Here is a 72,089-nt window from a genome sequence, read left to right as displayed (position 1 = left end):
TGGAGACAAAGAGGGGGTCCCCATGGTGTCACAATGGGCCCAAGTGACAAGGAGGGTCCCCACAGTGCCACGATGGGTCCTGGGGACAAGGGCGTCCCCCAGATGTCACAATGGGCCCTGGGGACAAAAGGGGTCCCCAGGATTTCACAATACCACTGGGGATAAAGGGGGGTCATGGGATGTCACAATGGGCCCTGGGGACAAGGGAGATCGCCATGGTGTCACAATAAGCCCTGGGGACAAAGTGGGGTCCTGGGATGTCACAATGGGCCCCAGTGACAAAGGGGGTCCCCATTGTGCCACAATGGGCCGTGGGGACCAATGGGGTCCCCAGGGTGTCACAATGAACCCTGGGGACAAACGGTGGTCCTGGGACATTTCAATGGGCCCGGGGTCAAAGGGGGGACCCCAGGATGTCACAATGGGCCCTGGGGACAAAGGGGGTCCCCTGGATGTCACAATGGGCTCTGGGGACAAGGAGGGTCCCCAGGATGTCACAATGGGCCCTGGGGACAAAGGGGGGTGTCGACCGTGTCAAAATGGGCCCTGGGGACAAAGGGCGTCCCCAGGATGTCACAATGGGCCCTGGGGACAAAGGGGGGTGTCGACCGTGTCAAAATGGGCCCTGGGGACAAAGGGCGTCCCCAGGATGTCACAATGGGCCCTGGGGACAAAGGGGGGTCCTGTGAATGTCACAATGGGCCCTAGGGACAAGGGGGTGCCGAGGAGGTCACAATGGGCCCTGGGGACAATGGGGGGTCCTGGGACGTCACAATGGGCCCTGGGGACAAGAGGGGATCCCTAGGATGTCACAATGGGCCCTGGGGACTAATGTGGTCCCCACGGTGTCACAATATGTCCTGGAGACAAAGGGGGGTCCCCAGGATGTCACAATGGGCCCTGGGGACAAGGGAGATCCCCATGGTGTCACAATAAGCCCTGGGGACAAAGTGGGGTCCTGGGATGTCACAATGGGCCCCAGTGACAAAGGGGGTCCCCATTGTGCCACAATGGGCCATGGGGACCAATGGGGTCCCCAGGATGTCACAATGAACCCTGGGGACAAACGGTGGTCCTGGGACATTTCAATGGGCCCGGGGGACAAAGGGGGGACCCCAGGATGTCACAATGGGCCCTGGGGACAAAGGGGGTCCCCTGGATGTCACAATGGGCTCTGGGGACAAGGAGGGTCCCCAGGATGTCACAATGGGCCCTGGGGACAAAGGGGGGTGTCGACCGTGTCAAAATGGGCCCTGGGGACAAAGGGCGTCCCCAGGATGTCACAATGGGCCCTGGGGACAAAGGGGGGTGTCGACGGTGTCAAAATGGGCCCTGGGGACAAAGGGCGTCCCCAGGATGTCACAATGGGCCCTGGGGACAAAGGGGGGTCCTGTGAATGTCACAATGGGCCCTAGGGACAAGGGGGTGCCGAGGAGGTCACAATGGGCCCTGGGGACAATGGGGGGTCCTGGGACGTCACAATGGGCCCTGGGGACAAGAGGGGATCCCTAGGATGTCACAATGGGCCCTGGGGACTAATGTGGTCCCCACGGTGTCACAATATGTCCTGGAGACAAAGGGGGGTCCCCAGGATGTCACAATGGGCCCTTGGGACAATGGGGTTCCTGGGATGTCACAATGGGTCCCCAGTGACAAAGGGGGTCCCCAGGATGTCTCAATGGGCCCTGAGGACAATGGGAGGTCCCCATGGTGTCACAATGGGTCCCCAGTGACAAGGGAGGTCTCCACGGTGCCAGGATGGGTCCTGGGGACAAGGAGGTCCCCAGGATGTCACAATGGGCCCTGGGGACAAAGAGGCTCCCCAGGATGTCACAATAGGACCTGGGGACAAGGGGGTCTCCAGGAACTCACAATGGGCTCTGGGGACAATGGAGGTTCCCCAGGATGTTCACAATAGGCCCTGAGGACAAGGGGTGGTCCCCATGCTGTCACAATGGGTCTCCAGTGACAAGGGGGTCCCCAAGGTGTCACAATGGGCCCTGGGGACAATGGGGGGTCCTGGGACGTAACAATAGGCCCTGGGGACAAGGGGGTTCCCCACAGTATCACAATGGGCCCTGGGGACAAAGGGGGTCCGCACGGTGTTACAATGGTCCCGGGGGACAAAGGGGGATGCCCAGGATGTCACAATGGGCTCTGAGGACAAGGGGGGGTCCCCATGGTGTCACAATGGGTCCCCAGTGACATGGAGGGTCCCCATGGAGTCACGATGGGTCCTGGGGACAAGGGGGTCCCCAGGATGTAACAATGGACCCTGGGGACAATGGGGGGTCCTGGGACGTCACAATGGGCCCTGGAGACAAAGGGGGTCTCCAGGATGTCACAATGGGCTCTGGGGACAATGCCGGGTCCTGGGACGTCACAATGGGCCCCAGTGACATGGGGGTCCCCAGGATGTCACAATGGGCCCTGGGGACAATGTGGGGTCCTGGGATGTCACAATGGGCCCCAGTGACAAAGGGGGTCCCCTGAATGTCACAATGGGCCCTGGAGACATTGGGGGTTTCTGGGACGTCACAATTGGCCCTGGGGACAAGGGCGGTTCTCCAGGATGTCACAATGGGCCCTGGGAACAAGGCGGGGTACCCATAGTGTCACAATGGGTCCTGGGGAAAATGGGGTCCCCAGGATGTCACAATGGGCCCTGGGGACAATGTGGGGTCCTGGGATGTCACAATGGGCCACAGTGACAAAGGTGGTCTCCTGAATGTTACAATGGGTCCTGAGGATAATGGGGGTCCTGGGACGTCACAATGGGCCCTGGGGAAAAGGGGGGGTCCCCAGGATGTCACAATGGGCCCTGGACACAATGGGGGGTCCTGGGAGGTCACAATGGGCCCCGTTGACAAGGGGGCATCCCCAGGATGTCAAAATGCGCCCTTGGGCCCAGGGGGGTCCTGCGATGTCACAATGGGCCCTGGGGACAAAGGGGGTCCCCTGGATGTCACAATGGACTCTGGGGACAAAGGGGATCCCCACGGTATCAGAATGGGCCCTGGGGACAAAGGGGGGTTCTGGGATGTCACAATGAGCCCTGCGGACAAGGGTGGTACCCACGGTGTCACAATGGGCCCTGGGCACAAGGGGGGGTCCCCATAGTGTCACAATGGGTCCTGGGGACAAGTGGGGTCCCCAGGATGTGACAATGTGTCCTGGGGACAATGTGGGGTCCTGGGACGTCACAATGGGCCCCAGTGACAAGGGGGGGTCCCCAGGATGTCAAAGTGTGCCCTGGGTACAAAGAGGCGTCCCCGGAATGTCACAATGGGCCCTGGGGACAAAGGGCGGTCCTCAGGATATCACAATGGGCCCTGGGGACAAAGGGTGGTCGCCAGGATATCACAATGGGCTCTGGTGACAATGGGGTCCCCAGGATGTCACAATGGGCCCTGGGGACAAAGAGTGTCCCCAGGATGTCACAATGGGCCCTGGGGACAAGTTGGGGTCCCCTGAATTTCACAATGGGCCCTGGGGACAAAGAGGGCTCCCCAGCATATCACAATGGGCCCTGGGGACAATGGGGGGTCCTGGGACGTCACAATGGGCCCTGGGGACAAGGGGGGGTCCCCAGGATGTCACAATGGGCTCTGGGGACAAGGAGGGTCCCAAGGATGTCACAATGGGCCCTGGGGACAAAGACCGTCCCCAGCATGTCACAATGGGCCCTGGGGACAAAGGGGGTCCACACGGTATCAGAATGGGCCCTTGGGACAAAGGGGGGTCCCCTGAATGTCACAATGGGCCCTGGGGACAATGGGGGGTCCTGGGATGTCACAATGGGCCCTGGGGACAAGGGGGGGTCCCCAGGATATCACAATGGGCCCTGGGGACAAAGAGGGGTCCCCTGAATGTCACAGTGGGCCATGGGGACAAGGGGGTGCAGTGGATGTCACAATGGGCCCTGGGGACAATGGGGGGTGTCCAGGATGTCAGAATGAGTCCTGAAGACAAGGGGGGGTCCCCATGGTGTCACAATGGCTCCCCAGTGACAAGGAGGGGTCCCCATGGTGTCACAATAGGCCCTGGGGACAAAGCGGGGTCCAAGAATGTCACAATGGGCCCTGGGGACAAAAGGGGTTGCCATGGTGCCACAATGGGCTCTGGGGTCAAAGGGGGTCCCCATGGTGCTACAATGGGTCCTGGGGACAAAGGGGGGTCCTGGGATGTCACAATGGTTCCTGGGGACAAAGGCGGTGTCCCCATGGTGCCACAATGGGCCCTGGGAGCAAGGGGGTGGCCAGGATGTCACAATGGGTCCTGGGGAAAATGGGGGGTGCCCAGGATGTCACAATAGACCCTGAGGACAAGCGGGGGTCTCCATGGTGTCACAATGGGCCCCAGTGACAAAGGGGGTCCCCTGAATGTCACAATAGGTCCTGGGGACAATGGGGATCCTGGCACGTCACAATGGGCCCTGGGGACAAGGAGGGATCCCCAGGATGTCACAATGGGCCCTGGGGACAAAGAGGGGTCCCCTGAATATCACAATGGGCCCTGGGGACAAGGGGGTGCAGAGGATGTCACAATGGGCCCTGGGGACAATGGGGGCCCTAGGACGTCACAATGGGCCCTGGGAACAATGGGGGGTCCTGGGACGTCACAATTGGCCCTCGGGACAAGGGCGGGTCTCCAGGATGTCACAATGGGCCCTGGGAACAAGGGGGGGTACCCATAGTGTCACAATGGGTCCTGGGGAAAATGGGGTCCCCAGGATGTCACAATGGGCCCTGGGGACAATGTGGGGTCCTGGGATGTCACAATGGGCCACAGTGACAAAGGGGGTCCCCTGAATGTTACAATGGGTCCTGAGGACAGTGGGGGGCCTGGGACGTCACAATGGGCCCTGGGGACAAAGAGGGGTCCCCTGAATGTCACAATGGGCCCTGGGGACAAGGAGGGATCCCCAGGATGTCACAATGGGCCCTGGGGACAATGGGGGGTCCTGGGACGTCACAATGGGCCCTGGGGACAAGAGGGGGTCCCCAGGATGTCACAATGGGCCCTGGGGACAAAGAGGGGTCCCCTGAATGTCACAATGGGCCCTGGGGACAATGGGGGGTGTTGGGACGTCACAATGGGCCCTGGGGACAATGGGGGGTCCTGGGATGTCACAATGGGCCCTGGGGACAAGAGGGGGTCCCCAGGATGTCACAATGGGCCCTGGGGACAAAGAGTGGTCCCCTGAATGTCACAATGGGCCCTGGGGACAATGGGGGGTCCTGGGATGTCACAATGGGCCCTGGGGACAATGGGGGGTCCTGGGACGTCACAATGGGCCCTGGGGACAAGAGGGGGTCTCCAGGATGTCACAATGGGCCCTGGGGACAAAGAGGGGTCCCCTGAATGTCACAATGGGCCCTGGGGACAATGGGGGGTGTTGGGATGTCACAATGGGCCCTGGGGACAATGGGGGGTCCTGGGACGTCACAATGGGCCCTGGGGACAAGAGGGGGTCCCCAGGATGTCACAATGGGCCCTGGGGACAAAGAGGGGTCCCCTGAATGTCACAATGGGCCCTGGGGACAATGGGGGGTCCTGGGATGTCACAATGGGCCCTGGGGACAATGGGGGGTCCTGGGACATCACAATGGGCCCTGGGGACAAGAGGTGGTCCCCAGGATGTCACAATGGGCCCTGGGGACAAAGAGGGGTCCCCTGAATGTCACAATGGGCCCTGGGGACAATGGGGGGTCCTGGGATGTCACAATGAGCCCTGCGGACAAGGGTGGTACCCACAGTGTGACAATGGGCCCTGGGAACAAGGGGGGGTCCCCATAGTGTCACAATGGGTCCTGGGAACAAGTGGGGTCCCCAGGATGTCACAATGGGCCCTGGGGACAAAGAGGGGTCCCCTGAATGTCACAATGGGCCCTGGGGACAATGGGGGGTGTTGGGACGTCACAATGGGCCCTGGGGACAATGGGGGGTCCTGGGACGTCACAATGGGCCCTGGGGACAAAGAGGGGTCCCCTGAATGTCACAATGGGCCCTGGGGACAATGGGGGGTCCTGGGATGTCACAATGGGCCCTGGGGACAATGGGGGGTCCTGGGACGTCACAATGGGCCCTGGGGACAAGAGGGGGTCCCCAGGATGTCACAATGGGCCCTGGGGACAAAGAGGGGTCCCCTGAATGTCACAATGGGCCCTGGGGACAATGGGGGGTGTTGGGATGTCACAATGGGCCCTGGGGACAATGGGGGGTCCTGGGACGTCACAATGGGCCCTGTGGACAAGAGGGGGTCCCCAGGATGTCACAATGGGCCCTGGGGACAAAGAGGGGTCCCCTGAATGTCACAATGGGCCCTGGGGACAATGGGGGGTCCTGGGATGTCACAATGGGCCCTGGGGACAATGGGGGGTCCTGGGACATCACAATGGGCCCTGGGGACAAGAGGTGGTCCCCAGGATGTCACAATGGGCCCTGGGGACAAAGAGGGGTCCCCTGAATGTCACAATGGGCCCTGGGGACAATGGGGGGTCCTGGGATGTCACAATGAGCCCTGCGGACAAGGGTGGTACCCACAGTGTGACAATGGGCCCTGGGAACAAGGGGGGGTCCCCATAGTGTCACAATGGGTCCTGGGAACAAGTGGGGTCCCCAGGATGTCACAATGGGTCCTGGGGACAATGTGGGGTCCTGGGATGTCACAATGGGCCCCAGTGACAAAGGGGGTCCCCTGAATGTCACAATGGGTCCTGGGTACAATGTGGGGTCCTGGGACGTCACAATGGGCCCTGGGGACAAGGAGGGATGCCCAGGATGTCACAATGGGCCCTGGGTACAAAGACGCGTCCCCGGAATGTCACAATGGGCCCTGGGGACAAGGGGGTGCCCTGAATGTCACAATGGGCCCTGGGGACAAAGAGGGGTCCCCTGAATGTCACAATGGGCCCTGGGGACAATGGGGGGTCCTGGGATGTCACAATGAGCCCTGCGGACAAGGGTGGTACCCACAGTGTGACAATGGGCCCTGGGAACAAGGGGGGGTCCCCATAGTGTCACAATGGGTCCTGGGAACAAGTGGGGTCCCCAGGATGTCACAATGGGTCCTGGGGACAATGTGGGGTCCTGGGATGTCACAATGGGCCCCAGTGACAAAGGGGGTCCCCTGAATGTCACAATCGGTCCTGGGTACAATGTGGGGTCCTGGGACGTCACAATGGGCCCTGGGGACAAGGAGGGATCCCCAGGATGTCACAATGGGCCCTGGGTACAAAGACGCGTCCCCGGAATGTCACAATGGGCCCTGGGGACAAGGGGGTGCCCTGAATGTCACAATGGGCCCTGGGGACAATGGGGGGTCCTGGGACGTCACAATGGGCCTTGGGCACAAGGAGGGATCCCCAGGATGTCACAATGGGCCCTGGGGACAATGGGGGGTCCTGGGACGTCACAATGGGCCCCAGTGACAAGGGGGGGTCCCCAGGATGTCACAATGGGCCCTGGGGACAAAGAGGGGTTTCCTGAATGTCACAATGGGCCCTGGGGACAAGGGGGTGCCGAGGATGTCACAATGGGCCCTGGGGACTATGGGGGTCCCCAGGATGTCACAATGGGCCTTGGGGACAATAGGAGGTTCTGGGATGTCACAATGGGCCCTGGGGACAATGAGGGTCCCCAGGATGTCACAATGGGCCCTGGGGACAATGGGGGGTGCCCAGGATGTGAAAATGAGTCCTGAGGACAAGGAGGGGTCCTCATGGTGTCACAATAGGCCCTGGGGACAAAGTGGGGTCCTAGAATGTCACAATGGGCCCTGGGGACAAAAGTGGTTGCCATGGTGCCACAATGGGCCCTGGGGTCAAACGCGGTCCCCATGGTGCTACAATGGGCCCTGGGGACAAAGGGGGGTCCTGGGATGTCAGAATGGGCCCTGGGGACAAAGGGGGTGTCCCCATGGTGCCACGATGGGCCCTGGGAGCAAGGGGTGGCCAGGATGTCACAATGGGTCCTGGGGACAATGGGGGGTGCTCAGGATGTCACAATGGACCCTGAGGACAATGGGGGGTCTCCATGGTGTCACAATGGGTCCCCAGTGACAAGGGGGGGTCCCCATGGTGCCACAATGAGCCCTGGGGACAAAGGGAGGTCCCTAGGATGTCACAATGGGCCCTGGGGACTAATGAGGTCCCCACGGTGTCACAATGCGTCCTGGAGAAGAAGGGGGTCCCCAGGATGTCACAATGGGCCCTTGGCACAATGGGGTTCCTGGGATGTCACAATGGGTCCCCAGTGACAAAGGGGGTCCCCAGGATGTCTCAATGGGCCCTGAGGACAATGGGAGGTCCCCATGGTGTCACAATGGGTCCCCAGTGACAAGGGAGGTCCCCACGGTGCCACGATGGGTCCTGTGGACAAGGAGTTCCCCAGGATGCCACAATGGGCCCTGGGGACAATGTGGGGTCCTGGGACGTCACAATGGGCCCTGGGGATACAGGGGGTCCCCAGGATGTCACAATGGGACCTGGGGACAAGGGGCTCCACAGGATCTCACAATGGGCTCTGGGGACAATGGAGGTTCCCCAGGATGTTCACAATAGGCCCTGAGGACAAGGGGTGGTCCCCATGGTGTCACAATGGTACCCCAGTGACAAGGGGGGTCCTCAAGTGTCACAATGGGCCCTGGGGACAATGGGGGTCCTGGGACGTAACAATAGGCCCTGGGGACAAGGGGGGTCCCCACGGTGTTACAATGGTCTCGGGGGACAAAGGGGGGTGCCCAGGATGTCACAATGGGCCCTGAGGACAAGGGAGGCTCCCCATGGTGTCACGATGGGTCCTCGGGACAAGGGGGTCCCCAGAATGTAACAATGGACCCTGGGGACAATGGGGGGTCCTGGGACATCACAATGGGCCCTGGAGACAAAGGGGGTCTCCAGGATGTTTTCACAATGGGCTCTGGGGACAATGGGGGGTCCTGGGACGTCACAATGGGTCCTGGGGACAAAGAGGTGTCCCCAGGATGTCACAATGGCCCCTGGGGACAATGGGGGGTCCTGGGATGTCACAATGGGCCCCAGTGACAAAGGGGGGTCCCGTGAATGCCACAATGGGCCCTGGGGACAACGGGAGGACCTGGGACGTCACAATGGGCCCTGTGGACAAAATTGGTCCCCACGATGTCTCAATGAGCCCCAGTGACAAAGGGTGGTCCCCAGGATGTCACAATGGGCCCTGGGGACAACAGGGAGTCATGGGTCGTCCAATGGGCCCTGGGGACAAAGGGGGTCCCCAGGATGTCACAATGGGCCCTGGGGATAATGGGGCGTCCTGGGACGTCACAATGGGCCCTAGGGACAAGGCGGGGTTCCCAGGATGTCACAATGGGTCTGTGGACAAAGAGGCGTCCTCTGAATGTCATAATGGGCCCTGGGGATAAAGGGGGTCCCCAGGATGTCACAATGGCCCCTGGGGACAAAGTGGAGTTCTGGGATATCATAATGTGCCACAGTGACAAAGGGGGACCCCATGGTGCCACAGTGAGCCCTGGGGACAAAGGGAGGTCCCCAGGATGTCACAATGGGCCCTGGGGACTAAAGGGGTCCCCACGGTGTCACAATGGGCCCTAGATATAATGGGGTATCCTTTGATGTCATAAGGGGCCCTGGAGACAAGGGGGGTCCCCAGGATGTCACAATGGGCCCTGGGATAAAAGGGGGTCCTGGGATGTCACAATGAGCCCTGCGGACAAGGGTGGTACCCACGGTGTCACAATGGGCCCCGGGGACAAGGGGGGTCCCCATAGTGTCACGATGCGTCCCCAGTGACAAGGGGGGTCCCCACGGTGCCACGATGGGCCCTGGGGACAAGAAGGGGTTCCCATTGTGTCACAATGGGCCCTGGGGTCAAAGGGGTTTCCCAGGACATCACAATGGGTTCTGGGGACAATGGGGATCCTGGGACATCACAATGGGCCCTTGGGACAACGAGGGGTCCTGGGACGTCACAATGGGCCCTGGAGACAAAGGGATTCCCCAGGATGTCACAATGGACCCTGGGGACAAAGGAGGTCCCCAGAATGTTACAATGGGCCTGGGGGACAGTTGGGGGTCTTGGGATGTCACAATGGGCCCCAGTGACAAAAGGGGTCCCCATGGTGCCACAATGAGCCCTGGGGACAAAGGGAGGTCCCCAGGATGTCACAATGGGCCCTGGGGACTAATGGGGTCCCCACGGTGTCACAATGGGCCCTGGAGACAAAGGGGGTTCTTCAGGATGTCACAATGGGCCCTTGGGACACATGGGGGTCCTGGGATGTCACAATGGGTCCCCAGTGACAAGGGGGGTCCCGACGGTGCCACGATGCGTCCTGGGGACAAGGGGGTCCCCAGGATGTCACAATGCGCCCTGGGGACAAAGGGGCTCCCCAGGATGTTCACAATGGGCCCTGAGGACAAGGGGTGGTCCCCATGGTTTCACAATGGGCCCTGGGGACAATGGGGGGTCCTGGGACGTCACAATGGACCCTGGGGACAAAGGGGGTCCCCATGGTGCCGCAATGGGCCCTGGGGAGAAAGCGGGGTTCCCCAGGATGTCACAATGGGTCCTGAGGACAAGGGGGTTCCCCATGGTGTCACAATGAGCCCTGGGGACAATGGGGGCTCCTGGGATGTCACAATGGGCCCTGGGGACAAGGGGTTAGGGGGTTGTGTTAGGGGTTTGGAGGATTAGGTGGTGCAGGATTTGGGGGTGCAAGGCTGGGGGAGCAGGATTTTGCGGAGCCTGATTTGGGGCTACAGGGTCTGGGGTTGCAGGTTCCAGGGGTGCAGGATTTGGGGGTTCAGGGTTTAGGGGTGCAGTGGTTTGGAGTGCAGTGTTTTGGGGTGCAGGGTTTGGGGAAGGAGGATATGGGGGTGCAGGGTTTAGGGTGCAGGATCTTGGGGTGCAGGGGTTTGGGGTGGAGGGCTTGGTAGGGCAGGATTTGGGGGTGGAAAGTTTAGGGGTAGGGCTGGGGGTGCAGGATTTGGGGGTGAAGGGGTTGTGGGGTGCAGGGTTTGGGAGATCGGTACGTGGGGCTGGAGGATTTGGGGGTGCAGGGTTTGGAGAAGCAGGATCTGGGGGTGCAAGATTGGGGGTAGCAGGGTTTTGGGGAGCAGGGTTTAGGGGTCAGGCTTTAGGGGGACAGGGTTTGGGGGCAGGGTTGGAAGGGATGATTTTGGGGTGCAGGGTTTAGGGCAGCAGGATCTTGGGGTGAAGGGGTTTGGGGTGAAGGGTTGGGTTGGACAGGATTTGGGGTGCAGGTTTTTAGGGTGCAACTTGTGGGGGTCAGGATTTGGGGTACAGGGTTTGGGGGTGCAGGGTTTAGTGGTGCAGGGTTTGGGGGTGCAGGTCTTGGGGAGGCAGAATTGGGGGTGCAGGTTTTTGGAGTTCAGGGATTTGGGGGTGCAGATTTTGGGTGTTCAGGACCTGGGGGTGCAGGATTTGGGGATGTAGGTTTGGGGTGCAGGGCTTAGGGTTTCAGTATCTTGGGTTGAAGAGGTTTGGGGGGAAGGGTTGTGTACGGCAGGATTTGGGGGTGCAGGGCTTTGGGCTGAGGGTTTGGGGGTGCAGGGTTCGCATGTTCAGGAACTGGGGGTGCAGGATTTGGGTTTGCAGGTTTGGGGAATTTTGGGGTTGCAGGATTTGGGGGAGAATGGTTTGGGGGTGCAAGACTTGAGGGTGCAGGGTTTGGGGGTTTGGGACGTGGGGCTGGAGGATTTGGGGGTGCAGGATTTGGGGTGCAGTGTGTGGGGGTGCAAGATCTTGGGGTGTACGAGCTTTGGGTGTGGGATTTGAAGGACAATGATTTGGGGGTGCAGGGATTGGGGGTGTAGGGTTTTGGGGTTGCTGCGTTTGGAGATTCGGGATGTGGAGGTCAAGGATTTAGGGGTACAAGGGCTGGTTGCAGGATTTGGGGTACAGGGTTTGGTTGCAGGATTTGGGGTGCAGGGTTTGAAGTGCAGGGCTAAAGGGGGCAGGATTTGGAGGTGCAAGATTTGGTGGTCTGGGGTACTGGGCTGCAGGGTTTTGGGGTGCGGGATTTGGGGGTGCAGGTTCCATGTCTTTAGGAACTGGGCGGGGAGGGTTTTTTGGTGCGGACTTTTGAGTGCAAGTTTGAGGGGCCTTGATTTTGGGGTGCATGGTTTGGGGGGCAGGATTCCAGGTGTAAGGTTTTGAGGTGCAGGACTTGGGGGCGCAGGTTTCACACGTTAAGGAACTGGGGCTGCAGAGGCTGGGGGTGCAGCGTTGTGGGCTGCAGGGTTGAAGGGCGCAGGATTTAGGGGTACAGGTTTTGGGGGTGCAGGATTTGGGGGTGCAGGCTGTAGGGATCAGAATATGGGGGTGCAGGGTTCTGGGGTGCAGGATCTGGGTGAGCAGGCTGTTGGGGTACAGAACCTTGTAGGTCAGCGTTTAGAGGCAGGATTTGGGGGTGCAGGGCTTTGGGGTGCAACTTATGGGGTAGAAGGTTTTGGGGTGCAGGGTTTTGGGGGTGCAGGGTTTAGCGCCAGAATTGGGGGTGCAGGGTTTGGGATTGCAGGGTGTTGGGGGAAGGATCTGGGGGTACAAGATTGGGGGTAGCAGGGTTTTGGGGAGCAGGGTTTCGGGGTCAGGCCTTAGGGGGATAGGGTTTGGGGGGCAGGGCTGGGAGGGATGATTTGGGGGTGCAGGGTTTAGGGCAGCAGGATCTTGGGGTGAAGGGGTTTAGGGTGAAGGGTGGGTAGGACAGGATTTGGGGTGCAGGTTTTTAGGGTGCAACTTGTGGGGGCAGGATTTGGGGTACTTGAGGTTGGGTGTGCAGGGTTTGGGGTGTAGGATTTAGTGGAGCAGGGACTGGGGGTGAAGGTCTTGTGGAGGCAGAATTGGGGGTGCAGGTCTTGGGGAGGCAGAATTGGGGGTGCAGATTTTGGGTGTTCAGGACCTGGGGATGCAGGATTTGGGGATGTAGGTTTTGGGGGGTAGATTTTGGGGTGCTGGGTTCGGCACATGGGTCTGGAGGATTTGGGGGTGCAGGGTTAAGGGGTTTAGGATTTTGGGGTGCACAGTTTAGGGTGCACGTTCTGGGCATGTATGATTTGAGAGTGCAGGGCTTTGGGGTACAGGATTTGGGGTGCAGGGTTTTGGGGTCAGGATCTGGGGGTGCAGGATGTTGGGGAGAAGGATTTGGGGGTGCAGCATTTTGAAGTGCAGGGTTTGGAGGAGGGAGGTTTTGGGGGTGAAAGATTTGGTGGTTCAGGTTTTGGGGGTGCAGTGTTAAGAGGGTGGAGGATTAGGGGTGCAGGATTTGGGGGTTCAGGATTTGGGGCTGCAGGGTATGGGAGGGAAGGATCTGGGGCTTCAGGATTTGGGGGTGCACTGTTTGGGGGTGCAGGGTTTAGAAGTCAGGTCTCAGAGTGCAGAGTTTGGGGTGCAGGGGCTTGGGGGGAAATTTAAGGTTGCAGAGTGTGGGGTGCATAGGACTGGGGCTGCAGGATTTGGGGGTTCAGTGTTTAGGGCAGCACAATCTTGGGGTGCAGGGGTTTGCAGTGAAAGGTTTGGTAGGCAGGATTTGGGGTGCAGGATTCTGGGATGCTGGGTTTGGGGTACAGGATTTGGTGTTGCAGGGATGGGGTTGAAGGGCTTGGGTTTCCAGGCCTTTGAGGTGCAGGATTTGGAGGTGCAAGGTTTGGGAGGGAATTCTTTGGGGTGCAGGGTTTGGGGTTCCAGGAGGTGGGGGAAGGACCTTGGGGTGTAGGGTTTGGGGGGCAGGGTTTTGGGGGAAGGATTTAGGGGTGCAGGGTTTTGAAGTGCAGCGTTTCAGGGGGGCATGATTTTGGGGGTGCACATGTGGGGGTCCAGGTTTGGGGGATGCAGAGTTTGTGAATGGAGGAATTTGGGGTGCTGGGTTTGGGGCTGCCTAATTTGGGGGTGCAGTGTTTGGGTGTTCAGGACCTGGGGGTGCTGCGTTTGGGAATGCAGGCTTTGGGGGTGCAGGGCTCAGGATTTGGGAGGGCAGGATCAGGGGGTGTAAGATTTCAGGGTTTAGGGGTGCAAAGTTTGGTAGGGCTGAATTATAGGGGTGCAAAGTATGGTAGGGCTGAATTTAGGGGTGCAGGATTTGGTATTACAGGTTTTGGGGAATCATGGCTTGGGAGGAAGGATTTAGGGGTGCAGGGTTTCAAGATGCAGGATTTGGGGTGCAGTATTTGGGGTTGCAGGTTTGGGGGGTGCAAGTTGTGGGGCGGCAGGATATCGGGTATAGGGTTCTGGGCTGCAGGGTTTGGGGGTGCAGGATTTCAACGTGCAGGGTTCTGGGGTGCAGTATCTGGGGGTCCAGGGTTTGGCAGTGCATTGGCTTTGGGGGTTGAAGGATTTGGGGGTGCAGGGTTTAGGGATGCAGGATTTGGGGGTGCAGGATTTGGGGGTGCAGAGTTAGGGGGCAGGATTTTCAGTGCAGGGTTTCAGGGCACAGAACTTGGTGGTGCAGGATCTGGGGTGCAGGTTTTCGGTGGGGAATTTGGGGGTGCAGGGTGTTGAGGAAGGATCTGAGGGTACAATATTTGGGCTTTAAGGGTTTAGGGGGGCAGGATCTGGCAGTGCAGAGTTTGGGGACAGGACCTGGGGTTGCAGCGATTGGGGTTACAGGTTCTGGGGGTGCAGGGTCGAGGGAATTGTTTGAGGTGCAGGGGTATGAGAGTGCAGGATTTCTGGGTGCAGAGTTTGGGGTGCGGGGTATGGGGCAGCAGCATCTGGCGGTGTAGGTTTTGGGGGTTCATTCATTTGGGGGGAGGATCTGGGGGTGCAGGGTTTAAGGGTTCAGGATTTGGAGGTGTAGGGTTTTGGGGTAAAGGGTTCTGGGTGGAGGTTTTGGGGTGAAAGATTTGGGGATGCAGTGTTAAGGGGTGGAGGCTTAGAGGTGCAAGATTTGGGGGTGGAGAGTTTTCGTGTGTCTGATTTATGGGTGCAGGGTCTGGGGATGCAAGATCCTGGAATTCAGGATCTGGGGGTTCAGGATTTGGGGGTGCACAGTATGGGAGGGAAGGATCTGGGGCTTCAGGATTTGGGGGTGCACTGTTTGGGGGTGCAGGGTTTAGAAGTCAGGTTTCAGAGTGCAGCGTTTGGGGTGCAGGGGCTTGGGGGGAAATTTAAGGTTGCAGAGTGTGGGGTGCACAGGACTGGGGCACAGGATTTGGGGGTGCGGGGTTTCAGGGTTCAGGATTTGGAGGTGTGGAGTTTTGGGGTGCAGGGGTTGGGAGTGCAGGGTGGTGGGGGTGAGAGATTTGGGTGCAGGATTTGGGGGTGCAGAGTCTTGGGAGTCAAGGATCCGGGTCTGCAGGATTTGGGGGTTCATTGTTTAGGGCAGCACAATCTTGGGGTGCAGGGGTTTGCAGTGAAAGGTTTGGTAGGGCAGGATTTGGGGTGCAGGATTCTGGGGGGCTGGGTTTGGGGTACAGGATTTGCTGTTGCAGGGATGGGGTTGAAGGGTTTGGGTTGCCAGGCCTTTGAGTTGCAGGATTTGGAGGTGCAAGGTTTGGGAGGGAATTCTTTGGGGTGCAGGGTTTGGGGGCAGGGTTTAGGGGTGGAGGGTATAGGACAGAAAGATTTGGGAATGCAGGGTTTAGGGTGCAGGTTTTGGGGTTCAGGAAGGTAGGGAGGGCAGGATTAGGGGGTGCAAGGTTTCAGTTGTAGGGTTTAGGGGTGCAGAGTTTGGTAGGGCCGAATTTGGGGGTGCAGGATCTGGGGTGCAGGGTTTGGGAAGACAGGATCGGGGGTGGAGGATTTGGGGGTGCAGGACTGAGGGGCAGGGTTTTGGTGCAGGGCTTGGGGTCAGGATCTGGGGTGCAGGTTTGGGAAGAGTATTTTGGGGTGCAGGATTTTGGGTGCCGTGTCTGCGGGGCAGGTTTGGGGTGATCACTGCTGATCCGCACACACTCGCTCTCTCTGGTATTCACCTCCACTCCTGCTCCTCCACCTCCCCACTGTTCTCTCCATCTCCTCTCTTCTCGTTCCCACCACACTCTGCACACAGACCCGACCACTGAGAATGTTCCAGAACACGCTGATCCAAACCCCGCTGGGACCTCCGGGCTCCATGGCAACGTGAAAATTGAGTGTGCCACAGAATCCCTTTGGGTGTCAAACACCTTGAAGGTGCTGGAGTCCAAGCACAACCCCCCGGCACTGCCCACGGCCCTCAGGAGCTCCTGTGGAAACCCCTCCAGGGATGGCGGCTCCAGCCCTGCCCTGGGCAGCCCGTTCAGTGCCCGACAGCCCTCGCTGGGAGGAACAGCTCCCAGGCTCCAGCCAGAAGCTCACCCGGTGCCGCTGGGGCCGTCTCCTCTCCTCCTGCCGCTCGTTCCCGGGCAGAGTCCCCGAAGCCCGCTCTCCGGGCGCTCTGCGGGCGGCTCCTGGCCCGGCCGCCCCCCGCACTCCCGCTCTGGCTCCGCCCCAAGGCTCAGGCGGGAACGGCCGCTGCGGCCCGGCCGGCCAATCGCAGCTCGCCGCCTCAGCCCCGCCCCCTCAAACCAGCCCTTGGCCCCGCCCCCTCCCCCCAGCCCCACAGGAGGAGCCGCACCCGCTGGTGCTGAGTGCGGAGCTCAGCGCACAAAGAGCTGCACAGGGTGAGAGGGGCAGGGGGATTCGAGCTGGGATGGGCGCTGTTTGCAGACGGAACCAAGTGAGGCACGGGCTCTGCACCTGGAGAAAGGAAAAGGTGCAGTGATCACCCCAAACCTGCCCCGCAGACACGGCACCCAAAATCCTGCACCCCAAAATACCCTTCCCAAACCCTGCACCCCAGATCCTGACCCCAAGCCCTGCACCAAAACCCTGCCCCTCAATCCTGCACCCCCAAATCCTCCACCCCGATCCTGTCTTCCCAAACCCTGCTCCCCAAACCCTGCACCCCCAAATTCGGCCCTACCAAACTCTGCACCCCTAAACCCTACAACTGAAACCTTGCACCCCCTAATCCTGCCCTCCCTACCTTCCTGAACCCCGAAACCTGCACCCCAAACCCTGCATTCCCAAATCCTTCCGTCCTATACCCTACACCCCCAAACCCTGCCCCCAAACCCTGCACCCCAAAGAATTCCCTCCCAAACCTTGCACCTCCAAATCCTGCACCTCAAAGGCCTGGAAACCCAAGCCCTTCAACCCCATCCCTGCAACAGCAAATCCTGTACCCCAAACCCAGCCCCCCAGAATCCTGCACCCCAAATCCTGCCCTACCAAACCTTTCACTGCAAACCCCTGCACCCCGAGGTTGTGCTGCCCTAAACACTGAACCCCCAAATCCTGCACCCCCAGGTCCTTGCCTCCCAAAACTCTGCACCCCCAAATCCTGCACCCCAAATCTCTCACCCCCAAATCCTCCCCACACCACCCTGCAGCCTCAAATCCTTCACCCCCATCCTCTGCACCCCAAAACTCCACACCTCCAAATCCTGAACCCTGAAACCCCACACCCCCAAATCCTGTGCCCCAGTCCTGTGCACCCCACACTCTGCAACCTTAAATTTCCCCCCAAGCCCCTGCACCCCAAACGCTGCACTCTGAGACCTGACTTCTAAACCCTTCACCCCCAAACAGTGCACCCCCAAGTCCTGCACCCCTAATCCTCCACCCTCTTAACACTGCACCCCCAAAACCTGAACCACCAAATCCTTCACCCCCAAAACCTCCCTCCTCCAAACCCTGCACTTCAAAATGCTGCACCCCCAAATCCTTCTCCCCAACATCCTGCACCCCCAGATCCTGACCCCAAAACCCTGCACCCCAAATCCTGTACCCCAAAGCCCTGCACTCTCAAATCATACATGCCCAGAACGTGCACCCTAAACTGTGCACCCCAAAATCCTAAACCCCTTAACCCTGCACCCCCAAATCCTCCAGACCCATGTGCCGAACCCAGCACCCCAAAATCTACCCCCCAAAACCTACATCCCCAAATCCTGCACCCCCAGGTCCTGAACAGCCAAAATCTGCACCCCCAATTCTGCCTCCCCAAGACCTGCACCCCCAATTCTGCCTCCACAAGACCTTCACCCCCAGTCCCTGCTCCACTAAATCCTACACCCCAAACCCTGCACCCCCAACCTCCTGTACCCCAAATCCTGCCCCCACAAGTTGCACGCCAAAACCCTGCTACCCCACATCTTGTACCCCCAGATCCTTCCCCCAACACCCTGCAATCCCAAACCCTGCACCCCCAATTCTGGCGCTAAACCCTGCACCCCCAGAACCCTGCACCACTGAACCTTGCACCCTGAAACCCTGCTCCCCCAATCCCCCCCCCCAAAACTCTGCACCCCAAAATCCTATACCCAAAACTCTGCACCCAAGTTGCCCCCCGATATCCCTGCACCCCCAAATCCCTGCACCCCCAAATCCTCCAACCCCCAAGTCCTGCACCCTCAGGTGCTGAACACCTGAACCCCTCACCCCAGACCCCTCACCCCAAAGCCCTGCACCCCAAATCCTGCCTCTAAACGCTGAACTGCAAGGTTCTGTACCCCAACAGCCTGCTCACCCAGATCCTGCACCCCAGAACCCTGCACCCCCATATTCTGATCCCTACAGCCTGCACCCCCAGCTCCTGCACCCCCAAAACCTGTACCCCTAAATCCTGCACCCTTCAACCCTGCAGCCCACAACGCTGCACCCCCAACCTCTGCAGCCCCAGTTCCTTAACGTGTGAAACCTGCGCCCCCAAGTCCTGCACCCCAAAACCTTACACCCGGAATCCTGCCCCCCAAACCATGCACCCCAAAATCAAGGCCCCTCAAACTTGCACTCAAAAGTCCGCACCAAGAAACCCTCCCCGCCCAGTTCCTAAAGACATGGAACCTGCACTCCGAAATCCCGCACCCCAAAACCCTGCACCCCAGTACCCCAGACCACCAAATCTTGCACCTCCAAATCCTGCCCCCTTTAGCCCTGCACTTCAGACCCTGCACCCCAAATCCTGCAACCAAACCCTGTACCCCAAATCCTGCAACCAGCCCTTGTACCCCTAAATCCTTGACCTCCACATCCCGAATCTCCAAACGCAGCAACCCCAAAACCCTACACCCCCAATCCCTGCACCCCCAAATCATTGTCCTTTAAATCCCACACCCAACGCTCGTACACCCCAAGATATTGCACCCCCACACACTGCACCCCAAATGCTGCACCCCTAAATCCTCCAGCCCCATGTCCCAAACCCCCAAACCCTGCACCCTCAAGTCTTGCACCCTAATTCTGCCTCCCCAAGACCTGCACCCCCAAACCCTGCACCACTAAACCCTGCACCCCCAAACCCTGTACCCCAAATCCTGACCCCCACAAGTTGCACCCTAAAAACCTGCACCCCAAATCCTGTCCTACCAAACCCTTCACCCCAAACCCCTTCACCCCAAGATCCTGCTGCCCTAAACCCTGCACCCCAAAATCATCCCTCCCAGCCCTGCCCCCCAAACCCTGTCCCCCTAAAGCCTGACCCCTAAACCCTGCTCCCCAAAACCCTGCTACCCCCAATCTTGCACCCCCCAACTCTGCACCCCCAGATCCTGCTGCTCCAAACCCTGCACCCCAAATCCTCCAGCCCCACGTACCGATCTCCCAAACCCTGCACCCCACAACCCTGCACCCCACAACCCCTTCACCCCCAAATCTTGCACCCCCAGCCCTACCCAATAAAATTTCCACCCCCAAATCCTGCCCTACCAAGCCCTCCACCCCAAACCCTTGCACCCCAAGATCCTGCTCTCCTAAACCCTGCACCCCCATATCCTCCTTCCCCAAACCCTGCACCCCAAAACACTTCACTCCAAACCACTGCATCCCTAAATCCTTCAACCCCAAATCCTGGCCTCCAAACCCGGCACCCCAAACTCCTGCACCCAAAGATCCTACTACCCTAAACCCTGAACCCCCAAATCCTGCACCCCTGGAACCTGCAACCCCAGACTCTGTAGCCACAAATCAGGCCCCGCAAAATCCTGCTTTCCTGGCCTTGCACCCCCAAATCCTGCACCACCTAATCCTCCAACCCCCTAACACAAACACCTAACCCCTTCTCCTCAGGGCCCATTGTGACACCCTGGGGATCCCCCTTGTCCCCAGGGCCCATTGTGACACCATGGGGACTCCCTTTTGTCCCCAGGGCCCATTGTGGCACCATGGGGACCCCCTTTGTCCCCAGGGCCAATTGTGACATCCCAGGACCCCCCTTTGTCCCCAGGGCCCATTGTGACAGGGTGGAGATCCCCCTTGTCCCCAGGCCTGTTGTGATGTCCCAGGACCCCCCATTGTCCCCAGGGCCCATTGTGACACCTTGGGGACCCCCCTTGTCACTGGGGACCCATTGTGACACCATGGGGACCACCCGTTGTCCTAAGGGCCCACTGTGACATCCTGGGGACCCCCTTGTCCCCAGGGCCCATTGTGACATCCTGGGGACCCCCTTGTCCCCAGGACCCATTGTGACATCTTGGGGACCCCCCCTTGTCCCCAGGGCCCATAGTGAAGTCCCAGGACCCCCTTTGTCCCCAGGGCCCATTGTGACATCCTGGGGACCCCCCTTGTCACTGGGGACCCATTGTAACACTATGGGGACCCCCCCTTGTCCCCAGAGCCCATTGTGACATCCTGGGGAACCCCTTTTTCCCCAGGACCCATTGTGGCACCATTGGGACCCCCTTTGTCACTGGGGCCCATTGTGACGTCCTGGGGACCCCCTTTGTCCCCAGGGCCCATTGTGACGTCCCCGGATCCCCCATTGTCCCCAGAGCCCATTGTGACATCCTGGGGACCCCCATTGTCCACAGGGCCCATTGTGACATTCAGGGGACAGCCTTTGTCCCTAGGGCCCATTGTGACACCGTTGGGACCCCCGTTGTCCCCAGGGGGCCCATTGTGACATCCCAGGACCCCGCATTGTCCCCAGGGCCCATTGCGACATACTGGGGACTCCCCTTTGTGCCCAGAGCCCATTGTGACACCGTGGGGACCCCCTTTGTCCCCAGGGCCCATTGTGGCATCTAAGGACCCCCCAATTGTGCCCAGGGTTCATTGTAACATATCAGGACGCCCCATTGTCCCCAGGGCCCATTGTGACGTCCCAGGACCCCCTTTGTCCCCAGGGCCCATTGTGTCATCCTGGGGACCTCCTTTGTCCCCAGAGCCCATTGTGACATCCTGGGGAACCCTTTGTCCCCAGGGTCCATTGTGAAATCCTGGGGACCCCTCTTTGTCCCCACGGCCCACTGTGAGATCCTGGGGACCCCCTTGTCCCCAGGGCCCATTTTGAAACCGTGGGTATCCCCCTAGTCCCCAGGGCCCACTGTGACATCCTGAGGACCCCCTTTGTCCCCAGGGCCCACTGTGACAACCTGGGGACCCCCTTTGTCCCCAGGATCCATTGTGACATCCCAGGACCCCCTTTGTCCCCAGCCCCATTGTGACATCCAAGGGACCCCGCTTTGTCCCTAGGGCCCATTGTGACATCCCCGGACCCCCCATTGTCCCCAGAGCCCATTGTAACATCCAGGGCACCATCCTTGATCCACAGGCCCCATTGTGACGTCCCAGGACCCCCCTTTGTCCCCAGGGCCCATTGTGACATCCCAGGACCCCACTTTATACTGAAGGCCCATTGTGACATCCTGGGGACCCCCTTTGCCCCAGGGCCCATTGTGACGTCCCCGGACCCCCCATTGTCCCCAGCGCCCATTGTGACATTCAGGGGACAGCCTTTGTCCCAAGGGCCCATTGTGACACCGTCGGGACCCCTGTAGTCCCCAGAGCCCATTGTGACATCCTGGAAACCCCCTTTGTCCCCAGGGCCCATTGTGACCTCCCAGGACCCCACTTTGTCCCCAGGGCCCATTGTGACATCCTCGGGACGCCCCTGGTCCCCAGAGCCCGTTGTGACATCCTGGGGAGCCCCCTCTGTCCCCTGGGCCCATTGTGACACCGTGGGGACCCCATTTGTCCCCAGGGCCCATTGTGAGATTTAGGGACCTCCCAGTTGTGCCCAGGGCTCATTGTGACATCCCAAGACCCCCCTTTGTCCCCAGGGCCCATTGTGACGTCCCAGGACCCCCCGTCATCCCCAGGGCCCATTGTGACATCCTGGGGACCCCCTTGTCCCCAGTGCCTATTGTGAAATCCTTGGCACCCCCTTTGTCCCCAGGGCCCATTGTGACGTCCCAGGACCCCCCTTTGTCCCCAGGGTCCATTGTGACATCCTGGGGACCCTCTTTGTCCCCAGGGCCCATTGTGACAGGGTGGGGACTCCCTTTGTCCCCAGGGGCCATTGTGACGTCCCAGGATCCTCCTTTGTCCCCAGGGCCCATTGTGACATCTCAGGACACCCCAATTGTTTCCAGGGCCCATTGTGACGTCCTGGGGACCGCCCAGTTGTCCCCAGGGCCCATTGTGACATCCTGGGGACCCCCCTTTTTCCCCAGGGCCAATTGTGACATTCAGGGAACATTGTTTTGTCCCCAGGGCACATTGCGACAACTCAGGACCCCCCAATTGTCCCCAGGGCCCATTGTGGCATCCTGGGTACCCCTTTTATCCCCGGGGCCCATTGTGACATCCTGGGGACTCCCCTTGTCACTGGTGACCCATTGTGACACCATGGGGACCACCCCTTTCTCCCCAGTGCCCATTGTGACATCCTGGGGACCCCTTTCTCCCCAGAGCCCATTGTGACATCCTGGTGAGCTCCCTTTGTCCCCAGGGCCCATTGTGACATCCCAGGACCCCCCTTTGTCACCAGGGCCCATTGTGACGTCCAGGGGACCCCTCTTTGTCCCCAGGGCCCATTGTGACATCCCCGGACCCCCCATTGTCCCCAGAGCCCATTGTGACATTCAGGGGACAGCCTTTTTCCCAAGGGCCCATTGTGACACCATGGGGACCTGCCCTTGTCCTCAGGGTCCATTGTGACATCCTGGAGACCCTCTTGTCCCCAGGGCCCATAGTTGCACCCTGGGGACCCCCTCTTTATTCCCAGTGCCCATTGTGACATCCCAGGACCCCCCTATGTCCCCAGGGCCCATTGTGACATCCCAGGACCCCCCATTGTCCCCAGGGCCCATTGTGACATCCTGGGGACCCCCTTGTCCCCAGGGCCCATTGTGACACCATTGGGACTCCCTTTTGTCCCCAGAGCCCATTGTGGCACCATGGGGACCCCCTTTGTCCCCAGTGCCAATTGTGACATCCCAGGACCCCCCTTTGTCCCCAGGGCCCATTGTGACAGGGTGGAGATCCCCCTTGTCCCCAGGCCTGTTGTGATGTCCCAGGACCCCCCATTGTCCCCAGGGCCCATTGTGACACCTTGGGGACCCTCCTTGTCACTGGGGACCCATTGTGACACCATGGGGACCACCCGTTGTCCTAAGGGCCCACTGTGACATCCTGGGGACCCCCTTGTCCCCAGGGCCCATTGTGACATCCTGGGGACCCCCTTGTCCCCAGGACCCATTGTGACATCTTGGGGACCCCCCCTTGTCCCCAGGGCCCATAGTGAAGTCCCAGGACCCCCTTTGTCCCCAGGGCCCATTGTGACATCCTGGGGAACCCCTTTTTCCCCAGGACCCATTGTGGCACCATTGGGACCCCCTTTGTCACTGGGGCCCATTGTGACGTCCTGGGGACCCCCTTTGTCCCCAGGGCCCATTGTGACGTCCCCGGATCCCCCATTGTCCCCAGAGCCCATTGTGACATCCTGGGGAACCCCTTTTTCCCCAGGACCCATTGTGGCACCATTGGGACCCCCTTTGTCACTGGGGCCCATTGTGACGTCCTGGGGACCCCCTTTGTCCCCAGGGCCCATTGTGACGTCCCCGGATCCCCCATTGTCCCCAGAGCCCATTGTGACATCCTGGGGACCCCCATTGTCCACAGGGCCCATTGTGACATTCAGGGGACAGCCTTTGTCCCTAGGGCCCATTGTGACACCGTTGGGACCCCCGTTGTCCCCAGGGGGCCCATTGTGACATCCCAGGACCCCGCATTGTCCCCAGGGCCCATTGTGACATACTGGGGACTCCCCTTTGTGCCCAGAGCCCATTGTGACACCGTGGGGACCCCCTTTGTCCCCAGGGCCCATTGTGGCATCTAAGGACCCCCCAATTGTGCCCAGGGTTCATTGTAACATATCAGGACGCCCCATTGTCCCCAGGGCCCATTGTGACGTCCCAGGACCCCCTTTGTCCCCAGGGCCCATTGTGTCATCCTGGGGACCTCCTTTGTCCCCAGAGCCCATTGTGACATCCTGGGGAACCCTTTGTCCCCAGGGTCCATTGTGAAATCCTGGGGACCCCTCTTTGTCCCCACGGCCCACTGTGAGATCCTGGGGACCCCCTTGTCCCCAGGGCCCATTTTGAAACCGTGGGTATCCCCCTAGTCCCCAGGGCCCACTGTGACATCCTGAGGACCCCCTTTGTCCCCAGGGCCCACTGTGACAACCTGGGGACCCCCTTTGTCCCCAGGATCCATTGTGACATCCCAGGACCCCCTTTGTCCCCAGCCCCATTGTGACATCCAAGGGACCCCGCTTTGTCCCTAGGGCCCATTGTGACATCCCCGGACCCCCCATTGTCCCCAGAGCCCATTGTAACATCCAGGGCACCATCCTTGATCCACAGGGCCCATTGTGACGTCCCAGGACCCCCCTTTGTCCCCAGGGCCCATTGTGACATCCCAGGACCCCACTTTATACTGAAGGCCCATTGTGACATCCTGGGGACCCCCTTTGCCCCAGGGCCCATTGTGACGTCCCCGGATCCCCCATTGTCCCCAGGGCCCATTGTGACATTCAGGGGACAGCCTTTGTCCCAAGGGCCGATTGTGACACCGTCGGGACCCCTGTAGTCCCCAGAGCCCATTGTGACATCCTGGAAACCCCCTTTGTCCCCAGGGCCCATTGTGACCTCCCAGGACCCCACTTTGTCCCCAGGGCCCATTTTGACATCCTCGGGACGCCCCTGGTCCCCAGAGCCCGTTGTGACATCCTGGGGAGCCCCCTCTGTCCCCTGGGCCCATTGTGACACCGTGTGGACCCCATTTGTCCCCAGGGCCCATTGTGAGATTTAGGGACCTCCCAGTTGTGCCCAGGGCTCATTGTGACATCCCAAGACCCCCCATTGTCCCCAGGGCCCATTGTGACGTCCCAGGACCCCCCGTCATCCCCAGGGCCCATTGTGACATCCTGGGGACCCCCTTGTCCCCAGTGCCTATTGTGAAATCCTGGGCACCCCCTTTGTCCCCAGGGCCCATTGTGACGTCCCAGGACCCCCCTTTGTCCCCAGGGTCCATTGTGACATCCTGGGGACCCTCTTTATCCCCAGGGCCCATTGTGACAGGGTGGGGACTCCCTTTGTCCCCAGGGGCCATTGTGACGTCCCAGGATCCTCCTTTGTCCCCAGGGCCCATTGTGACATCTCAGGACACCCCAATTGTTTCCAGGGCCCATTGTGACGTCCTGGGGACCGCCCAGTTGTCCCCAGGGCCCATTGTGACATCCTGGGGACCCCCCTTTTTCCCCAGGGCCCATTGTGACATTCAGGGAACATTGTTTTGTCCCCAGGGCACATTGCGACAACTCAGGACCCCCCAATTGTCCCCAGGGCCCATTGTGGCATCCTGGGTACCCCTTTTATCCCCGGGGCCCATTGTGACATCCTGGGGACTCCCCTTGTCACTGGTGACCCATTGTGACACCATGGGGACCACCCCTTTCTCCCCAGTGCCCATTGTGACATCCTGGGGACCCCTTTGTCCCCAGAGTCCATTGTGACATCCTGGTGAGCCCCCTTTGTCCCCAGGGCCCATTGTGACATCCCAGGACCCCCCTTTGTCACCAGGGCCCATTGTGACGTCCCAGGACCCCTCTTTGTCCCCAGGGCCCATTGTGACATCCCCGGACCCCCCATTGTCCCCAGAGCCCATTGTGACATTCAGGGGACAGCCTTTTTCCCAAGGGCCCATTGTGACACCATGGGGACCTGCCCTTGTCCTCAGGGTCCATTGTGACATCCTGGAGACCCTCTTGTCCCCAGGGCCCATAGTTGCACCCTGGGGACCCCCTCTTTATTCCCAGTGCCCATTGTGACATCCCAGGACCCCCCTATGTCCCCAGGGCCCATTGTGACATCCCAGGACCCCCCATTGTCCCCAGGGCCCATTGTGACATCCTGGGGACCCCCTTGTCCCCAGTGCCTATTGTGAAATCCTGGGCACCCCCTTTGTCCCCAGGGCCCATTGTGACGTCCCAGGACCCCCCTTTGTCCCCAGGGTCCATTGTGACATCCTGGGGACCCTCTTTATCCCCAGGGCCCATTGTGACAGGGTGGGGACTCCCTTTGTCCCCAGGGGCCATTGTGACGTCCCAGGATCCTCCTTTGTCCCCAGGGCCCATTGTGACATCTCAGGACACCCCAATTGTTTCCAGGGCCCATTGTGACGTCCTGGGGACCGCCCAGTTGTCCCCAGGGCCCATTGTGACATCCTGGGGACCCCCCTTTTTCCCCAGGGCCCATTGTGACATTCAGGGAACATTGTTTTGTCCCCAGGGCACATTGCGACAACTCAGGACCCCCCAATTGTCCCCAGGGCCCATTGTGGCATCCTGGGTACCCCTTTTATCCCCGGGGCCCATTGTGACATCCTGGGGACTCCCCTTGTCACTGGTGACCCATTGTGACACCATGGGGACCACCCCTTTCTCCCCAGTGCCCATTGTGACATCCTGGGGACCCCTTTCTCCCCAGAGCCCATTGTGACATCCTGGTGAGCCCCCTTTGTCCCCAGGGCCCATTGTGACATCCCAGGACCCCCCTTTGTCACCAGGGCCCATTGTGACGTCCCAGGACCCCTCTTTGTCCCCAGGGCCCATTGTGACATCCCCGGACCCCCCATTGTCCCCAGAGCCCATTGTGACATTCAGGGGACAGCCTTTTTCCCAAGGGCCCATTGTGACACCATGGGGACCTGCCCTTGTCCTCAGGGCCCATTGTGACATCCTGGGGACCCTCTTGTCCCCAGGGCCCATAGTTGCACCCTGGGGACCCCCTCTTTATTCCCAGTGCCCATTGTGACATCCCAGGACCCCCCTATGTCCCCAGGGCCCATTGTGACACCATGGGGACACCCCTTTGACTCCAGGGCCCATTGTCACATCCCAGGACCCCCAAATTGTCCCCAGGGCCCATTGTGACATCCTGGGGACGCCCCCTTGTCCCCAGGGCCCATTGTGACATCCTGGGGTCCCCCTTGTCACTGGGGACCCATTGTATACACCATGGGGACCCCCATTGTCCCCAGGGCCCATTGTGACATCCTGGGGACCCCCCTTGTCACTGGTGACCCATTGTGACACCATGGGGACCCCCGTTTGTCCCCAGGGCTCATTGTGACATCCCAGGACCCCCCAATTGTCCCCAGGGCCCATTGTGGCATCCTGGGTACCCCTTTTATCCCCGGGGCCCATTGTGACATCCTGGGGACTCCCCTTGTCACTGGTGACCCATTGTGACACCATGGGGACCACCCCTTTCTCCCCAGTGCCCATTGTGACATCCTGGGGACCCCTTTGTCCCCAGAGTCCATTGTGACATCCTGGTGAGCCCCCTTTGTCCCCAGGGCCCATTGTGACATCCCAGGACCCCCCTTTGTCACCAGGGCCCATTGTGACGTCCCAGGACCCCTCTTTGTCCCCAGGGCCCATTGTGACATCCCCGGACCCCCCATTGTCCCCAGAGCCCATTGTGACATTCAGGGGACAGCCTTTTTCCCAAGGGCCCATTGTGACACCATGGGGACCTGCCCTTGTCCTCAGGGCCCATTGTGACATCCTGGGGACCCTCTTGTCCCCAGGGCCCATAGTTGCACCCTGGGGACCCCCTCTTTATTCCCAGTGCCCATTGTGACATCCCAGGACCCCCCTATGTCCCCAGGGCCCATTGTGACAGCATGGGGACACCCCTTTGACTCCAGGGCCCATTGTCACATCCCAGGACCCCCCAATTGTCCCCAGGGCCCATTGTGACATCCTGGGGACGCCCCCTTGTCCCCAGGGCCCATTGTGACATCCTGGGGTCCCCCTTGTCACTGGGGACCCATTGTATACACCATGGGGACCCCCATTGTCCCCAGGGCCCATTGTGACATCCTGGGGACCCCCCTTGTCACTGGTGACCCATTGTGACACCATGGGGACCCCCGTTTGTCCCCAGGGCTCATTGTGACATCCCAGGACCCCCCATTGTCCCAAGGACCCATTGTGACATCTCAGGACCCCCCTTGTCACTGGTGACCCATTGTGACACCATAGGGACCCCCGTTTGTCCCCAGGGCTCATTGTGACATCCCAGGACCTCCCATTGTCCCCAGGGCCCATTGTGACACCATGGGGACCACCTTGTCCCTCTGGCCCGTTGTGGCACCGTGGGGACCTCCTTTGTCCCCAGGGCCCGTTGTGACACCATGGGGACCCTTTTTGTCACTGTGGCCCAATGTGACATCCCAGGACCCCACTTTGTACCCAAGGCCCATTGTGACACCGTGGGGACCCCCCTTGTCACCAGAGCCCATTGTGACATCCTGGGGACCCCCCTTGTCTCCAGGGCCCACCGTGGCACCGTGGGGACCACCCTTGTCACTGGGACCCATTGTAACACTATGGGGATCCCCCCTTGTCCCCAGAGCCCATTGTGACATCCTGGGGACGCCCTTTTTCCCCAGGACCCATTGTGGCACCATTGGGACCCCCTTTGTCACTGGGGCCCATTGTGACATCCTGGGAACCCCCTTTGTGCCCAGGGCCCATTGTGACATTTCAGGACCCCACTTTGTCCCCAGGGCCCATTGTGACATCCTGGAGACGCCCTTTGTCCCCAGAGCCCGTTGCGACATCTAAGGACCCCCCAATTGTGCCCAGGGCTCATTGTGACATCCCAGGACCCCCCATTGTCCCCAGGGCCCATTGTGACGTCCCAGGCCCCCCCTTTGTCCCCAGGGTCCATTGTGAGATCCTGGGGACCCCCCTTTGTCCCTAGGGCCCGTTGTGACATCTTGGGGACCTCGTTTGTCGCTAGGGTCCATTGTGGCACCATGGGGATGCCCTTTGTCCCCAGGACCCATTGTGACATCCTGGGCACCCCCTTTGTCCCCAGGGCCTTTTGTGACAGTGTGGGGACTCCCTTTGTCCCCAGGGTCCATTGTGAAATTCTGGGGACCCCCTTTGTCCGCAGGGCCCATTGTGACATCTCAGGACCCCCCAATTGTTTCCAGGGCTTATTGTGACATCCTGGGGACCCCCCTTTGTCCCCAGGGCCCATTGTGGCATTCAGGGGACCCCTCTTTGTCCCCAGGGCCTATTGTGACATCCTGGGGACCCCCCTTTGTCCCCAAGGCCCATTGTGATAGGGTGGGGAACCCCTTTGTCTCCAGGGCCCATTGTGCCATCCTGGGGACCCCACTTTGTTCCCAGGACCCATTGTGATGTCCACAATGGCCCCGTTGTCCCAAGGGGTCATTGTGACATCCTGGGGACCTCCTTTGTCCCCAGGGCCCATTGTGACGTCCCAGGACCCTCCATTTTTCCAAGAGCCCATTGTGACATCCTGGCGACCCCGCTTTTTCCTCAGGGCCCATTGTGGCACCATGGGGAGCCCCTCTGTCTCCAGGGCCCATTGTGACATTTAGGGGACTCATCTTTGTCCCCAGGGCCCATTGTGACATCCCAGGATCCCCCAATTGTCCCCAGGGCCCATTGTGACATCCTCGGGACCCCCCTTTGTCCCCAGGGCCCACTGTGACACCGTGGGAATCCTGCTTGTCCCCAGGGCTCATTGTGACATCCTGGGGACCCCCCGTTGTCCCAGGTCCCGTTGTGACATCCCAGGACCCCCCTTTTCCCCAGGGCCCATTGTGACTTCCTGAGGACCCCCTTTGTCCCCAGGGCCCATTTTGGCACCATAGGGACGCCCTTTGTCACTGGGGCCCATTGTGACATCCCAGGACACCCCCTTGTCCCCAGGGCCCATTGTGATATTCAGGGAACCCCTCTTTGTCCCCAGGGTCCATTGTGGCATCCTGGGGTCCCCCCTTGTCCCCAGGGCCCATTTTGACATTCAGGAGAGCCCTCTTTGTCCCCAGGGCCTGTTGTGACATCCTGGGGACCCCCTTTGTCACTGGGGCCCATTGTTACATCCCAGGACCTTCCTTTGTCTGCAGGTCCCATTGTGACATTCAGGGGACCCCACTTTGTCCCCAGGGCCCACTGTGACGTCCTAGGACCTCCCTTTGTCCCCAGGGCCCATTGTGACACCGTGGGGACCCCCTGTTTTCCCCAGGGCCCATTGTGACATCTGGTGGACCCCCTTGTCCCCAGGGCCCATCGTGGAACCGTGGGGACCCTCCTTGTCACTAGGGCCCATTGTGACACCATGGGGACCACCCCTTTCTCCCCAGTGCTCATTGTGACATCCTGGGGACCCCACTTGTCCCCAGAGCCCATTATCACATCCTTGGGACCCCTGTGTCCCCAGGGCCCATTGTGACGTCCCAGGACCCCCCATTGTCCCCAGGGTGCATTGTGACACCATGGGGACCCCCTCTGTCCCCAGAGCCCATTGTGACATCCTGGGGAGCCCCCTTTGTCCCCAGGGCCCATTGTGACATTTCTGGACCCCCCACTGTCTCCAGGGCCCATTGTGAACATCCGGGGGACCCCTCTTTGTCCCCAGGGCCCATTGTGACATCCTGGGCTGCCCCGTATGTCACCAGGGCCCATTCTGACACCGTGTGGACCCCCTGTTGTCCTCAGGGCCCATTGTGACATCCCAGGACCCCCAATTGTCCCCAGGGCCCATTGTGACACCATGGGGAACCCTCTTGTCACTGGGGACGCATTGTGACGCAATGGGGACCCCACCTTTGTCTCAAGTGCCCATTGTGACATCCTGGGGACCCCCTTTATCCCCAGGATCCATTGTGACGTCCCAGGGCCCCACTTTGTCCCCAGGGCCCATTGTTACAGGGTGGGACCCCCCTTGTCCCCAGGGCCCATTGTGACATCCTGGTGACTCCCTTTGTCCCCAGGGCCCATTGTGGCACCATGGGGACCCTCTTTGTCACTGGGGCCCATTGTGACATCCCAGGACCCCACTTTGCCTTAGAAGGTCACTAATCAGACTACTGGTACATCCTGACTCTGCTTTCTCAATAAACATTGAAGAACACCCGGGGTTTGTTTGCTCCAAGGGAAAACTTCCCTGCCACGGTTCCTGGTTCCCGGTCCTGTTTCCCGGTCCGGTTTGGCTTCGCTATCAGAACAGCTGCTGCCTCCACAGCCGCGCTCGAAGTCCCCGTTGTGACACCGGGATGGCGGGAGAAGGGGGGTGGCGGGGGCGGCAGCGGCGGCGATTGGGGGGGGGCAGTCGGTGCTGGGCGGACAAGCAGCGGCTGCTGCGGCTCCTCAGGCAGCGACAGCAGCAGCGATCGGGGGGACGTGGGGGGCGGACAAGCGGCGGCTGCTGCGGCTCCTCAGGCAGCGACAGCAGCAGCGATCGGGGGGACGTGGGGGGCGGACAAGCGGCGGCTCCTGCGGCTCCTCAGGCAGCGACAGCAGCAGCGAATGGGGGGACGTGGGGGGCGGACAAGCGGCGGCTGCTGCGGCTCCTCAGGCAGCGACAGCAGCAGCGATCGGGGGGACGTGGGGGGCGGACAAGCGGCGGCTGCTGCGGCTCCTCAGGCAGCGACAGCAGCAGCGATCGGGGGGACGTGGGGGGCGGACAAGCGGCGGCTGCTGCGGCTCCTCAGGCAGCGACAGCAGCAGCGATCGGGGGGACGTGGGGGGCGGACAAGCGGCGGCTGCTGCGGCTCCTCAGGCAGCGACAGCAGCAGCGATCGGGGGGACGTGGGGGGCGGACAAGCGGCGGCTCCTGCGGCTCCTCAGGCAGCGACAGCAGCAGCGATCGGGGGGACGTGGGGGGCGGACAAGCGGCGGCTCCTCCGGCCGCGGCCAGGACGTGGCTTCGCCGGCACCGGGGCCCGAGACCGCGCGCTGTGGGGCTGCGGGGCGGGTGTGGGGCCGGGGGTCTCCGGGGGTCCCGCAGCGGCCGCTGTGGGGCGGGATGGGGCGGCTGTGGAATTACCTGTGGGGCACTCATGGGGCTGCTGTAGGGGTCTTAAGAGGCATGTCTGGAGCACTTATGGGGCGACTATGGGGCAGGTGCTGGGCTGCTACAGCGGGACCTGTGGGGCACCCAGGTATGTGCACCCAGCACCGCGTGCACGCACACGCAGCTACACACTGATGTGTAAGCAAACACGTGGCCACACACACGCACACTTCCACAAGCGTGCCCAGTCCCATCTATTGACAGAAAGACGTACGTGAAATGTACTGACATGCTTGAGGGTAAACACGTGCGTGGATGTTTGGCATACTGCACACACGCACACGTCTGAACGATAATGCTCCAGCTTTAGCATAAATGGAGCTGACATCAAGGCACTCACATGTGGACAGACCAACGTTTATAGGCACTAAGGCTTTTGCGCACAGGTTCGTCCAAGAACAGGCACATACCTGCAGGTACCCTCCGAATGTGTGTTCTGTGCATTCTCTTAAGGGACGCTAGATGGCAGCAAAGACCATGAAATGATTAACCTCAGTCTAACCCTAGGTTTATGACATTTTTTCTTACTATAGATGCGTTTGATGCTAAAAATTCCCCCAAATTGTAATGAATATGCGATAATTGTGTGAATACAAGCATCGCAAGAGCATCCAGTTTTTGGAGCACTTATGGAACATGATAAAGCCAGGCAGAGCCTGACAAAGCGCGACAGAGCCCAACAGGGCTTGACAGAGCCTGATAGAACTCAACAGGGGCCGACAAATCCCGACAGCGCCTGACAGTGAACAGTGGAGTCTGGCAGGGCCTGACAGAGGCTGTCAAAGCACGACAGAGCCAGAGGAGCCTGACAGAGCCCAGCAAACCCGACAGGAATAGACAAGGCCTGGGTGCACAGACCTGGGTGCGTGTGGAAAGGTTTCTGCCTGTTTTCCAGTGAGGAATGGTGTGTGTGCACGTGGACAAACAGAAGGCGAAGCAGCTCGGTTCCAACACTGAAGAAGGCTGTACAGTCACGTAGGCACGGGGGCTGCTCCACTCCTGCTCTCCTGCTCTCTTGCAGGACACAGAGGCCTCAGAGCCCTGTTCAGTTCAGTTCAGTTCCATACAATGTTCACTGACTGCAAGAAAATCCCTCAAATCCCCCACAATGTGGGGCTCAAAAGGGAGTCCCCCTGAAAAGAGGGGGTCACAGTCCAAAAATGCCTGAAAATTCCTGGGGGAGGATAAAACTTATTAAACCCTGTAAATATGAGCGTGACAATTTCAAACAGAGAGAAGTCTGTCGTTTGTATTTATATATTGCAGAATGGTATTCATGTAGATATAAAATGATTTTAAAATAAAACCCCTTTTCTACTCTGTTATATAAAGGATTTTAGAATGTAAAAAATTTCTGTTGATGGTTTTAAGAATACAAACATCTTATCTATTTGTAGATTAAAAAGTGAAGGACTTGAAAAAGAAAAAAATATCTAGATAGGAACTTAAAATAGAAAAAAGTGTGAGTAGGCAGAGCTCTGTATAATTACTACGTGTTACATAGTCTAAATAGGTAATAAATATCATCTATATATATCCACTCACACCCGTATACATACCTTTAATTTATTAATAAATGTAAATCGATATCCCAGTCTAAATATATATAATTGTAAATATGTCAAAATCTGTAAATTTGAAAAGATACCTGAGTGTTAAAATGGAAGTTTAAATGTATTTAAGTGTAAATAGACACTGGATCAGAGCGCAGCGCGGGGCAAACGGGGACGGGTGATGATAGGCGGAGAGAATGGAAATTGACGTGCTTAGCTGGCCAATCAGATTGCGGAGAGGGAAGAGAAGGGGCGGGCCGCGGGGGAAGGGTTGTCTCGAGGGCTTCCCAATGCGCATGCGCAGAAATGGGCGCTGCGAGGTGTACGGGGCGCTCTCGGCGGCCCCGTGCGCGCACCGTTGGAGCCTGGAGCGGACTCGCTGCGCCGCTGTTTCTGCGAGGCCCCGGGGAGTGCCCGGCCCGGCCCCGCCCGGCCCGCTCCGCTCCGTCTCAGAGCCGCCTGGAGAGCCGGGTCGGGCAGCCCCTTCTCGGCTCCACCTCTTCCCGAGCTAAGCCACGCCCCCTTGGGGCCGTGCCATGTTGACCGCACCCTCTCCCTACCCCAAGAGGCTCCTCCCATGGGGGCGTGCCCCAGAGAATGCCCACCCCCAGACCACCTCCCATGGGGCGTGACACAGAGGCTCCGCCCCCCCGAGGGGCTCCCCGTGGGCGTGCCCTCTCAGTACCCGCCCCTCGGCACTGACCCCACCCCATGTAGGCGGGGCCACACCCAGCTGCCCCCTCCCATCTGTGACCCATAACCAACCCCATAGCAGCCCTATGGCTGCCCCACAGGTCCCGCTGTAGCAGCCCAGCACCTGCCCCATAGTCGCCCCATAAGTGCTCCAGACATGCCTCTTAAGAGGACCCTACAGCAGCCCCATGAGTGCCCCACAGGTAATTCCACAGCCGCCCCATACCGCCCCACAGCGGCCGCTGCGGGACCCCCGGAGACCCCCGGCCCCACACCCGCCCCGCAGCCCCACAGCGCGCGGTCTCGGGCCCCGGTGCCGGCGAAGCCACGACCTGGCCGCGGCCGGAGGAGCCGCCGCTTGTCCGCCCCCCACGTCCCCCCGATCGCTGCTGCTGTCGCTGCCTGAGGAGCCGCAGCAGCCGCCGCTTGTCCGCCCCCCACGTCCCCCCGTTCGCTGCTGCTGTCGCTGCCTGAGGAGCCGCAGCAGCCGCCGCTTGTCCGCCCCCCCACGTCCCCCCGATCGCTGCTGCTGTCGCTGCCTGAGGAGCCGCAGCAGCCGCCGCTTGTCCGCCCCCCCACGTCCCCCCGATCGCTGCTGCTGTCGCTGCCTGAGGAGCCGCAGCAGCCGCCGCTTGTCCGCCCCCCCACGTCCCCCCGATCGCTGCTGCTGTCGCTGCCTGAGGAGCCGCAGCAGCCGCCGCTTGTCCGCCCCCCCACGTCCCCCCGATCGCTGCTGCTGTCGCTGCCTGAGGAGCCGCAGCAGCCGCCGCTTGTCCGCCCAGCCCCGACTGCCCCCCCCCAATCGCCGCCGCTGCCGCCCCCGCCACCCCCCTTCTCCCGCCATCCCGGTGTCACAACGGGGACTTCGAGCGCGGCTGTGGAGGCAGCAGCTGTTCTGATAGCGAAGCCAAACCGGACCGGGAAACAGGACCAGGAACCAGGAACCGTGGCAGGGAAGTTTTCCCTTGGAGCAAACAAACCCCAGGTGTTCTTCAATGTTTATTGAGAAAGCAGAGTCAGGATGTACCAGTAGTCCGATCAGTGACCTTCTAAGGCAAAGTGGGGTCCTGGGATGTCACAATGGGCCCCAGTGACGAAGAGGGTCCCCATTGTGCCACAATGGGCCCTGGGGACAAAGGGAGTCACCAGGATGTCACAATGGGCCCTGGGGACAAAGTGGGGCCCTGGGATGTCACAATGGGCCCTGGGGACAAACGGGGTGCCCAGGATGTCATAATGGGCCCAGGGGACACAGAGGAGTCCCCAGGATGTCACAATGGGCCCTGGGGGAAAGGGGGGACCCCAGGATGTCACAATGGGCTCTGGGGACTATGGAGGGTCCTGGGACGTCACAATGGGCCCTGGGGACACAGGGGTCCCCAGGATGTGATAATGGGCTCTGGGGACAAGTGGGGTCCCCAGGATGTCACAATGGGCACTGGGGAGAAAGGCGTGGTCCCCATGGTGTCACAATGGGCCCAAGTGACAAGGAGGGTCCCCATGGTTCCACGATGGGCCCTGGGGACAACGGGGTCCACCGGATGTCACAATGGGCCCTGGGGACAAAGTGGGGTCCCCTGAATGTCACAATGGGACCTGGGGACAAAGGGGGTCCTGGGATGTCACAATGGGCCCTGGGGACAAAGGGGGTCCCCATGGTGTCACAATGGCCCTGGGGACAACGGGGGTTCCCCAAGATGTCTCAATGGACCCCGGAGACAATGGGGGGTCCTGGAACATCACAATGGGCCCTGGGGACAAAGGGGGGTTCTGGGACTTCACAATGGGCCCTGGGGAAAAGGGAGGGTCCCCAGGATGCAACAATGGGCCCTGGGGACAAAGAGGGGTCCCCTGAATGTCACAATGGGCCCTGGGAACAAGGGGGGTCCTGGGATGTCACAATGGGCTCTGGGGACAAAGGGGGTCCCCAGGGTGTCACAATGGGCCCTGCGGAGAAGGGGTTAGGGGGTTGTGTTAGGGGGTTGGAGGATCAGGTGTTGCAAGGCTGGGGGAGCAGGAGTTTGGGGGGCCTGATTTGGGCCTACAGGGTCTGGGGTTGCAGGTTCCAGGGGTGCAGGATTTGGGGGTTCAGGGTTTAGGGGTGCAGTGGTTTGGAGTGCAGTGTTTTGGGGTGCAGGGTTTGGGGAAGGAGGATATGGGGGTGCAGGGTTTAGGGTGCAGGATCTTGGGGTGCAGGGGTTTGGGGTGGAGGGCTTGGTAGGGCAGGATTTGGGGATGGAAAGTTTAGGGGGTAGGGCTGGGGGTGCAGGATTTGGGGGTGAAGGGGTTGTGGGGTGCAGGGTTCTGGGGTGCAGGGTTTGGGAGATCGGTACGTGGGGCTGGAGGATTTGGGGGTGCAGGGTTTGGAGCAGAAGGATCTGGGGGTGCAAGATTGGGGGTAGCAGGGTTTTGGGGACCAGGGTTTCGGGGTCAGGCTTTAGGGGGACAGGGTTTGGGGGGCAGGGATGGGAGGGATGATTTGGGGGTGCAGGGTTTAGGTCAGCAGGATCTTAGGGTGAAGGGGTTTGGGGTGAAGGGTTGGGTAGGACAGGATTTGGGGTGCAGGTTTTTAGGGTGCAACTTGTGGGGGTCAGGATTTGGGGTCCAGGAGGTTGGGGGTGCAGGGTTTGGGGGTGTAGGATTTAGTGGAGCAGGGACTGGGGGTGAAGGTCTTGTGGAGGCAGAATTGGGGGTGCAGGTCTTGGGGAGGCAGAATTGGGGGTGCAGATTTTGGCTGTTCAGGACCTGGGGGTGCAGGATTTGGGGATGTAAGTTTTGAGGGGTAGATTTTGGGGTGCTGGGTTTGGGACATGGGTCTGGAGGATTTGGGGGTGCAGGGTTAAGGGGTTTAGGATTTTGGGGTGCACAGTTTAGGGTGCACGTTCTGGGCATGTATGATTTGAGAGTGCAGGGCTTTGGGGTACAGGATTTGGGGTGCAGGGTTTTGGGGTCAGGATCTGGGGTTGCAGCATTTTGAAGTGCAGGGTTTGGAGGAGGGAGGTTTTGGGGGTGAAAGATTTGGTGGTTCAGGTTTTGGGGGTGCAGTTTTAAGAGGGTGGAGGATTAGGGGTGCAGGATTTGGGGGTTCAGGATTTGGGGCTGCAGAGTATGGGAGGGAAGGATCTGGGGCTTCAGGATTTGGGGGTGCACCGTTTGGGGGTGCAGGGTTTAGAAGTCAGGTCTCAGAGTGCAGCGTTTGGGGTGCAGGGGTTTGGTGGGAAATTTAAGGTTGCAGAGTGTGGGGTGCACAGGACTGGGGCACAGGATTTGGGGGTGCGGGGTGTCAGGGTTCAGGATTTGGAGGTGTGGAGGTTTGGGGTGCAGGGGATGGGGGTGAAGGATCTGAGGCTGCAGGGCGGTGGGGGAAGGATTTGGGGGTGAGAGATTTGGGGTGCAGGATTTGGGGGTGCAGAGTTTTGGGAGGTAAGGATCTGGGGCTGCAGGATTTGGGGGTTCAGTGTTTGGGGCAGCACAATCTTGGGGTGCAGGGGTTTGCAGTGAAAGGTTTGGTAGGCAGGATTTGGGGTGCAGGATTCTGGGGTGCTGGGTTTGGGGTACAGGATTTGGTGTTGCAGGGATGGGGTTGAAGGGCTTGGGTTTCCAGGCCTTTGAGGTGCAGGATTTGGAGGTGCAAGGTTTGGGAGGGAATTCTTTGGGGTGCAGGTTTAGGGTTCCAGGAGGTGGGGGAAGGACCTTGGGGTGAAGGGTTTGGGGGGGCAGGGTTTTGGGGGAAGGATTTGGGGGTGCAGGGTTTTGAAGTGCAGGATTTAAGGGTGCGGGGGTTTGGGTGAAGGGCTTGGCAGGGCAGGAATTTGAGGTGCAGGGTTTGGGGGTTCAGGGTGTTTGGGGAACGATCTGGGGGTACAGGGTTTGGGGTGCTGGGTTTGGGGGTTAAAGGATTTGCGGGGGCAGGGTTCAGGTGTTCAGGACCTGGGCGTGCAGGCTTTGCGGGTTCAAGGTTCCAGGTGCATTGTTTGGGGGGAGAGGATTTGGGGGTGCAGAGTTTTGGGGCGCAGAGCTTGTGAGAGAGGAATCGGGGGTGCAGGATTTGGGGGTTCAGGGTTTAGGGTAGCAGGATCTTGGGGTGCAGGATATGGGGGTGTAGTGTTTGTGAATGCAGGGTTTTGGGGGTCAGGATCTGGGGGTGCATGATTTGGGGGCTCAGGGTTTGGGGATGAAGGGTCTTGGGGTGCTGGGCTTTGGGGTGCAGTGTTGGGGGGCAGGTTTTGGGGTGCAGGGTTTAGGAGGGCAGGATTTGCGTGTTCAGGAACTGGGGGTGCAGGATTTTGCGTTGAAGGGCTCTGGGGTGCCGGGGTTGGCCTGCAGGGGTTGGGGTGCAGTATTTTGGGGTGCAGGGGTTTGGGGTTCAGGACCTGTGGCTGCAGGGTCTTAGGGAACAGGATTTCAGGGGTGCAGGGGCTTTGGGAGAGGGATTTGGGCTTCAGGGTCTGAGGGGTGCAGGGTTTGGTGGGGAAGGGTTTGGGGGTGCCTGGTTTAGGGTTGCAGGATTTGGGGGTCAAGGGTTTGGAGGTGCCAGGGTTTTGGAGGGCAGGATATAGGGGTGCAGGATTTGAGGGTGCAGGGTTGTGGAGTGCAGAGATTTGCAGGTGCAAGATCTGGGATTGTAGGGTTTTGGGGTGCAGGTTTTGGGGAGGAAGGATTTGGGGTGCAGGGTTTAAAGGTTCACGATCTGGAGGTGCAGCGCTTTGGGGTGCAGGGTTATGGGCCTACGGGTTTTGGGAGGGAAGGATCTGGGGGTCAGGGTGCAGGGATCACAGCATGGGGGTGCAGGATTCTGGGGTGCAGGATCTGGGGAGCAGGATCTGGGGGAGCAGGGTTTGGGGTGCAGAACCTTGTTGTTTAGGGTTTAGAGGCAGGATTTGGGGGTGCAGGGCTTTGGGGTGCAGGGTTCAGGTGTTCAGGACTTGGGGGTTGGAGGATTTGGGGGTTGGAAGATTTGGGGGTGCAGGGTTGGGTAAGGAAGGATCTGAGGGCGCAGGGTTTGAAGTTTCAGGACCTGGGGTGCAGGATTTGGGGGTACAGGATTAATGGGTGCAGGGTGTTTGGGGAAAGGATTTGGGGGTGCAGGGTTTTGAAGTGCAGGGTTTAAAGGGGCAGGATATGGGGTGAACGATTTGGGGGTGCACATTTTTGGGGTGTGCAAGATTTGAGAGTGCAGGGATTTGGGGTGAGCGATTTCAGGGTGCCGGGTCTGGGGGGGAAGGATCTGCAGGTGCAGGGTTTGTCAGTGCATTGATTGGGGGCCAGAATTTGAGGGTGCAGGGTTTGTGGGGCAGGATCGTGGGTGCAGGGTTTGGGGAGCAGGATCTGGGGGTGATGGAATTGGTTGACAAGGTTTCGCAGGCCGGCTTTGGGGGAGCAGAGTTCAGGGGTGCAAGGTTTTGGGGGACAGGTCTGGACATAAAAGATTCGGGGGCAAATGGTTTGGGGGAACGATTTGGGGGTGCAGGATTTGGGGGTGCAGGATTTGGTATTACAGGTTTTGGGGAATCATGGCTTGGGAGGAAGGATTTAGGGGTGCAGGGTTTCAAGATGCAGGATTTGGGGTGCAGTATTTGGGGTTGCAGGTTTGGGGGGTGCAAGTTGTGGGGCAGCAGGATATCGGGTACAGGGTTCTGGGCTGCAGGGTTTGGGGGTGCAGGATTTCAACGTGCAGGGTTCTGGGGTGCAGTATCTGGGGGTCCAGGGTTTGGCAGTGCATTGGCTTTGGGGGTTGAAGGATTTGGGGGTGCAGAGTTAGGGATGCAGGACTTGGGGGTGCAGGATTTGGGAATGCAGAGTTTGGGGTGCAGGTTTCGGGGTTCAGGAAGGTAGGGAGGGCAGGATTAGGGGGTGCAAGGTTTCAGTTGTAGGGTTTAGGGGTGCAGAGTTTGGTAGGGCCGAATTTGGGGGTGCAGGATCTGGGGTGCAGGGTTTGGGAAGACAGGATCGGGGGTGGAGGATTTGGGGGTGCAGGACTGAGGGGCAGGGTTTTGGTGCAGGGCTTGCGGTCAGGATCTGGGGTGCAGGTTTGGGAAGAGTATTTTGGGGTGCAGGATTTTGGGTGCCGTGTTTGCCGGGCAGGTTTGGGGTGATCACTGCTGATCCGCACACACTCGCTCTCTCTGGTATTCACCTCCACTCCTGCTCCTCCACCTCCCCACTGTTCTCTCCATCTCCTCTCTTCTCGTTCCCACCACACTCTGCACACAGACCCGACCACTGAGAATGTTCCAGAACACGCTGATCCAAACCCCGCTGGGACCTCCGGGCTCCATGGCAACGTGAAAATTGAGTGTGCCACAGAATCCCTTTGGGTGTCAAACACCTTGAAGGTGCTGGAGTCCAAGCACAACCCCCCGGCACTGCCCACGGCCCTCAGGAGCTCCTGTGGAAACCCCTCCAGGGATGGCGGCTCCAGCCCTGCCCTGGGCAGCCCGTTCAGTGCCCGACAGCCCTCGCTGGGAGGAACAGCTCCCAGGCTCCAGCCAGAAGCTCACCCGGTACCGCTGGGGCCGTCTCCTCTCCTCCTGCCGCTCGTTCCCGGGCAGAGTCCCCGAAGCCCGCTCTCCGGGCGCTCTGCGGGCGGCTCCTGGCCCGGCCGCCCCCCGCACTCCCGCTCTGGCTCCGCCCCAAGGCTCAGGCGGGAACGGCCGCTGCGGCCCGGCCGGCCAATCGCAGCTCGCCGCCTCAGCCCCGCCCCCTCAAACCAGCCCTTGGCCCCGCCCCCTCCCCCCAGCCCCTCAGGAGGAGCCGCACCCGCTGGTGCTGAGTGCGGAGCTCAGCGCACAAAGAGCTGCACAGGGTGAGAGGGGCAGGGGGATTCGAGCTGGGATGGGCGCTGTTTGCAGACGGAACCAAGTGAGGCACGGGCTCTGCACCTGGAGAAAGGAAAAGGTGCTTGAGTTCTATGTGAAAAGTTATTAAATTTGTTTGTGAATTATTGGCTTAAACGTTTTTCATCCATAGCAAAAGCGTAAGTTATTTATTTCAATCCAATTCCTTCCTTGTATTCCTTAAACCCCTGTTCATCAGAGCAAAAGGAAAGCAGCGCGGGGGATTCGCTCCGCCCCACACGCCCCCGTTAAACAGCACGGGTGTGTTAAACACAGTGAGGGGTTCATACCCATCATGGCCAAGAACGCTGCACACACCCACAGCCTTTCCTCCCAGCTCGAACCGCACCTGCACTGCTCACCCTAGGCAGCTCTGTGTGCGCTGAGCTCCGCACTCAGCACCAGGAACTGGGGTGGGGGGTGGGAACGAGAAGAGAGGAGATGGAGAGAACAGTGGGGAGGTGGAGGAGCAGGAGTGGAGGTGAATACCAGAGAGAGCGAGTGTGTGCGGATCAGCAGTGATCACCCCAAACCTGCCCCGCAAACACGGCACCCAAAATCCTGCACCCCAAATCCTGCCTACCAAACCTTTCACTGCAAACCCCTGCACCGCAAGATTGTGCTGCCCCAAACACTGAACCCCCAAATCCTGCAGCCCCAGATCCTGCTGCCCCATACCCAGCACCCCAAACTCTGCACCCAGAAATCCTGCACTCTCATAACCCTGAACCTCAAACAATTCCCTCAACCCTGCACCCCCAAAACCTGTAACCCCAAACGCTGCACCCCCAGGTCCTGTCCCCACACTCTGCACTGCCAGATCCTGCCCCCCTAAACCCTTAAAGCCCAAATATTGCACTCCCAGATCCTTCCTCATCACCCTGCACCCCCAAATTCCCCACCGAAAACCTGCACCCCCAGATCCTGCAGCACCAAGTTCTGTGCCCTGAAGCCCTGCACTGAAAATCCTGCCCCCTAACTCTGCACCCGCAAATCCTGCACCCCCAAATCCTGCATCTCTAAACCCTGCACCCCCAAATCCTTCAACCCCCAAAGCCAATGCACTGCCAAACCCTGGACCCCCAGATACTGCACCCCAGAACCCTGCACGTTGAAATCCTGCACCCCCAAACCCTGCAGCCCAGAACCCTCTACCCGATATCCTGCTGCCCCACAACTTGCACCCCCAAACCTGCAACCCCAAATACTGCACCCCAAATCCTGCATCTTGAAACCCTGCACCCCTAAATCCTCTTCCCAAGCCATGTTTCCCCAAAACCTGTAATACCAAATCCTGCACCCCCAAATCCTGCACCCCAAAATCGTTCCCCCAAACCATTCTCCCCTGAATCTTTTATGTCCAAACCTGTCCCCCCAAACCTTGCACCCCTGAACTCTGCTCCTTCAAAGCCGGCCTGCGAAACCTTGTCAACAAATTCCATCACCCCCAGATCCTGCTCCCCAAACCCTGCACCCAAAATCCTGCCCCACAAACCCTGCGCCCTCAGATCCTTCCTTACCCAACACTGCACCCCCAAATCCTCCAACCCCCAAGTCCTGAACACCTGAACCCTGCACCCCCAACTCCTCACCCCAAAGCCCTGCACCCCCAAATCCTGCCTCTAAACCCTAAACAACAAGGTTCTGCACCCCAAACCCTGCTCCCCCAGATCCTACTCCCCAGATCCTGCACCCCAGAATCCTGCACCCCCATACTGTGATCCCTGCAACCCCAGATCCTTCCCTCCCAAAACCCGTAGGCCCATAACCCTGCACCCCAAAGCGCTGCACCTCCAGATTGTGAACCTTTAAACCCTGCACCCCAAATCCTTCCTCCCCAAAACCTGCACCCCAAAACCCTACAATCCCAGATCTTGCACCTGCAAATCTCTGCACTCCACAACCCTGCACCCTCAAATCCTGCACCCCTATATCCTGCCCCCCAAAACCCTGGCACCTCCAAACCCTTGATCCCCAGATCCTGCAACCCTAAACCAGGCACCCCAAACCCTTCCCCACCAAACCCTGCACCCCTCAGACCCTGAAGCCCAAATCCCTCTCCCAAAGCCCCTGCACCCCTGAAATCCTGTTCCCTAAGACCCTGCAGCCACAGGTCCTGAACCCCAAACCCCTGCACCCCAAAATACTGCACCCCAATCCCTGCAGGCCGACCCTGGCACCCCAGAGCCCTTCAACGCAAAATCCTGCACCCCCAGTTCCTGAACACGCAAATCCTGCCCTCCTAAACCATGCACCCCAAAACCTACCCCCCAACACTGCACCCCAAAGCCCAGCACCCCAAGACCCTTCATCCCCAAACCCTGAGCCCCCAAATCATGCACCTCCAGATCCTGAACTCCAAAACCCTGCACCCACAAACACTGCACCCCCATATCCTGCACCCCAAGATCCTGCTACCCTAAACCCTGAACCCCCAAATCCTGCACCCCCGATTCCTCTCTCACAAGCCCTGCACCCCAAAACTCTGCACCCCCAAATCCTCTCCCCCCAAACAATGCACCTGGAACCTTGAACCCGCAAAGCCTGCACGCCCAGGTCCTGAACACCTGAACCCTGCCCCCGCAAATCCTTTAACCCCCAAACCCAGCACCCCAAACCCTGTACCCCCAGATCGTTCCCCAAACACCCTGCACCCCCAAACCCTGCACCCCAAATTCCTGCCCTGCCAAGCCCTTCACCCAAACCCCCGCACCCTTAAATCCTGCACCCCTAAACCCTGCACCCCCAAATCCTGCACCTCCAGATCCTTCTTTCCTTCCTTCCTTCCTAAAGCCTGCACCCCAAATCGTGCCCTACCAAACCCTTCACCCCAAACCCCTGCACCCCACAGTCTTGCTCCCCCTAATCCTGCCATCCCAAACCCTGCACCCCAAATTCTGCCCCCCAAACCCCGATCCCTGAAACACTGCACCTCCAAACCCTGTACCCCCAAATCCTTCCCCAACACCCTGCACCCCCAAACCCTGCACCCCTAAGCCTGAACCCTAAATCCCTCACCCAAAACCCCTGCAGCCCCAAACCCTGCACCCCAAGATCCTGCTCCCCTAAATCTTGAACACCCAAACCTTGCACCCTCAAACCCTGCACCCCTAAATCCTGCAGCACCAAACCCTGCCCCCCAAATCCTGCATCCCTAAATTCATCCCTACCAAACTTTGCACCCCTAAACCCTGAAATCTTACACCCCCTAATGCTGCCCTCCCAAATCCTGAGCCCTGCACCCCCAAAGCCTGCATTCCCAAACGCAGCACCCCCGGTCCTGAACACCCAAACACTGCACCCCCAAATTAGGCAGCCCCAAACCCAGCACCCCAAAATCCTCCATTCACAAACTCTGCACGCCCCGAACCTGGACCCCCACATGTGCACCCCCAAAATCATGCTCCCCTGAAACGCTGCACTTCAAAACCCTGCACCCCCAAATCCTTCCCCCAAAACCCTGCCCCCCCAAACCCTACACCCAAAGGTCCTTCCCCCACCTCCTGGAACCCCAAACCCTGCACCCCAAAGAATTCCCTCCCAAACCTTGCACCTCCAAATCCTGCACCTCAAAGGCCTGGAAACCCAAGCCCTTCAACCCCATTCCTGCAACACCAAATCCTGTACCCCAAAACCCAGCACCCCAGAATCCGGCACCCCAAATCCTGCCTACCAAACCTTTCACTGCAAACCCCTGCACCCCAAGATTGTGCTGCCCTAAACACTGAACCCCCAAATCCTGCAGCCCCAGATCCTTGCCTCCCAAAACTCTGCACCCCCAAATCCTGCACCCCAAATCTCTCACCCCCAAATCCTTCCCCCACCACCCTACACCCTCAGATCCTTCACCCCCATCCCCTGCACCCCAAAACTCCACACCTCCAAATCCTGAACCCTGAAACCCTGCACCCCCAAATCCTGTGCCCCAGTCCTGTGCACCCCACACTCTGCACCCCAAACGCTGCACTCTTAGACCTGACTTCTAAACCCTGCACCCCCAAACAGTGCACCCCCAAATCCTGAAGCCCCAGGTCCTGAACACCCAAAATCTGCACCCCCAATTCTGCCTCCACAAGACCTTCACCCCCAGTCCCTGCTCCACAAATCCTACACCCCCAAACCCTGCACCCCCAACCTCCTGTACCCCAAATCCTGCCCCCACAAGTTGCACCCTAAAATCCTGCACCCCAAATCCAGTCCTACCCAACCCTTCAGCCCAAACCCCTTCACCCCAAGATCCTGCTGCCCTAAACCCTGCACCCCCAAATCATCCCTCCCAGCCCTGCCCCCCAAACCCTGTCCCCCTAAAGCCTGACCCCGAAACCCTGCTCCCCAACACCCTGCAATCCCAAACCCTGCACCCCCAATTCTGTCACCCCAAACCCTTCACCCCCAAAACCCTGCACCACTGAACCTTGCACCCTGAAACCCCGTACTCCACAAGTTGCACCCTAAAAGCCCGAAGCCCCAAAACCTGTACCCCCAGATCCTTCCCTCCCAAACCCGGCACCCTGAAATCCCTCACCCCAAAGCCATGCTCCCCAAATCCTGCCCTACCGAACCTTGCACTACAAACCCCTACACCCCAAAATCCTGCACGCTTAAACCCTGCAGCCCCACATCCCACCTAACCCTGCCCCCCAAATCCTTCCCCCTGACCCTGCACCCTGAAACCCTTCACCCCCAGATCATACATTCCCAAACCCTGCCCCTCGAAAGCATTCACCCCCTAACACTGCACCCCCAAATCCTGGAACCCCAAACCTTGATTTCCCAAACCCTGCGCCCCAAAACCCTGCGCTTCCAAACCTTGCACCCCCTGATCCTGCACCCCAAAACCCAGCACCCCAGACCCCTGCACACCTAAATTCTGCACCCCCAGGTCCTAAACATGTGAACCCTGCACCCACAAACCCTGCGCCCCGAATTCCTCCATCCCCACGTCATGAACCCCCAAACTCTGCTCCCCAAAATCCTGCACCCCCAAACCCTGCCCTTCTAGATCCTGCTCCCCAATACCCTGCACCCTCAGGTTCTGAACCCGCAAATCCTGCTCCCCCAACCCCTGCCCTACCAAACCCTTCAGCCCAAACCCTGCCCCCCCAGATCCTTCTCTCCCAAATCCTGCACCCCACATTGTGCTGTCCAAACTGTGCCCCCCGAGGTCCTGACCCTTCCAAACCTGCACCCCCAAATTCTGCCTCCCCAAGCCTGCACCCCCAAACCCTGTACTCCAAAATCCTGCACTCCCAAGCCCGGATCCCCCGAAATCCTGCCCACCCAGACCCTGCACCCCGAAATTCTGCCCCACACAAACTTATCCCCCCAGCCCTGATTGCCCTAATCCTGCACCCCAGATCCTTGCCCCCAAACCCTTCACCCCAAACCTGGCATCCCAAACCTCGCACCCCAAATATCTCACCCCCAGATCCTTCCCCACTGCCTTTCACCCCCAGATCCTGACCCCCAAACCCCGCACCCCCAAATCCTTCACCCCAAAACCAATGCAACCCACACTGCGCAATGTTAAATTTCCCCCCAAACCCCTGCACCCCAAACCCCTGATCTCCCAAACTCTGCACCCCAGAACCCCGCACCCCCACATTCTGCCAACAAACCCCTGCCCCCCAGGCTCTGCAGCCCTAAATCGTGCACCTCCTCATCCAGCCCCCAAACAATGCGCCCCCAGATCCTTCCTCAACACCCTGCACCCCAAATTCCCCACCCAAACCCCTGCACCCCCAAGTCCTGTACCCCAAAGCCCTGCACCAAAAATTCTGCCCCCCAACTCTGCACTCCCAAATCCTGCACCCCCACATCCTGCACCCTGAAACCCTGTGTCCCCCAGTCCTCCACCCCCAAAACCAATGCACCACCAAACCCTGCACCCCAAATCCCTGCAACCCCAAATCCCAACTAACCCTGCACCCCAAAATCCTCCACTCCAAAACCCTGCACCTCCAGATCCTTCCCTCAAACCCTGAACACCTGAACCCTGCACCTCAAAACCCTGCACCCCAAATCCTGACCCCCAGATAATGTCCCCAAAACCCCTACATCTCCGATTCTTCCCCCTAAGCTCTGCACCCTTAAAACGTGCACCCCTAAATTCTGCACCCCCAAATCCTTCCTCCCAAGCCATGAACCCCTCAAACCTGTGATACCAAACCCTGCAACCCTGAACCCTGTGCCCCCAAACCCTGCACATCCCATAATCCTGTACCCCCAGATACTGCTCCCCAAAACCCTGCACCCCCAAACTGTATACCCGAAATGCTTCCATCCCCAAACTCGCACCCCAAACCCTGCACCCTAAAATCAAGTCCTCCCCCAACTTGCACTCAAAACGCTGCCCCCTAAGCTTTGCACCCCCAAATGCTGACCCCCAAACCCCGTGCCCCCAAATCCCACCACCTTAAATCCTTCCCCCTAATCAATGCACTTCCAAACCTTGCACCCCCAAATCCTCAACCCCATGTCCTGAACCCCAAAACCCTGCACCCCCAATTCTGCCTCCCCAAACCCGGTACCCACGGGTTCTGCACCCCAAACTCTGCACCCACAGGTTCTGAACCCCAAACTCCTGCTCCCCCAAGCCCTGCCCCCCAAACTCTGCACCCTCAATTCCCGCACTACCAAACCCTGCACCCCCAGATCCCTCACCCAAACCTGCACCCCAAATCTGGCCTCACCCAGCCCTGTGCCCCAAAACCATGAAACCCAAAAACCTGCACCCTAAATCCTGCACCCCAAATCAGGTACCCCAGATGCCGCATTCCCAAATCCTGCACCCCCAGATCCTGCACCCCAAAACCTTCACCACAAACCCTGCACCCTCCACCACCTTAACACTGCACGCCCAAACCCTGCACCCCCAAATCCTGCACCCCAAATCCTGCTCCTTCAAACCCTTTGCCCCCAAATTTTGCCCCCCTAGACCTGCACCCCCAAGCCTTTCTCCCTAAAACCCTACAAACCCAAATTCTGCACCCTAAACCCTGCACCCCCAGATCCTTCCTGCAAGACTCTGCACCCCAAAATCAAGCACCCCAGATCCCGCACTTCAAAACACTGCATCCCTGAACCCCAAACACTAGATCCTGCCCCCACCAATCCTGCTCTACCATCCTCTTCACCCCAAGCCCCTGCACCCCAAATTCCGGTTACCCTAAACCCTGAAACCCCAAATCCTGCACCCAGATCCTGCAGCCCAAAGCGAGCACCCTAAAATCAAGTCCCCCCAAAACCTGCACTGAAAATGCTGAACCCCAAATCCTGCCCCCCAGATCCTGCACTCTCAGATCCTCCTGCCAAAAACCCTGCACCCCAAACCCTGAACTCCCAAACTCTGCACCCAGAGCCCTGCACCCTCAAATCCTGCACCCCCAGTTCCTGAACACATGAACCCTGCACCCCCAAACCTCACCCGAAAGTCCTGCACCTGCGTATCCTGCTCTACCAAACCCTTCAGTGCAGACCCCTGCACCCCAAGATTGTGCTGCCCTAAACTCTGAACCCCCAAATCCTGCAGCCCCAGATCCTTGCCTCCCAAAACTCTGCACCCCCAAATCCTGCACCCCAAATCTCTCACCCCCAAATCCTTCCCCCACCACCCTGCAGCCTCAAATCCTTCACCCCATCCCCTGCACCCCAAAACTCCACACCTCCAAATCCTGAACCCTGAAACCCCGCACCCCCAAATCCTGTGCCCCAGTCCTGTGCACCCCACACTCTGCAACCTTAAATTTCCCCCCAAGCCCCTGCACCCCAAACGCTGCACTCTTAGACCTGACTTCTAAACCCTGCACCCCCAACAGTGCACCCCCAAATCCTGAAGCCCCAGATCCTTCCCTCCCATACCCTGCACCCCCAAATCCTGAACCCCCACAAATCCTGCACCACTAATCTTCCACGCCCTTAACACTGCACCCCCAAAACCAGCACCACCAAATCCTTCACCCCCAAAACCTCCCTCCTCCAAACCCTGCACTTCAAAATGCTGCACCCCCAAATCCTTCTCCCCAACATCCTGCACCCCCAGATCCTGACCCCAAAACCCTGCATCCCAAATCCTGTACCCCAAAGCCCTGCACTCTCAAATCATACATGCCCAGAACGTGCACCCTAAACTGTGCACCCCAAAATCCTAAACCCCCTTAACCCTGCATCCCCAAAACCTGTACCCCAGATCCTTCCCCCCCATAACTGGCACCCTGAAATCCCTCACCCCAAATCCCTGCACCCTCAAATCCTCCAGCCCACAAGTCCTGCACCCCCAGGTCCTGAACACCTGAACCCTGCAGACCCAAATGCTGCACCCAGAACTCTTGGTGCCCAAATCCCTGCACCCAAAAGTCTGTCTCCCGAACCTTCACACCAAAGCCCTGCACCCCAATATCCAAAAGCATCCTCTTGTGACTGGCCCAGATGCTCCGTGCATCCTTGGCATAGAGCACCATCATCATCCAACCACCATCATCATCCAACCACCATCATCATCATCCAACCACCACCATCATCCAACCACCACCATCATCATCCAACCACCACCATCATCATCCAACCACCACCATCATCATCCAACCACCACCATCATCCAACCACCACCATCATCATCCAACCACCACCATCATCATCCAACCACCACCATCATCATCCAACCACCATCATCATCCAACCACCATCATCATCCAACCATCATCATCATCATCCAACCAACCAATCCTGAACCCAACCAATGACCCCATCACCCAATCAGTGACTCCACAACCCAACCAATGACCCCATCATTCAACCAATGACCCCATCACCCAATCAGTGACCCCATGACCCAACCAATGACCCCATCATTCAACCAATGACCCCATTATTCAACTAATGACCCCATCACCCAACCAGTGACTCCATGACCCAACCAATGACCCCAGGGACCACAGTGCTACCATCTGCCATGGGCTGATCCAGACCACGCTGGAGCAAGGTGAAGCTCCAGAACACTTGCAATACATTGATGACATCATCGTATGGGGCGACACAGTGAAAGAAGTCTTCAAAAAAGGTGAGAGAATAATTCCTATTCTTTTGGATGCTGGTTTTGCCATAAAACGAAGCAAGGTCAAGGGACCTGCACGGGAGATCCAGTTTTTAGGAATAAAATGGCAAGATGGCCGTCGTCAGATCCCAATGGAGGTGATCAACAAAACTACAGCAATGTCTCCACCTACTAATAAAAAGGAGACACAGACTTTCTTGGGCATTGTAGGTTTTTGGAGAATGCACATTCCTGACTACAGCCACATTGTGAGCCTCTCTATCGAGTGACTCGTAAAAAAGAACCAATTTGAGTGGGGCCCTGAACAACGCCAAGCCTTTGAACAAATGAAGCGTGAGATAACTCATGCGGTGGCCCTTGGACCAGTCCGAACTGGAGTAGATGTTAAAAATGTGCTCTACACCGCAGCCGGAGATAATGGACTTAACTGGAGCCTCTGGCACAAAGCACCAGGAGAAACCCGAGGTCAACCCTTAGGTTTTTGGAGTCGAGGATACAAAGGATCTGAGGCCAACTGTACTGCAACTGAAAAGGAGATACTGGCAGCATATGAAGGAGTTGGAGGTGCTTCAGAAGTGATGGGCACTGAAGCACAGCTCCTCCTGCACCTCGACTGCCGGTGCTGAGCTGGGTGTTCAAAGGGACGGTTCCCTCTCCACATCATGGCACCGAAGTTACATGGAGTAAATGGATTGCACTGATCACGCAATGAGCTCGAATTGGGAGTCCCAACCGTCCAGGGATATTAGAAGTGATTACAGACTGGCCGGAAAGCAAAGACTTTGGGATGTCTGCAGATGAGGAGGAAGTAAAACGTGCTGAAGAAGCACCACCATATAATCCGCTTTCAGAGACTGATAAGCAGTGTGCACTGTTCACAGATGGATCCTGTCGTCTGTAGGAAAACATCGAAGGTGAAAGCTGCTGTGTGGAGTCCCACACGACAAGTTACAGAAGCCACTGAAGGACAAGGTGAATCCAGTCAGTTTGCAGCAGTGAAAGCCATCCAGCTGGCTTTGGACATTGCTGAACGAGAGAAGTGGCCAATGCTTTGTCTCTATACTGACTCATGGATGGGAGCAAATGCCTTGTGGGGGTGGCTACAGCAATGGAAGAAAAGTAACTGGCAGCGCAGAGGTGAAACCATTGGGAACCACGCTGTGGCAAGACATTGCTGCTCGGCTGGAGAGCCTGCCTGGGGAAGTTGGTCATGTAGATGCTCATGTGCCTAAAAGTCAAGCCACCGAGGAACATCGAAACAACCAACAAGCAGATCAAGCTGCTAAGATTAAAGTAGCTGAGGTGGACTTGGGCTGGCAACATAAAGGTGAACTTTTCCTAGCTCGGTGGGCCCATGGTGCTTCAGGGCATCAAGGTAGAGATGCAACATACAAATGGGCTCGTGATCGAGGGGTGCATTTAACTATGTACACTGTTTCACAGGTTATTCATGAATGTGAAACTTGCGCCGAAATCAAACAAGCAAAACAGTTAAAGCCTGTATGGTATGGGGGGCGATGGTTAAAGTGTAAGTATGGAGAAGCTTGGCAGATTGATTATATTACACTTCCACAAACACGTCAAGGTAAGCGTTATGTACTTACAATGGTGGAAGCAACCACTGGATGGTTGGAAACATCTGCCGTACCTCATGCTACAGCCCGAAATACCATCTTGGGCCTTGAGAAGCAAGTCCTTTGGCGGCCGGGTACGCCAGAAAGAATTGAATCAGACAATGGTACTCATTTCAAAACCAGTATTATAGACAATAGGGCCAAAGAACATGGTATTGAGTGGGTGTATCATATTCCATATCATGCACCAGCCTCTGGGAAAACTGAAAGGTGCAATGGTTTGTTAAAAACTACACTAAAGGCACTGGGTGGCGGAACCTTTAAAAACTGGGATTCACATTTAGCAAAAGCCACTTGGTTGGTCAACACCAGGGGATCAACCAATCGAGCCGGGCCTGCCCAATCAGAAATTCTATGGACTGTAGAAGGAGATAAAATCCCTGTAGTACACATGAAAAATATGTTAGGAAAGGCAGTCTGGGTTCCTCCTGCCTCAGGCAAAGGCAAACCTATTCGTGGGATTGTTTTTGCCCAGGGACCTGGCAGCACCTGGTGGGTGATGCTCAAGGATGGAGAAGTTCGGTGTGCACCTCAAGGGGATTTGATTTTAGGTGAAAATATGCAATGCTGAACTGTACGATGTGAATTGCCGCACTAACAATGTTTAATAAGTGTCTTTCAGATCAAGACAATGGTGATGAAACCAGCGCTGGCTTCTTCGAGTGGCGCCCGACACCTTCTTCGAAGTTGGTGTCCTTAACCCACCAACAGGGGTCATGAGATGCACTTGGACCATTTTCCCTGCCCTGGGAGACTGTGGTGACAAAATGAACTTAATGAACTTTTCAAAGGATGGTCCACTGATTAATTACTCCTGTGTATATATGTACATATGTATGTATATATATATAGTAGTAGTGATTAATTAGATTGTATTGATAGATTGTATTGATAAGGTTTAAGTATTCAGTGAATGTCATATTATAAGGGGTGGAATGTCCTGGTTTTGTTAAAAACAAGTTTCTCTTTTAGTGAATTTGCCTGTCAGCTCAAGCTTCATATCAGCTGCATTTTCCTGGAGAACCGGACACATGTTTTGGCAAACCCAGCAATGGAATGCAAACTTATTGATGAGCACGGATGCACATCTCGCGAGAGGGGCAACGAGAAACCGGTGACCAACTGTGTATAACATTCCGTTCACGTGAATACTTCATATAAAAGTGGGAGATCACGAGGATCTCGGCCCTTTTCTCCTCATGGCTGACATTAGGAGAGGACCTTGCTGGTCGTCCCTGCGAACGGAGGCCAGTGAGAGACTGAATCCAGCTCCGGTTGGCTACAGAGTCCAATTCAGGACTTTGGATGCTGGCTCTGCAGTTGCTGAGACTTACAAGATTGGTTTTGTATATTTTGTATTATTTTCTCTATTCTTATCAGTAGCATCAGTAAAACATCTTTAACTTTTCCAACTCTCTTCCCTCTGTGCTTCTTCCCCTCCCAATCGCCTGTGCTGAGTGGGAAGGGGGAGAGGGACGGGAAAAAGGGGGAATTGGGAGGGGAGAGGACGTTGACAACACATCTGGCAGGATTTGATTGTCACACCGCAATCCTAACCCTCGACAGGGACAAAGGGGGTCCTGGGATGTCACAATGGGCCCTGGGGACAAAGGGCGGTCCTCAGGATATCACAATGGGCCCTGGGGACAAAGGGTGGTCCCCAGGATATCACAATGGGCTCTGGTGACAATGGGGTCCCCAGGATGTCACAATGGGCCCTGGGGACAAGTTGGGGTCCCCTGAATTTCACAATGGGCCCTGGGGACAAAGAGGGCTCCCCAGCATATCACAATGGGCCCTGGGGACAATGGGGGGTCCTGGGACGTCACAATGGGCCCTGGGGACAAGGGGGGGGTCCCCAGGATGTCACAATGGGCGCTGGGGACAAAGAGAGTCCCCAGCATGTCACAATGGGCCCTGGGGACAAAGGGGGTCCCCACGGTATCAGAATGGGCCCTGGGGACAATGGGGGGTCCTGGGACGTCACAATGGGCCCTGGGGACAAGGGGGGGTCTCCAGGATGTCACAATGGGCGCTGGGGACAAAGAGAGTCCCCAGCATGTCACAATGGGCCCTGGGCACAAGGGGGGTCCCCATAGTGTCACAATGGGCCCTGGGGACAATGGGGGGCCCTGGGACGTCACAATGGGCCCTGGGGACAAGGGGGGGTCCCCAGGATGTCACAATGGGCCCTGGGGACAAAGAGGGGTCCCCTGAATGTCACAATGGGCCCTGGGGACAAGGGGGTGCAGTGGATGTCACAATGGGCCCTGGGGACAATGGGGGGTGTCCAGGATGTCAGAATGAGTCCTGAGGACAAGGGGGTTCCCCATGGTGTCACAATGGGTCCCCAGTGACAAGGAGGGCTCCCCATGGTGTCACAATAGGCCCTGGGGACAAAGTGGGGTCCAAGAATGTCACAATGGGCCCTGGGGACAAAAGGGGTTGCCATGGTGCCACAATGGGCCCTGGGGTCAAAGGGGGTCCCCATGGTGCTACAATGGGCCCTGGGGACAAAGGGGGGTCCTGGGATGTCACAATGGGCCCTGGGGACAAAGGGGGTGTCCCCATGGTGCCACAACGGGCCCTGGGAGCAAGGGGGTGGCCAGGATGTCACAATGGGTCCTGGGGAAAATGGGGGGTGCCCAGGATGTCACAATGGACCCTGAGGACAAGCGGGGGTCTCCATGGTGTCACAATGGGCCCCAGTGACAAAGAGGGTCCCCTGAATGTCACAATAGGTCCTGGGGACAATGGGGGGTCCTGGGACGTCACAATGGGCCCTGGGGACAAGGAGGGATCCCCAAGATGTCACAATGGGCCCTGGGGACAATGGGGGTTCCTGGGACGTCACAATGGGCCCTGGGGACAAGGGGGGGTCCCCAGGATGTCACAATGGGCCCTGGGGACAAAGAGGGGTTCCCTGAATGTCACAATGAGCTCTGGAAACAAGGGGGTGCAGATGATGTCACAATGGGCCCTGGGGACAATGGGGGGTCCTGGGATGTCACAATGGGCCCTGGGGACAATGGGGGGTCCTGGGACGTCACAATGGGCCCGGGGGACAAGGAGGGATTCCCAAAATGTCACAATGGGCCCTGGGGACAAAGTAAGGTCCTGGGATGTCACAATGGGCCCTGGGGACAAGGGGGGGTCCCCAGGATGTCACAATGGGCCTTGGGAACAAGGGGGTCCCCCAGATATCACAATGGGCCCTGGGGACAATGTAAGGTCCTGGGCTGTCACACTGGACCCTGAGGACAAGGGGGGTCCCCAGGATGTCACAATGAAGTCTTGGGACAAAGGGGGTCCCCAGGATGTCACAATGGGCCCTGGGGACCAGGGGGGGTCCTGGGATGTCACAATGGGCCCCAGTGACAAAGGGGGTCCCTATGGTGCCACAATGGGCCCTGGGGACAAAGGGGGTCCCCTGGATGTCACAATGGGCCCTGGGGACAAAGGGGGTCCCCTGGATGTCACAATGGGCTCTGGGGACAAGGAGGGTCCCCAGCATGTCACAATGGGCCCTGGGGAAAAAGGGGGTCCCCACGGTATCAGAATGAACCCTGGGGACAAGGGGGGTCCCCTGAATGTCACAATGGGCTCTGGGGACAATGGGGGGTCCTGGGATGTCACAATGAGCCCTGCAGACAAGGGTGGTACCCACAGTGTCACAATGGGCCCTGGGCACAAGGGGGGGTCCCCATAGAGTCACAATTGACCCTGGGGACAAGGGGGTGCCGAGGATGTTACAATGGGCCCTGGGGACAATGGGGGGTCCTGGGACCTCACAATGGGCCCTGAGGACAATGGTGGGTCCCCTGAATGTCAAAATGGGCCCTGGGGACAAAGGGGGGTCCGCAGGATGTCACAATGGGCACTGGGGACAAAGGGGGGGTCCCCAGGATGTCACAATGGGCCCTGGGGACAATGTGGGGTCCTGGGATTTCACAATGGGCCCCAGTGACAAAGGGGGTCCCCTGAATGTCACAATGGGTCCTGGGGACAATGGGGGGTCCTGGGACGTCACAATGGGCCCTGGGGACAAGGAGGGATTCCCAAAATGTCACAATGGGCCCTGGGGACAAGGGGGTGTCCCCAGGATGTCACAATGGGCCCTGCGGACAAGGGTGGTACCCACGGTGTCACAATGGGCACTGGGCACAAGGAGGGGTCCCTATAGTGTCACAATGGGTCCTGGGGACAAGTGGAGTCCCCTGAAAGTCACAATGGGCCCTTGGGACAATGTGGGGTCCTGGGATCTCACAATGGGCCCCAATGACAAACGGGGGCCCCTGAATGTCACAATGGGCGCTGGGGACAATGGGGGTCCTGGGACGTCACAATGGGCCCTGGGGACAAAGGGTGGTCGCCAGGATATCACAATGGGCTCTGGTGACAATGGGGTCCCCAGGATGTCACAATGGGCCCTGGGGACAACAGGCGGTCCTGGGATGTCACAATGGGCCCTGGGGACAAAGAGTGTCCCCAGGATATCAGAATGGCCCTGAGGACAAGTTGGGGTCCCCTGAATTTCACAATGGGCCCTGGGGACAAAGAGGGCTCCCCAGCATATCACAATGGGCCCTGGAGACAATGGGGGGTCCTGGGACGTCACAATGGGCCCTGGGGACAAGGAGGGATCCCCAGGATGTCACAATGGGCCCTGGGGACAATGGGGGGTCCTGGGACGTCACAATGGGCCCTGGGGACAAGGGGGGGTCCCCAGGATGTCACAATGGGCCCTGGGGACAAAGAGGGGTCCCCTGAATGTCACAATGGGCCCTGGGGACAAGGGGGTGCAGTGGATGTCACAATGGGCCCTGGGGACAATGGGGGGCGTCCAGGATGTGAGAATGAGTCCTGAGGACAAGGCGGGGTCCCCATGGTGTCACAATGGGTCCCCAGTGACAAGGAGGGGTCCCCATGGTGTCACAATAGGCCCTGGGGACAAAGTGGGGTCCAAGAATGTCACAATGGGCCCTGGGGACAAAAGGGTTGCCATGGTGCCACAATGGGCCCTGGGGTCAAAGGGGGGGTCCTGGGATGTCACAATGGGCCCTGGGGACAAAGGGGGTGTCCCCATGGTGCCACAATGGGCCCTGGGAGCAAGGGGGTGGCCAGGATGTCACAATGGACCGTGAGGACAAGCGGGGGTCTCCATGGTGTCACAATGGGCCCCAGTGACAAAGGGGGTCCCCTGAATGTCACAATAGGTCCTGGGGACAATGGGGGGTCCTGGGACGTCACAATGGGCCCTGGGGACAAGGAGGGATCCCCAGGATGTCACAATGGGCCCTGGGGACAATGGGGGGTCCTGGGACGTCACAATGAGCCCTGGGGACAACGGAGCTTCCCCAGGATGTCACAATGGGCCCTGGGGACAAAGAGGGGTCCCCTGAATGTCACAATGGGCCCTGGGGACAAGGGGGTGCAGTGGATGTCACAATGGGCCCTGGGGACAATGTGGGGTGTCCAGGATGTGAGAATGAGTCCTGAGGACAAGGGGGGTCCCCATGGTGTCATAATGGGTCCCCAGTGACAAGGAGGGGTCCCCATGGTGTCACAATGGGCCCCAGTGACAAAGGGGGTCCCCTGAATGTCACAATAGGTCCTGGGGACAATGGGGGGTCCTGGGACGTCACAATGGGCCCTGGGGACAAGGAGGGATCTCCAGGATGTCACAATGGGCCCTGGGGACAAGGAGGGATCCCCAGGATGTCACAATGGGCCCTGGGGACAAAGAGGGGTCCCCTGAATGTCACAATGGGCCCTGGGGACAAGGGGGTGCAGAGGATGTCACAATGGGCCCTGGGGACAATGGGGGTCCTCGGACATCACAATGGGCCCTGAAGACAAGGAGGGATCCCCAGGATGTCACAATGGGCCCTGGGGACAATGGGGGGTCCTGGAATGTCACAATGGCCCCCAGTGACAAAAGGGTTCCCCATGGTGTCATAATGGGCCCTGGGGACGAAAGGGGTCCCCAGGATTTCACAATAGCGCTGGGGACAAAGGGGGGTCATGGGATGTCACAATGGCCTCCAGTGACAAAGAGGGGCCTCATGGTGCCACAATGGGCCCTGGGGACAAAGGGGGTCCCCTGGATGTCACAATGGGCTCTGGGCACAAGGAGGGTCCCCAGGATGTCACAATGGGCCCTGGGGACAAAGGGGGTCCCCACGGTATCAGAATGGGCCCTGGGGACAAAGGGGGGTCCCCTGAATGTCACAATGGGCCCTGGGGACAATGGGGGGTCCTGGGACGTCACAATGGGCCCTGGGGACAAGGGGGTGCAGAGGATGTCACAATGGGCCCTGGGGACAAAGAGGGGTCCCCTGAATGTCACAATGGGCCCTGGGCACAAGGGGGTGCCGAGGATGTCACAATGGGCTCTGGGGACAATGGGGGGTCCTGGGACCTCACAATGGGCCCTGAGGACAATGGTGGGTCCCCTGAATGTCACAATGGGCCCTGGGGACAAAGGGGGGTCCGCAGGATGTCACAATGGGCACTGGGGACAAAGGGGGGGTCCCCATGGTATCACAATGGGCCCAAGTGACAAGGAGGGTCCCCACGGTGCCATGATGGGTCCTGGGGACAAGGGCATCCCCCAGATGTCACAATGGCCCCCAGTGACAAAGGGGTACCCCATGGTGTCATAATGGGCCCTGGGGACAAAAGGGGTCCCCAGGATTTCACAATAGCACTGGGGACAAGGGGGGTCATGGGATGTCACAATGGCCTCCAGTGACAAAGAGGGGCCTCATGGTGCCACAATGGGCCCTGGGGACAAAGGGGGTCCCCTGGATGTCACAATGGGCTCTGGGCACAAGGAGGGTCCCCAGGATGTCACAATGGGCCCTGGGGACAAAGAGCGTCCCCAGCATGTCACAATGGGCCCTGGAGACAAAGGGGGTCCCCACGGTATCAGAATGGGCCCTGGGGACAAAGGGGGGTCCCCTGAATGTCACAATGGGCCCTGGGGACAATGGGGGGTCCTGGGACGTCACAATGGGCCCTGGGGACAAGGGTGTGCAGAGGATGTCACAATGGGCCCTGGGGACAATGTCGGGTCCTGGGACGTCACAATGGGCCCTGGGGACAAGGCGGGGTCCCCAGGATCTCACAATGGGCCCTGGGGACAAAGAGGGGTCCCCTGAATGTCACAATGGGCCCTGGGGACAAGGGGGTGCATTGGATGTCACAATGGGCCCTGGGGACAATGGGGGGTGTCCAGGATGTGAGAATGAGTCCTGAAGGCCAAGGGGGGGTCCCCATGGTGTCACAATGGGTCCCCAGTGACAAGGAGGGCTCCCCATGGTGTCACAATAGGCCCTGGAGACAAAGTGGGGTCCAAGAATGTCACAATGGGCCCTGGGGACAAAAGGGGTTACCGTGGTGCCACAATGGGCCCTGGGGTCAAAGGGGGTCCCCATGGTGCTTCAATGGGCCCTGGGGACAAAGGGGGGTCCTGGGATGTCACAATGGGCCCTGGGGACAAAGGGGGTGTCCCCATGGTGCCACAACGGGCCCTGGGAGCAAGGGGGTGGCCAGGATGTCACAATGGGTCCTGGGGAAAATGGGGGGTGCCCAGGATGTCACAATGGACCCTGAGGACAAGCGGGGGTCTCCAAGGTGTCACAATGGGCCCCAGTGACAAAGGGGATCCCCTGAATGTCACAATAGGTCCTGGGGATAATGGGGGGTCCTGGGACGTCACAATGGGCCCTGGGGACAAGGAGGGATCCCCAGGATGTCACAATGGGCCCTGGGGACAAAGAGGGGTCCCCTGAATGTCACAATGGGCCCTGGGGACAAGGGGGTGCCGAGGATGTCACAATGGGCCCTGGGGACAAAGGGGGGTCCGCAGAATTTCACAATGGGCACTGGTGACAAAGGGGGGGTCCCCATGGTGTCACAATGGGCCCAAGTGACAAGGAGGGTCCCCACGTTGCCACGATGGGTCCTGGGGACAAGGGCGTCCCCCAGATGTCACAATGGGCCCTGGGGACAATGGGGTTGCCCAGGATGTCACAATGGGACCTGGGGACAATGGGGGGTCCTGGGACATCACAATGGGCCCTGGGGACAAGGAGGGATCCCTAGGATGTTACAATGGGCCCTGGGGACAATGGGGGGTCCTGGGACGTCACAATGGGCCCTGGGGACAAGGGGGGGTCCCCAGGATGTCACAATGGGCCCTGGGGACAAGGGGGGGTTTTGGGATGTCACAATGGGCCCTGGGGACAAGGGTCGGTCCCCAGGATGTCACAATGGGCCTTGGGAACAAGGGGGTCCCCCAGATATCACAATGGGCCCTGGGGACAATGTAAGGTCCTGGGCTGTCACAATGGACCCTGAGGACAAGGGGGGTCCCCAGGATGTCACAATGAAGTCTTGGGACAAAGGGGGTCCCCAGGATGTCACAATGGGCCCTGGGGACAAAGAGCGTCCCCAGGATGTCACAATGGGCCCTGGGGACTAGGGGGGATCCTGGGATGTCACAATGGGCCCCAGTGACAAAGGGGGTCCCTATGGTGCCACAATGGGCCCTGGAGACAATGGGAGTCCCCTGGATGTCACAATGGGCTCTGGGGACAAGGAGGGTCCCCAGGATGTCACAATGGGCCCTGGGGACAAAGAGCGTCCCAGCATGTCACAATGGGCCCTGGGGACAAAGGGGGTCCCCACGGTATCAGAATGGGCCCTGGGGACAAAGGGGGGTCCCCTGAATGTCACAATGGGCCCTGGGGATAATGGGGGGTCCTGGGACGTCACAATGGGCCCTAGGGACAAGGGGGGGTCCCCAGGATGTCACAATGGGCCCTGGGGACAAAGAGGGGTCACCTGAATGTCACAATGGGCCCTGGGGACAAGGGGGTGCAGAGGATGTCACAATGGGCCCTGGGGACAATGGGGGGTCCTGGGACATCACAATGGGCCCTGAGGACAAGGAGGGATCCGCAGGATGTCACAATGGGCCCTGGGGACAATGAGGGGTCCTGGGACGTCACAATGGGTTCTGGGGACAAGGGGGGGTCCCCAGGATGTCACAATGGGCCCTGGGGACAAGGGGGTGCCGAGGATGTCACAGTGGGCCCTGGGGTCAATGGGGGATCCTGGGACGTCACAATGGGCCCTGTGGACAAGGGGGGGTCCCCAGGATCTCACAATGGGCCCTGGGGACAAAGAGGGGTCCCCTGAATGTCACAATGGGCCCTGGGGACAATGGGGGGTGCAGTGGATGTCACAATGGGCCCTGGGGACAAGGGGGTGCAGAGGATGTCACAATGGGCCCTGGGGACAATGTCAGGTCCTGGGATGTCACAATGGGCCCTGGGGACAAGGGGGGGTCCCCAGGATGTCACAATGGGCCCTGGGGACAAGGGGGTGCAGTGGATGTCACAATGGGCCCTGGGGACAATGTGGGGTGTCCAGGATGTGAGAATGAGTCCTGAGGACAAGGGGGGTCCCCATGGTGTCATAATGGGTCCCCAGTGACAAGGAGGGGTCCCCATGGTGTCACAATGGGCCCCAGTGACAAAGGGGGTCCCCTGAATGTCACAATAGGTCCTGGGGACAATGGGGGGTCCTGGGACGTCACAATGGGCCCTGGGGACAAGGAGGGATCTCCAGGATGTCACAATGGGCCCTGGGGACAAGGAGGGATCCCCAGGATGTCACAATGGGCCCTGGGGACAAAGAGGGGTCCCCTGAATGTCACAATGGGCCCTGGGGACAAGGGGGTGCAGAGGATGTCACAATGGGCCCTGGGGACAATGGGGGTCCTCGGACATCACAATGGGCCCTGAAGACAAGGAGGGATCCCCAGGATGTCACAATGGGGCCTGGGGACAAGGAGGGATCTCCAGGATGTCACAATGGGCCCTGGGGACAAGGAGGGATCCCCAGGATGTCACAATGGGCCCTGGGAACAAAGAGGGGTCCCCTGAATGTCACAATGGGCCCTGGGGACAAGGGGGTGCAGAGGATGTCACAATGGGCCCTGGGGACAATGGGGGTCCTCGGACATCACAATGGGCCCTGAAGACAAGGAGGGATCCCCAGGATGTCACAATGGGCCCTGGGGACAATGGGGGGTCCTGGAATGTCACAATGGCCCCCAGTGACAAAAGGGTTCCCCATGGTGTCATAATGGGCCCTGGGGACGAAAGGGGTCCCCAGGATTTCACAATAGCGCTGGGGACAAAGGGGGGTCATGGGATGTCACAATGGCCTCCAGTGACAAAGAGGGGCCTCATGGTGCCACAATGGGCCCTGGGGACAAAGGGGGTCCCCTGGATGTCACAATGGGCTCTGGGCACAAGGAGGGTCCCCAGCATGTCACAATGGGCCCTGGGGACAAAGGGGGTCCCCACGGTATCAGAATGGGCCCTGGGGACAAAGGGGGTCCCCACGGTATCAGAATGGGCCCTGGGGACAAAGGGGGGTCCCCTGAATGTCACAATGGGCCCTGGGGACAATGGGGGGTCCTGGGACGTCACAATGGGCCCTGGGGACAAGGGGGTGCAGAGGATGTCACAATGGGCCCTGGGGACAATGTCAGGTCCTGGGATGTCACAATGGGCCCTGGGGACAAGGGGGGGTCCCCAGGATGTCACAATGGGCCCTGGGGACAAAGAGGGGTCCCCTGAATGTCACAATGGGCCCTGGGCACAAGGGGGTGCCGAGGATGTCACAATGGGCTCTGGGGACAATGGGGGGTCCTGGGACCTCACAATGGGCCCTGAGGACAATGGTGGGTCCCCTGAATGTCACAATGGGCCCTGGGGACAAAGGGGGGTCCGCAGGATGTCACAATGGGCACTGGGGACAAAGGGGGGGTCCCCATGGTATCACAATGGGCCCAAGTGACAAGGAGGGTCCCCACGGTGCCATGATGGGTCCTGGGGACAAGGGCATCCCCCAGATGTCACAATGGCCCCCAGTGACAAAGGGGTACCCCATGGTGTCATAATGGGCCCTGGGGACAAAAGGGGTCCCCAGGATTTCACAATAGCACTGGGGACAAGGGGGGTCATGGGATGTCACAATGGCCTCCAGTGACAAAGAGGGGCCTCATGGTGCCACAATGGGCCCTGGGGACAAAGGGGGTCCCCTGGATGTCACAATGGGCTCTGGGCACAAGGAGGGTCCCCAGGATGTCACAATGGGCCCTGGGGACAAAGAGCGTCCCCAGCATGTCACAATGGGCCCTGGAGACAAAGGGGGTCCCCACGGTATCAGAATGGGCCCTGGGGACAAAGGGGGGTCCCCTGAATGTCACAATGGGCCCTGGGGACAATGGGGGGTCCTGGGACGTCACAATGGGCCCTGGGGACAAGGGGGTGCAGAGGATGTCACAATGGGCCCTGGGGACAATGTCGGGTCCTGGGACGTCACAATGGGCCCTGGGGACAAGGCGGGGTCCCCAGGATCTCACAATGGGCCCTGGGGACAAAGAGGGGTCCCCTGAATGTCACAATGGGCCCTGGGGACAAGGGGGTGCATTGGATGTCACAATGGGCCCTGGGGACAATGGGGGGTGTCCAGGATGTGAGAATGAGTCCTGAAGGCCAAGGGGGGGTCCCCATGGTGTCACAATGGGTCCCCAGTGACAAGGAGGGCTCCCCATGGTGTCACAATAGGCCCTGGAGACAAAGTGGGGTCCAAGAATGTCACAATGGGCCCTGGGGACAATGGTGGGTCCCCTGAATGTCACAATGGGCCCTGGGGACAAAGGGGGGTCCGCAGAATTTCACAATGGGCACTGGTGACAAAGGGGGGGTCCCCATGGTGTCACAATGGGCCCAAGTGACAAGGAGGGTCCCCACGTTGCCACGATGGGTCCTGGGGACAAGGGCGTCCCCCAGATGTCACAATGGGCCCTGGGGACAATGGGGTTGCCCAGGATGTCACAATGGGACCTGGGGACAATGGGGGGTCCTGGGACATCACAATGGGCCCTGGGGACAAGGAGGGGTCCTCTGAATGTCACAATGGGCCCTGGGGACAATGGGGGGTCCTGGGACGTCACAATGGGCCCTGGGGACAAGGGGGGGTCCCCAGGATGTCACAATGGGCCCTGGGGACAAGGGGGGGTTTTGGGATGTCACAATGGGCCCTGGGGACAAGGGTCGGTCCCCAGGATGTCACAATGGGCCTTGGGAACAAGGGGGTCCCCCAGATATCACAATGGGCCCTGGGGACAATGTAAGGTCCTGGGCTGTCACAATGGACCCTGAGGACAAGGGGGGTCCCCAGGATGTCACAATGAAGTCTTGGGACAAAGGGGGTCCCCAGGATGTCACAATGGGCCCTGGGGACAAAGAGCGTCCCCAGGATGTCACAATGGGCCCTGGGGACTAGGGGGGATCCTGGGATGTCACAATGGGCCCCAGTGACAAAGGGGGTCCCTATGGTGCCACAATGGGCCCTGGGGACAATGGGAGTCCCCTGGATGTCACAATGGCCTCTGGGGACAAGGAGGGTCCCCAGGATGTCACAATAGGCCCTGGGGACAAAGAGCGTCCCAGCATGTCACAATGGGCCCTGGGGACAAAGGGGGTCCCCACGGTATCAGAATGGGCCCTGGGGACAAAGGGGGGTCCCCTGAATGTCACAATGGGCCCTGGGGATAATGGGGGGTCCTGGGACGTCACAATGGGCCCTAGGGACAAGGGGGGGTCCCCAGGATGTCACAATGGGCCCTGGGGACAAAGAGGGGTCACCTGAATGTCACAATGGGCCCTGGGGACAAGGGGGTGCAGAGGATGTCACAATGGGCCCTGGGGACAATGGGGGGTCCTGGGACATCACAATGGGCCCTGAGGACAAGGAGGGATCCGCAGGATGTCACAATGGGCCCTGGGGACAATGAGGGGTCCTGGGACGTCACAATGGGTTCTGGGGACAAGGGGGGGTCCCCAGGATGTCACAATGGGCCCTGGGGACAAGGGGGTGCCGAGGATGTCACAGTGGGCCCTGGGGTCAATGGGGGATCCTGGGACGTCACAATGGGCCCTGTGGACAAGGGGGGGTCCACAGGATCTCACAATGGGCCCTGGGGACAAAGAGGGGTCCCCTGAATGTCACAATGGGCCCTGGGGACAATGGGGGGTGCAGTGGATGTCACAATGGGCCCTGGGGACAATGGGGGGTGTCCAGGATGTGAGAATGAGTCCTGAGGACAAGGCGGGGTCCCCATGGTGTCACAATGGGTCCCCAGTGACAAGGTGGGGTCCCCATGGTGTCACAATAGGCCCTGGGGACAAAGTGGGGTCCAAGAATGTCACGATGGGCCCTGGGGACAAAAGGGGTCCCCATGGTGCTACAACGGGCCCTGGGGACAAAGGGGGGTCCTGGGATGTCACAATGGGCCCTGGGGACAAAGGGGGTGTCCCCATGGTGCCACAACGGGCCCTGGGAGCAAGGGGGTGGCCAGGATGTCACAATGGGTCCTGGGAAAAATGGGGGGTGCCCAGGATGTCACAATGGACCCTGAGGACAAGCGGGGGTCTCCATGGTGTCACAATGGGACCCAGTGACAAAGGGGGTCCCCTGAATGTCACAATAGGTCCTGGGGACAATGGGGGGTCCTGGGACGTCACAATGGGCCCTGTGGACAAGGAGGGATCCCCAGGATGTCACAATGGGCCCTGGGGACAAAGAGGGGTCCTCTGAATGTCACAATGGGCCCTGGGGACAAAGAGGGGTCCCCTGAATGTCACAATGGGCCCTGGGGACAATGTGGGGTCCTGGGATGTCACAATGGCCCCTGGGGACAATGGGGGTTCCTGGGACATCACAATGGGCCCTGGGGACAAGGAGGGATCCCCAAAATGTCACAATGGGGCCTGGGGACAATGGGGGGTCCTGGGACGTCACAATGGGCCCTGGGGACAACGGGGGGTCCCCAGGATGTCACAATGGGCCCTGGGGACAAGGGGGTGCCGAGGATGTCACAATGGGCCCTGGGGACAATGGGGGGTCCTGGGATGTCACAATCGGCCCTGGGGACAACGGTGGGTCCCCAGGATGTCACAATGGGCCCTGGGGACAATGGGGGGTCCTGGGACGTCACAATGAGCCCTGCAGACATGGGTGGTACCCACGGTGTCACAATGGGCCCTGGGCAGAAGGGGTGGTCCCCATACTGTCACAATGGGTCCTGGGGACAAGTGGGGTCCCCAGGATGTCACAATGGGCCCTGGGGACAATGTGGGGTCCCCTGAATGTCACAATGGGCCCTGAGGACAAGGGGGTGCCAAGGATGTCACAATGGGCACTGGGGACAAAGGGGGGGTCCCCAGGATGTCACAATGGGCCCTGGGGACAATGTGGGGTCCTGGGATTTCACAATGGGCCCCAGTGACAAAGGGGGTCCCCTGAATGTCTCAATGGGTCCTGGGGACAATGGGGGGTCCTGGGACATCACAATGGGCCCTGGGGACAAGGAGGGATCCCCAGGATGTCACAATGGGCCCTGGGGACAAGGGGGTGTCCTCAGGATGTCACAATGGGCCCTGCGGACAAGGGTGGTACCCACGGTGTCACAATTGGCACTGGTCACAAGGGGGGTTCCCTATAGTGTCACAATGGGTCCTGGGGACAAGTGGGGTCCCCTGAAAGTCACAATGGGCCCTGGGGACAATGTGGGGTCCTGGGATGTCACAATGGGCCCTGGGGACAAGGAGGGATCCCCAGGATGTCACAATGGGCCCTGGGGACAATGGCGGGTCCTGGGATGTCACAATGGGCCCTGGGGACAAGGAGGGATCCCCAGGATGTCACAATGGGCCCTGGGGACAATGGCGGGTCCTGGGATGTCACAATGGGCCCTGGGGACAAGGAGGGATCCCCAGGATGTCACAATGGGCCCTGGGGACAATGGCGGGTCCTGGGATGTCACAATGGGCCCTGGGGACAAGGGGGGGTCCCCTGGATGTCACAATGGGCCCTGGGGACAAGGGGGTGTCCCCAGGATGTCACAATGGGTCCTGCGGACAAGGGTGGTACCCACGGTGTCACAATGGGCACTGGGCACAAGGTGGGGTCCCTATAGTGTCACAATGGGTCCTGGGGACAAGTGGGGTCCCCTGAAAGTCACAATGGGCCCTGGGGACAATGTGGGGTTTTGGGATGTCACAATGGGCCCCAGTGACAAACGGGGGCCCCTTATAGTGTCACAATGGGCCCTGGGGACAATGGGGGGTCCTGGGACGTCACAATGGTCCCTGGGGACAAGGAAGGATCACCAGGATGTCACAATGGGCCCTGGGGACAAAGAGGCATCCCCTGAATGTCACAATGGGCCCTGGGGACAAGGGGGTGCCGAGGATGTCACAATGGGCCCTGGGGACAAGGGAGATCCCCATGGTGTCACAATAAGCCCTGGGAACAAAGTGGGGTCCTGGGACGTCACAATGGGCCCTGGGGACAATGGGGGTCCCCACGGTGCCACGATGGGTCCTGGAGAGAAGGGCGTCCCCCTAGATGTCACAATGGGCCCTGGGGACAATGGGGTTGCCCAGGATGTCACAATGGACCCTGGGGACAAAGGGGGGTGCGCAGGATGTCACAATGGGCACTGGGGACAAAGGGGGTTCCCCATGGTGTCACAATGGGTCCCCAAGACAAGGAGGGTTCTCCATGGTGTCACAATAGGCCCTGGGGACAAAGTGGGGTCCTAGAATGTCACAATGAGCCCTGGGGACAAAGGGGGGTCCTGGGATGTCACAATGAGCCCTGCGGACAAGGGGGGTACCCACAGTGTCACAATGGGCTCTGGGCACAAGGGGGGGTCCCCATAGTGTCACAATGGGTCCTGGGGACAAGTGGGGTCCCCAGGATGTCACAATGGGCCCTGGGGACAATGTGGGGTCCTGGGATTTCACAATGGGCCCCAGTGACAAAGGGGGTCCCCTGAATGTCACAATGGGTCCTGGGGACAATGGGGGGTCCTGGGACGTCACAATGGGCCCTGGGGACAAGGAGGGATCCCCAGGATGTCACAATGGGTACTGGAGACAAAGGGGGGGTCCCCATGGTGTCACAATGGGCCCAAGTGACAAGGAGGGTCCCCACGGTGCCACGATGGGTCCTGGGGACAAGGGCGTCCCCCAGATGTCACAATGGGCCCTGGGGACAATGGGGTTGCCCAGGATGTCACAATGGACCCTGGGGACAAAGGGGGGTGCACAGGATGTCACAATGGGCACTGGGGACAAAGGGGGGGTCCCCATGGTGTCACAATGGGCCCAAGTGACAAGGAGGGTCCCCACAGTGGGGATGGGTCCTGGGGGCAAGGGCGTCCCCAGGATTTCACAATAGTACTGGGGATAAAGGGGGGTCATGGGATGTCACAATGGGCCCTGGGGACAAGGGAGATCCCCATGGTGTCACAATAAGCCCTGGGGACAAAGTGGGGTCCTGGGATGTCACAATGGGCCCCAGTGACAAAGGGGGTCCCCATGGTGCCACAATGGGCCGTGGGGACAAATGGGGTCCCCAGGATGTCACAATGAACCCTGGGGACAAACGGTGGTCCTGGGACATTTCAATGGGCCCTGGGGACAAAGGGGGTCCCCTGGATGTCACAATGGGCTCTGGCGACAAGGAGGGTCCCCAGGATGTCACAATGGGCCCTGGGGCAAAGGGGGGTGTCGACGGTGTCAAAATGGGCCCTGGGGACAAAGGGCGTCCCCAGGATGTCACAATGGGCCCTGGGGACAAAGGGGGGTCCCGTGAATATCACAATGGGCCCTAGGGACAAGGGGGTGCCGAGGAGGTCACAATGGGCCCTGGGGACAATTGGGGGTCCTGGGACGTCACAATGGGCCCTGGGGACAAGAGGGGATCCCTAGGATGTCACAATGGGCCCTGGGGACTAATGTGGTCCCCACGGTGTCACAATATGTCCTGGAGACAAACGGGGGTCCCCAGGATGTCACAATGGGCCCTTGGGACAATGGGGTTCCTGGGATGTTCACAATGGGTCCCCAGTGACAAAGGGGGTCCCCAGGATGTCTCAATGGGCCCTGAGGACAATGGGAGGTCCCCATGGTGTCACAATGGGTCCCCAGTGACAAGGGAGGTCTCCACGGTGCCAGGATGGGTCCTGGGGACAAGGAGGTCCCCAGGATGTCACAATGGGCCGTGGGGACAAAGAGGCTCCCCAGGATGTCACAATGGGACCTGGGGACAAGGGGGTCTCCAGGAACTCACAATGGGCTCTGGGGACAATGGAGGTTCCCCAGGATGTTCACAATAGGCCCTGAGGACAAGGGGTGGTCCCCATGGTGTCACAATGGGTCTCCAGTGACAAGGGGTCCCCAAGGTGTCACAATGGGCCCTGGGGACAATGGGGGGTCCTGGGACGTAACAATAGGCCCTGGGGACAAGGGGGTTCCCCACAGTGTCACAATGGGCCCTGGGGACAAAGGGGGTCCGCACGGTGTTACAATGGTCCCGGGGGATAAGGGGGGATGCCCAGGATGTCACAATGGGCCCTGAGGACAAGGGGGGGTCCCCATGGTGTCACAATGGGTCCCCAGTGACAAGGAGGGTCCCCATGGTGTCACGATGGGTCCTGGGGACAAGGGGGTCCCCAGGATGTAACAATGGACCCTGGGGACAATGGGGGGTCCTGGGACGTCACAATGGGCCCTGGAGACAAAGGGGGTCTCCAGGATGTCACAATGGGCTCTGGGGACAATGCGGGGTCCTGGGACGTCACAATGGGCCCCAGTGACATGGGGGTCCCCAGGATGTCACAATGGGCCCTGGGGACAATGTGGGGTCCTGGGATGTCAGAATGGGCCCCAGTGACAAAGGGGGTCCCCTGAATGTCACAATGGGCCCTGGGGACAATGGGGGTTCCTGGGACGTCACAATGGGCCCTGGGGACAAGGAGGGATCCCCAGGATGTCACAATGGGCCCTGGGGACAATGGGGGGTCCTGGGACGTCACAATGGGCCCTGGGGACAAGAGGGGGTCCCCAGGATGTCACAATGGGCCCTGGGGACAAAGAGGGGTCCCCTGAATGTCACAATGGGCCCTGGGGACAAGGGGGTGCCGAGGATGTCACAATGGGCCCTGGGGACAATGGGGGTCCTGGGATGTCACAATGGGCCCTGGGGACACAGAGGGGCCCTGGGACGTCACAATCAGTCCTGGGGACAAGGTGGGGTCCCCTGAGAATCACAATGAGCCCTGGGAAGAGAGGGGGCTCCCAAGGACATCACAATGGGCCCTGGGAACAATGTGGGGTCCTGGGACGTCACAATTGGCCCTGGGGACAAGGGCGGGTCTCCAGGATGTCACAATGGGCCCTGGGAACAAGGGGTGGTACCCATAGTGTCACAATGTGTCCTGGGGAAAATGGGGTCCCCAGGATGTCACAATGGGCCCTGGGGACAATGTGGGGTCCTGGGATGTCACAATGGGCCCCAGTGACAAAGGGGGTCCCCTGAATGTTACAATGGGTCCTGAGGACAGTGGGGGGTCCTGGGACGTCACAATGGGCCCTGGGGACAAGGGGGGGTCCCCAGGATGTCACAATGGGCCCTGGGGACAACGGGGTGTCCTAAGACGTCACAATGGGCCCTGGGGCCAAGCAGGGATCCCCAGGATGTCACAATGGGCCCTGGACACAATGGGGGGTCCTGGGACGTCACAATGGGCCCCGTTGACAAGGGGGTATCCCCAGGATGTCAAAATGCGCCCTAGGGCCCAGGGGGGTCCTGCGATGTCACAATGGGCCCTGAGGACAAAGGGGGTCCCCTGGATGTCACAATGGACTCTGGGGACAAAGGGGATCCCCACGGTATCAGAATGGGCCCTGGGGACAAAGGGGGGTCCTGGGATGTCACAATGAGCCCTGCGGACAAGGGTGGTACACACGGTGTCACAATGGGCCCTGGGCACAAGGGGGGGTCCCCTGAATTTCACAATGGGCCCTGGGGACAAAGAGGGCTCCCCAGCATATCACAATGGGCCCTGGGGACAATGGGGGGTCCTGGGACGTCACAATGGGCCCTGGGGACAAGGGGTGGTCCCCAGGATGTCACAATGGGCGCTGGGGACAAAGAGGGTCCCCAGGATGTCACAATGGGCGCTGGGGACAGAGAGAGTCCCCAGCATGTCACAATGGGCCCTGGGGACAAAGGGGGGTCCCCACGGTATCAGAATGGGCCCTGGGGACAATGGGGGGTCCTGGGATGTCTCAATGAGCCCTGCAGACAAAGGTGGTACCCACGGTGTCACAATGGGCCCTGGGCACAAAGGGGGGTCCCCATAGTGTCACAATGGGCCCTGGGGACAATGGGGGGTCCTGGGACGTCACAATGGGCCCTGGGGACAAGGGGGGGTCCCCAGGATGTCACAATGGGCCCTGGGGACAAAGAGGGGTCCCCTGAATGTCACAATGGGCCCTGGGGACAAGGGGGTGCAGTGGATGTCACAATGGGCCCTGGGGACAAAGGGGGTGTCCCCATGGTGCCACAACGGGCCCTGGGAGCAAGGGGGTGGCCAGAATGTCACAATGGGTCCTGGGGAATATGGGGGGTGCCCAGGATGTCACAATGGGCCCTGGGGACAATGGGGGGTCCTGGGACATCACAATGGGCCTTGGGGACAAGGAGGGATCCCCAGAATGTCACAATGGGCCCTGGGGACAATGGGGGGTCCTGGGACGTCACAATGGGCCCTGGGGACAAGGGGGGGTCCCCAGGATGTCACAATGGGCCCTGGGGACTATGGGGTGCCGAGGATGTCACAATGGGCCCTGGGGACAATGGGGGGTCCTGAGATGTCACAATGGGCCCTGGGGACAGGGGTGGGTCCCCAGGATGTCACAATGGGCCTTGGGAACAAGGGGGTCCCCCAGATATCACAATGGGCCCTGGGGACAATGGGGGGTGTCCAGGATGTGAGAATGAGTCCTGAGCACAAGGGGGGGTCCCCATGGTGTCACAATGGGTCCCCAGTGACAAGGAGGGCTCCCCATGGTGTCACAATAGGCCCTGGGGACAAAGTGGGGTCCAAGAATGTCACAATGGGCCCTGGGGACAAAAGGGGTTGCCATGGTGCCACAATGGGCCCTGGGGTCAAAGGGGGTCCCCATGGTGCTACAATGGGCCCTGGGGAC

This window comes from Patagioenas fasciata, unplaced genomic scaffold (assembly GCF_037038585.1).
Source record: "Patagioenas fasciata isolate bPatFas1 unplaced genomic scaffold, bPatFas1.hap1 Unplaced_9, whole genome shotgun sequence".
Classification (NCBI taxonomy): Eukaryota; Metazoa; Chordata; class Aves; order Columbiformes; family Columbidae; genus Patagioenas; species Patagioenas fasciata.
The sequence above is the reverse complement of the archived record's forward strand: the minus strand, read 5'-3'. Positions refer to the sequence as shown.